This window comes from Punica granatum, chromosome 4, assembly GCF_007655135.1.
Source record: "Punica granatum isolate Tunisia-2019 chromosome 4, ASM765513v2, whole genome shotgun sequence".
Classification (NCBI taxonomy): Eukaryota; Viridiplantae; Streptophyta; class Magnoliopsida; order Myrtales; family Lythraceae; genus Punica; species Punica granatum.
The window spans coordinates 13,476,095-13,548,183 of NC_045130.1; the positions used below are offsets into that span (position 1 = coordinate 13,476,095).

General features: G+C 39.5%; 5 protein-coding genes and 3 long non-coding RNA genes across 9 annotated transcripts; 2 read left to right on the forward strand and 6 right to left on the reverse strand.

Annotated features, from left to right (window-relative positions):
* Window positions 1–7,188: 7,188 nt before the first annotated feature.
* Window positions 7,189–8,513, forward strand: LOC116202962. 2 transcript variants are annotated; one of them, XR_004156180.1, is made up of 3 exons: window positions 7,189–7,350; window positions 7,724–7,975; window positions 8,176–8,513. It is a non-coding gene; the product is annotated as an uncharacterized LOC116202962 (long non-coding RNA). The 2 variants fall into 2 exon arrangements; XR_004156179.1 differs by having other exon boundaries at window positions 7,190–7,350; window positions 7,724–8,513.
* A 10,128-nt stretch (window positions 8,514–18,641) lies between these two features.
* LOC116202755 lies at window positions 18,642–20,961 on the reverse strand. The gene is made up of 3 exons (XR_004156150.1): window positions 20,859–20,961; window positions 19,870–19,935; window positions 18,642–18,887 (listed from the first exon to the last, which is right to left on the reverse strand). It is a non-coding gene; the product is annotated as an uncharacterized LOC116202755 (long non-coding RNA).
* A 9,321-nt stretch (window positions 20,962–30,282) lies between these two features.
* LOC116202913 lies at window positions 30,283–33,533 on the reverse strand. Its single transcript, XR_004156169.1, has 2 exons — window positions 33,209–33,533; window positions 30,283–30,585 (listed from the first exon to the last, which is right to left on the reverse strand). It is a non-coding gene; the product is annotated as an uncharacterized LOC116202913 (long non-coding RNA).
* A 2,320-nt stretch (window positions 33,534–35,853) lies between these two features.
* On the reverse strand, window positions 35,854–36,447 carry LOC116204130 (probable LRR receptor-like serine/threonine-protein kinase At3g47570). Its single transcript, XM_031536208.1, has 2 exons — window positions 36,411–36,447; window positions 35,854–36,339 (listed from the first exon to the last, which is right to left on the reverse strand). The coding sequence occupies exons 1-2, from the start codon at window positions 36,445–36,447 to the stop codon at window positions 35,951–35,953; spliced, it is 426 nt and encodes a 141-aa protein (XP_031392068.1). The 3' UTR covers window positions 35,854–35,950.
* A 67-nt stretch (window positions 36,448–36,514) lies between these two features.
* LOC116204131 (probable LRR receptor-like serine/threonine-protein kinase At3g47570) lies at window positions 36,515–39,211 on the reverse strand. The gene has a single exon (XM_031536209.1). The coding sequence runs from the start codon at window positions 39,209–39,211 to the stop codon at window positions 36,515–36,517; it is 2,697 nt and encodes an 898-aa protein (XP_031392069.1).
* A 13,150-nt stretch (window positions 39,212–52,361) lies between these two features.
* On the reverse strand, window positions 52,362–54,161 carry LOC116202981 (receptor kinase-like protein Xa21). The gene is made up of 2 exons (XM_031534615.1): window positions 53,068–54,161; window positions 52,362–52,870 (listed from the first exon to the last, which is right to left on the reverse strand). The coding sequence occupies exons 1-2, from the start codon at window positions 54,128–54,130 to the stop codon at window positions 52,482–52,484; spliced, it is 1,452 nt and encodes a 483-aa protein (XP_031390475.1). The 5' UTR covers window positions 54,131–54,161; the 3' UTR covers window positions 52,362–52,481.
* LOC116202979 (probable LRR receptor-like serine/threonine-protein kinase At3g47570) lies at window positions 54,160–55,810 on the reverse strand. Its single transcript, XM_031534614.1, has one exon. It carries the CDS (start codon window positions 55,765–55,767, stop codon window positions 54,160–54,162), a length of 1,608 nt encoding a protein of 535 aa, XP_031390474.1. The 5' UTR covers window positions 55,768–55,810.
* A 13,272-nt stretch (window positions 55,811–69,082) lies between these two features.
* Window positions 69,083–70,726, forward strand: LOC116204132. Its single transcript, XM_031536210.1, has one exon. It carries the CDS (start codon window positions 69,083–69,085, stop codon window positions 70,724–70,726), a length of 1,644 nt encoding a protein of 547 aa, XP_031392070.1.
* The last annotated feature ends 1,363 nt before the right edge of the window (window positions 70,727–72,089 follow it).

Sequence of the window (72,089 nt, forward strand, 5' to 3'; positions counted from 1 at the left end):
AGAATGGGTCAACTATTATATTGGCCTTGAATTCCAGCAGAGCAAGTCGGTCGGTTTCATTCCCATGAGTAGTACCCCACGCATCGGACACGGGGCAGGCAACAAGAGCAATGGCAGTGACGCTGTAAAGAAGCCAAGGCGTGGTAGCCTGACTCCTTCCATGGTGGAGGGGGAGCTGGGATTCCATTCGGTTCGTGCAGAGATGAAAGGAGATTTATGGTGCTTTTGATTAGGCAGTTCAGTGGCTTTGCCATTTAAAGGCTTCTTAATTTTACAGTGTAGCTTTCTTTTTTAAAACATATTAGATCATATTTCAATTGACTTAAACTAATGTTTATTTATTTTTCTTTCAGTTAATGTTGTGCCTTGGATTGGTGGTGTAGATAGATATTCTCGGCACATATTTTGACTGAGTAATGAAATGCGACACCACTTTTTCAAAAAAGAAAATCTAATATTTAAAAGCTAGGCAAAAAGACCTAATAAAATTACATGTAAAGTAATATTTTGTTGAAAGGAAGTTTCTTTCTCTCGTCATATTTTGTTGAAGGGAAGTTTCTTTCTCTCGTCAGCAAATTATCAAAATAAAAAACTCCTTATGTTATAATTATTCTCAAATATCATACTATTATTCTAACTAGATGAATACATGCACGTCGTGCAGGGAATATTTAAAAATTTTCGAATAATACACAATATAAATTAATTAAATATTTAATGCAGAAAATTTCTCTCTAAAAAAAGGATGAAATTATACTATACAATTTTATTGATAGTAGTAGTATTACGTTAACATAATTTAGTTTATATTATGGCACTTTAGTGATTTCATTATGCCAATGTAACCATAAATAAGTTAATTAGAGGTTGATTCCCTCTTTGGAATCTCCTATTCGATAAAATATTCCAAGTTGAAATGGCACACTTTGATAATATTTAGGAAAGCAATCACCAAAATGAATATTTAGGAAAGCAAAATAATTGCATAATATTATTTTAATTAAAAATTAATTTCACAAAGGGAATATGCAATCTACGAAAATTATCTTAGAAAAAAAGCAATTGAAATATAGTTATTTAAAATAATTATTCTGAAAAAATTAGTTTTTTCAATTAATTATTGCTAATAAGACGTATTTAGAATATTTTTGTTATCTATGCTCAAATATATATATGGTTATTGGTTATAAAACAAATAAAAACAAAAGAGATGGTATTTATATGTATTTTATATAATTTGATAATATTGTGAAGGCTTTGCTGATAATTAACTACGTAAGCATTAAACATTGATTTTCTTGGCATGTACATAAAATTTTTCAAAAGCCAAAACAGTACAATACCAAGAAAACTAAATAAATCATATGTTAAAGCATATCATATATCTATCTTTAAAAAAATTATTTTATAGAAAAATAGACATTAAAATAAAATGTTTGGATTCTCAATAAGTAAATGATAATGCAATAATTCTACATAAAAGTAATTATTTTTCTTAAAATATGTAAAAATAATATAATACGCTAAAGTAATTGATATCCTAACAAAACTCCTATAAAAAATTTAAACTATCGACTCAATACCTCCGACAAAATATAATAAGAAAAATTGGATTCTTTTATATAAATTGTTCTTATATAAAGAAGTTATCTCATTATGAGGTAGCATATATGGAGTTGAATGAGATCAAATCGTCTACCATTAATCTTGAGCGGGCATTGAAGAGCTTCGAACATAGTGAAAAACTTCCTACTGTGACATCCATTTCAAAAGACGGAATAGGAGAATGGCCTTCATACTTCATTTGAGAATTTCATGATCGTTTCTAGTCATAAAATTTGAGCAACTTCAAAAATATATATATAGTGAATTGAAAAGAGAGACCAATTTCAATAAAAGGAAACATAGTTTTTAAAAATCTATAGTAATATATTCATAATGCAATAAAAATATATCCAAATTCTATTATATATTTTGTTGTATTTTTCTTTTCCATTTATATATGCATGACTAAAGATATAAGATATATACACACAATATATATTATAATATATGTTAAACGTCATATATATATATATATATATTATCGTTAGAAAATATAGTCTCCTTAATTGAAAAATACTCACTTGGGCCTACACGGATTTGAGCGTATCTGCAATCCAAAAGCTTAAGCCGATAAGTTGTTAGACTCAAGCCTCATATAAAATTTTGTTTCTTTCTCAATTTTTTCATATAAGACAACATATCTTAACACCCGTCCTCACGTGGCAATGTATGGCCCAACACATGCCACATACCCTTAAACACTCGCCCTCAACAACTGACCAGAGTCGAGCATCCTTTTCCGTGCTCGGGCGAGAAGGGACAAACACCAAATTAGTCTCGAGCTCCACACTCAGGCCTAACTAGAGGTGCACCTTTAACCAACCTCGGAATTGGACCAAGCCACTCTTGGGCCTAACTAACGTGAGGCACATTCTTAGTTGCCTCGAAACTAAATCTACCATGATGTGAGTCCACACGTGCCTGTAAAAGCGTAACCCACTATGATACCATGTAAAAGCCACACTTGGACCTATACAGATTTGAGCCAATCTGTAATAAAAAAATTTAAACTAATAGGTTGTTGGACTCAACCCTCATATAAGCTTGTAGTTTCTTTATCAATTTTTTCGTGTAAGACAACATATCTTAACATTAATAATTTCTTAAAGGGTAAATTGCACTAATGGTTCAAAAAGTTTTACAAATATTTCAATATGATACAAAGTTTTTTTTTTTTTGCTACTTGATGATACAAAATGTTTCAAAGTTGTTTCAGTATAGTACAAACCGTCATCTCGCCATTGACGCCATCAAGCCGACGTTGATGGTGCAAAACCGATTTTTGTGGGATGTTACATGATAGTGCAAAATGTTTTACGTAAGTTATATGATGGTGCAAAATTTACAAATCTTGTAAAGGACGACTTGACAGCATTAATGGAGAGATGACGGTTTGTACTATAGTGAAACAACTTTGAAACATTTTGTACCATCAAGTAGTAAAAAAAACTTTTTGTATCATATTAAAATATTTGTAAAACTTTTTGGACCATCAGTGTAATTTACCCTTTCTTAAAATATAAAATTTTAAAATAGTTAGAAAAATATATCAAATATAAAAATTTACTATTATTAAGTCGTAATGAAATAATATACATATAAATATGTAATGAAGCGGAATTGGAAACGAAATGACTACTCTTAGTTTTTGTTTGGTTTAACATGACAATTATACCATCAATGTCGTTTGTATATACATACAAATGGCAAAAGGGAATCAGAGTTGATTCCCTTATTGATGTTTGGTTCAAAATTAATTCGGAATGAACTTTCATATTTAAATTATTATTCACAATAATCTCTATCGATGAATCACCATGCATATTAAAGTGTTATAGGTGAAGCTCGATGTATATTGTCCCGAAAAGGGAAGTCTTTATCATACTAACTCAAATTTGTCCTCATAATAATAATAAGTGGAAAAGTCATCCCTCAATTACGTGCAAAAATTAAAAATTATAAATAGTTCGAGGAAAAAGAAGTATTACGTGCAGGTATATATATATATATATGTGTGTGTGTGTGTGTGTGTTTGTGTGTGTGGAAAAGATTAGGATTTAAGAACATAAGTATTATGTGCAGGTCAGGGGAAAATAAGTATTACGTGCATATATAAAAGATTACGAACATAAGTATTATGTGCAGGCATAAGAACCTAGTCTATATATATAATTCAACTATACTATTTTTTTTATTCTAAATCTTTGTGTGATATAATATATAAATATATATATATACCCGCACACGTTAAATTTCACACACACAGAATCTCGAGATATATTAATTCTTATAGAATAAGAGAAATGTATAATTCAAAAATAAATTTTTTTTATACATAAGTGATGACATAACAAAGTGAGAGAGCTCTGTTTGATGAGGTGGCAGCATGAGAATGTGCTAGATTTTCATATATATATATATATATGTATATGTATATGTATATATAGATGATAAAAAAAAATTGACAATAAATTTTTTGTTTGTTTGTTTAAATAACTCTCATACATATCAAACATAAACTTTGAATCCTTTCACAAATATATCACGAACTATTTTTTAAAAGGGTAAGTTCCAGTAATACCCTCGTGGTTTGTGGAAGGAACAATGACACTCTCTTCTTTTTAGAATAGGACAAAGACCACCATTCCTTTTGCTGACGTGGCACTGCCACCCATATAAGAATACTAGTCATCGCCACTTACTTTCACGTCATTGTGCTCCATAAACTGACTCGATTATCTCGGTTCCCAATAACCGACCCGGATTTGATTGGGTTAAAAAGATTAAAAAAAACAAAAATAAAAATTACAAGACAATGAAATTAATCTCCCTCTAATCGGATCGTCTTCTTCGTCCAAGGACAAATCCATCAGCCACGCCCCTCTCAATCACCGAAACTTATACCAAATCCAACGGTGCAAGAATCAGGAGGCAGACAAACTGTTGAGAATAAAAAATCTCACACGGAAAAATTAAGAAGAATATTATGGGTTTATAAGAGATTAGGTATCATAATCTATCAGCTCGAGCTTTTCGGTTGGAAATGGGCCCAATCGCTTATAGGCCCAACAGAATTTTGAATGGTATCAGAGCAGATAATGCTTTCGCGCGCATGTGTATGGGTTTACATCATGCTATTTGAAAAGTCTCTTTATCGATAGGCAGCCGAAGTGCACCCATATTTGGCCTGAGTGTGGAACTCGTGGTCTCTTTGAAATCTTAGTGCGGAGAGAAACCCGCCTCATATTAGTCCGGCCCAAGCGTGGCTTCATTGTCAATTGTCGCCGCCCCTCCTCCCGAGCATGGAAGTCCAGTCCTAGCTCATAGTTAGTTCTTGAGGGCGGGTTGTTCTAATCCACGTGGCACGTGTAAGTGAATGTCAAAGCCACACGTTGCCACGTAAGGACGGGTGTTGAGAGTAAAAAATATCACAAGGAAAAATTAAGAATAATTTAATGGGTTTATAAGAAATTATGTACCACAATCTATCAGCTCGAGCTTTTGGGTTGGAAATGAGCTCAATCACTTATAGGCCCAGTAGAATTTTACACAAATTTGGGAGGCTTTTCTTGACAAGGATAAAAAATAAATTATGTCTTAATGGCTTTTGGCAAACCGAAGTCTCCATTCTTGGGAGTTGAGAGACGCTATCAAGCGAATGGGATTGTACTTTCTTAATTGTGGTGGCCGCATATGCAGCTGTGACCATTTCAACAGCTATGATGGGTCTGCAATTGGTCTGTTGGGTTTCGTGGCAAGTCTGACCTATCAAGTACGAAACAAGAAGGAATGTTATGCCCAGCTTTTACGGCCAGAATAGATTTTCCTAGCTCCTCTTATATGTTTAAGTTCATCTCTTCGCTTGAATGCTTAGACAAGCTAATGATGTCCTTCACTAAGAGTTTAATTTCGGTGTTATGCTAGTGGCTCTAGCATTGATGTGGCACCAAGAGTACTTAATCGTTGCCATGTGGATACTGTGTCATTGTGCTTCATAAACTAATCCGATATATCCGACTAGGTGAACCGACACTAATTTGACCCAAATATAAAAAGAAAGTAACAAACATAAAACAATCTCCGGAAACTAAACCATGACACAAACTCTCATATTCTAATGATTGTGTGTGCGTGCATGCGCGTGTGTGTTTTTCTCCTTGATCCTCCATCTCAAAAAACACGATTCAATATGCTCGCTATAACATCAATAACGTAACTGCTCCAACTTGAGTGAAAACCAATTGGTAATACAGGATCAAAATTGTCGCAACCACTGAATTGAAAACTTTTAGATCATCGTGGTGATGTATTATTAGATCAAGAAACTAGAAGACAACACCATAATTAAATCCTTCGCATACATTAGGGAAAAGAAGAACAATCAAAGGAAACAAAAGACAAAGAAGTGGGCAGAATCAGGAAATGGGAGTCAGCTAAGGTCTGTGTGGTTTCCAGTGTGACGAATCCTTAGAAGACGAGGGTTTATGTCGTGCTTTACTTTCTGGAGATTTGGGTTTTATTTTTATTTTTTAAATCGGGTCAAATTTGGTCGGTTCATGAATTCCGATATATCGGGTCAATTTATGAAGCACGATGACACAATATGCACGTGGCGACGATTAGGCACTCCTAGTGTCACATTAGCGAAAGAGGGGTGATGTGTGGCTAATTTTGAAAGGAAGGGGTATCGTTGGCTATTTATTAATTTATAGAGAGTGCTATCGAAATTTACCTTAATCGCTATAATATAAGAAGAGAAGAAAGATAGCAATAGTCCTAAAAGTTTGAGATTTTTTGAGTTTGAGTCATATAAGTTTGACTTTGCAAAAATTGGCCCTAAAATGTTTAGAAAAGTGATAGATTTGGTGCATTCCGTAACCGACTATTAACAATCGCTGACGTGTACATAACACCGTTAAAAGAATCCCAGCTAGCCGTTAATCAATATAAGTGGACCAACCATCGCACGCCATATCAATAATTCTTAAAAAGATCAAAAAACATATTAAATCAAATAAAAAACAGAAAAATGTAAAAAATAGAAAAGTAAAAAGATTTGAAAATAAATAAAATTTAAAATATATTGGCATTATTTATAAAATATGAAAAAATATCGAAAAAATCAAAAAATGGAAAAATCATTTGAAAATTTTTAAAATAGGAAAAACATATTTAAAAATAAAAAAAATAAAAAGGAACCAGCCCCAGACTGTCGGGGCTGGGATGTAAAGGGAGGGATAGGATGGGGGAGCCTTTCTAGCCTCCCCTCCCTCCTGTTGAGGTCGACGAGGGCTCCAATGCCTCTAGCTAAGGGTGTGCACGGATACCGGGTATACCCGGAATCGGTCAGAACCTACTCGGTAGGGTAGGGTCCGGGTATCAAAATAAGGAACCGGTGAAATCCGGTTCCGGTTCCGATTCCAGCCTATGGGGTATCCAAAACCGGAACCAGAACCGGAACCGGAATCCGGAACCGGATGGTAATTACTTAAAAAAAAAAAAAGAAGGTAAAGTTACCCTCAGTATCAGTCGGGATTGGAAAGACATGAAGGAACAAGGTAAAGCTCAGCTTTCGTCTCAGCCTCTCAGCCGGCAGCCGCTATTTTGTTTAAATCACCTCACCACCTATTCTCTCTCTCTCTCTACTCTCTCTGTGGGCGGCGCTCTTGTCTGCCGTCGGGGTTAGGGTTTCCCTTTCCCGGGGATTCTCCAGCTCCATGCAAGTAGTTCCAGCTTCTCTGCATTGTTAGTGATTCTGCTTTCCCTTTCTTGGTTACTTGGGCGTACTGTACTGCTTCCTCTCTATTGCTCTAGCTCGAATCCATGTAGATTTAAGGGCAGTAATTTTAGATGATCCAGTGACTCGGGACGCTCATTAGGAGTGATTATCGAATCGTCTTTTCGAAAGATTGATTCTTTGACGTGCGGGATCCTGGATTCAGAAGAACCTGTCCATCTTGAAAATAGTAAACAATCGAGCAATTATGGCAGAAGTATAAAAGTGTATTGGAATTGTTTTTAGAGGCAGATGAGTGGTTTTGTAAAGCCTCCACTTCCCGTATACTTTTCCCGATATCTTTCTGTATCGCTGCTCATTAACACAAAACTCTGGATGTAGACTTTGAAGCTATGCATCTCAACGGGGAGTAACAAACCATGCTTAGCATGTACAGTGGATTGGAAACTGAAAGGAATGGAATCGCAACACTGAAAGACCCAGCTTTGACAATGAATCCAATCCAATGAAAGACCCCCAAACCCCTTGAGAGAGACTGTGCAAGCCATTATTCCTCCTCCCTTAATCTTCATTTGCTGATAGCCCTGAAGCTGAGAGGGCTGCCCTTCAATTCCTTCTTCTCCGCCGAATCAGGTTGGCACTGCAAGTCTTGATTTTGATTCGCATTGTGGGCACCCTTGCTGTCTTCTTCCGTTTCTTGATCTGTTGGGTGTGTGAATGTGGGCTCAAGTTGAGAGCTTTTAGCTCAATTTCGATGTTATTGGATGTTGTCTTTGGGGTTTGAGGGTAAAAATGTCGCAATGGTGATTGTTTTTCTTTGATCTGTTTCGTAGGTGTTCTTGGTTTTTCTGTCCTTGTTCTATGTTGTTGGCAAGGGGAGGATCTCGTCTGGTACTTGACAAAATGTCGGACACAGAGTGTTGGCGTTTTCTCATGCAAGCTCTTGAATGAGTTTGCCTCTGATATGCTTGGTTTGTACGTCTCTTGGATGAGTAAAATTAAAACGAAATTAGACAACCAGGAACATTAACCTGTCTCTGGTTTTTCATGATTTTGTCTGTCTACTGTTCTATTCTGCTTGTCAAACAGCTAAAAGGACATTAGGAATTTTACAAACATTGCTGCTTATTGTTAATGGTATAATTGCAATGAACTGAGTTCCTTCGTGTCATGATTATGTCCATCCATTAGCGTTTCAAAATGGCTTGTTACTGACTTAAGCTTTCTGGGCATTAAACACATAATTATGACTTGAACTCAAGTTTTAATATCTCGTCTGGCTCTCTTCTAATTCATAGTAATTCCATTCGTTGCACTTTATTCACAGTAATTTATGTCGATATTATATTTGCCATGATTACTGATTATATGTGTGATATTTTCTATTTTATTTACAAGAAAAAAAAATTTACAGGTTCCAACAAGGTACCCGAAACCTGTGGTATAATACAGGTTCCGGGTAGGTTCCGGTTCCAGGATTCAACAGGGTAAGGTCCGGTTCCAAAATCTTGGAACCGGTCCCTTATAAGGTAGGGTCCGGGTATCGTGAAAAAAACAGGGTACCCGGAACCGATCACCCCTACCTCTAGCAACCTCGCTGGGAGGAAGGGGAGGCCAAAAGGGCTCATTCGATTCAGACCTCCCCCATCCCAATTTCTCGAGCCCCCGTCGACCTCGTTCGGAGGGAGAGGAGACTGGAAGGGCTCCCCCGTCCGATCCATCCCCCTGGTCCCCGTCAAGTCGGGGTTAGGTCCTCCTTTTTTAATTTATTTTTCATTTTATTTTTATTTTATTTATTCTTTTACATTTTTTCGATTCTTATTTTATTTTAATTTTAATTTAGTTTAATTTTTTTCTTATTTTATAAAAATTTCAAATTACTTTTTTCATTTTTTGAATTTTTTGTATTTGCTTTTTAAATTTTTATAAAAACAATCCAAATTATTTTTCTATGATTCTAAATTTTTTATTTTTGTTCGTATTTTATAAAAAATGCCAAAATATTTTTTATTTTATTTATTTTCAAATATTTTTTACTTTTTTATTTTTTCTTATTTTATAGAAAATGTCAATTTATTTTTCCATTTTCTGAATTTATTTGTATTTTCTTTTTGAAATATTTTTTCTTATTTTATAAAAATTTCAAATTATTTTTCCATTTTTTGATTTTTTTCAATATCTTTCATATTTTATAAAAAAAATGCCAAAATATTTTTAAATTTTATTTATTTTCAAATCCTTTTACTTTTCTATTTTTTATATTTTACATTTTTCTGTTTTTTATTTGATTTATTATGGTTTTATTATTTTTTTAAGAATTATTGACATGGCGTACGATGGTTGGTCCACATGTACCAACTAACGGCCAGCTAGGATTCCTTTAGTGGTTTTATGTCCATGTTAACTGTCAGCACCCAATTTTGGCCCACCGGCTCCAGAGGGGCAAAGTCGTCATTTTGCCACCCGTGAGGGAAGTATTTTCGATTAATTACTCGAGTATTCACGACCTTTCGGAGATAGCACATTTTCCTAAACTAACACCAATTTTATGATTTTTTTCAAAAATAATACTATTTGAAACATTTTCGAATGTCGCGTACATCGACGTCAATTTTCAAAATCCAGGACAAAATTCGAGATTGAAAATGATTTTATCGCATAATATCGATCAATGAATTTTTCAGAACACGATGGCAGTCTCGAATTATTTTTCTGACGTCCGATCAAGAAGACAGAATTTTCAATTTGTACGTGCGTCAAATTCGGAAAAAAAAATTTAATTCCGGTCAGAAGTCGGACTGCTGACTTCTGTCCACCCCTGTTCTTCTTCTTCCTTTTAGCTTTCCTTTTCCTTTTAGCTTTGCTCTTCTTTTCTTTTTTTTCTTTTTTCTTCCTCTGCTGCTCTTCCTCCTTGCTGCACGATCCGACCCAAGCCTGCCGCGCCTCCTGTCCCGCCGTTGCACACGCCAATTCCTCTGCACACACAACGTCGCCCGACACGCCAACGATTTCCGACATGAAAACACCATCTCTCTCTCTCTCTCTCTCTCTCTCTCTCTCTCTCTCCCTCCCTCCCTCCCTCTCTCGGTTTTTCAAAAAAACCGGAACTCACGAACACAAAGACAGAGGATCTCGTTCGAAAAAAACACACGCTCTCCCTCATCTCGTTCGAATGATTCGCCCTCAGCTCGGATCCTCTCTCTCTCTCGGCAGCTCGTTTTTTTAAAAAAAAAAGACAAAGAAAGAACGGCAGCTTACGGGACGAAAAAAAAAAAAAAAAGGAAACTGGAAGCTTGAACTCTCGAAAAAAATCCCCACAGCTCACGATTCTCCCTCAGTCGGTTCCGGAACTCCCTCAGCTTGCCCACAACTCACGGTCCCTCAGCTTGTTTAGTCCCTCGGAAACCGGAGTTCGTTTCGGCATCGAGACCCCTCAGCTCAGTCGCCCTCTCGCCCACGACTCGAACTCCTGGATCCCCTCACCTCGCGGCCGTTAAACTCCATCGACTCACCTTTCTCTCAGCTTCCCGTTCGACGTTAACCGGGCTGATTTCTTTTTTTCCGGGTTGAATAGGTGCGTGTGCGTAGCCCAGGTGCCCGGCGACAATCCGATCCAGTAGCGGCGGCCCAGCCCACCAGCATCGGACCCAGTCGACCAGCGTTCGGCCCAGTCCGGCCCAGTTCGCAGTCCGTTCGCTCGGCCCAGCAGCAGCCAATTCGGCCCACTCGGCCCAGTCCACCTGTCACGGCCCGGCCCAATTCGTCCGGCAGGGATTTTTAATTTTTTCTTCATTTTTTTCTTATTTACATAATCACCCCGCAACTTCCCGAACTAGGTAAATTCTTAACTTAGTGGCATGATTAGGGCTCCATTTCTGAATATTAATGTTTGCTTGATGAATATGATGTGAAATGAGCGTTATTGGGTCGTGTGGGTGGTCGGATTCGTCCCGAACTCTATTTTACGAACTTTTCATTTTGTCTCGTTTCAGTCCAGAGGACGCATTTTTATTTTTTCAGATCTTCCCCAAATTTTAAAATTCTTTTCAGCCAAGTCCCAGTCATTTGTACCATTTCCCATTCAGTCCTTGAATTTTTCAGAATTTTTCAAGCACTCCAAGGAACTTTTCAAGTTGTTTCAGTTTAGTCCCGGGGGCATTTTCGCCTTTTTCAGATCCGCCCCGAATTTTAAAATTATTTCTGCTCAAGTCCCGGCCATTTTAATATTTCCTGATCAGTCCTTGAAATTTTCAGAATTTTCTAAATCAGTTCTGGAACTTTTCGCGTCGTTTCAGTTCAGTCCTCTGGGAATTTTTTTCACTTTTCAGATCAGCCCGAACTTTCAAATTCGTTCCAAAGGAGTCCTCGTACATTTTCAATAATTCTTACACAGTCCCCAATTTTCCAGAATTTCTAAATCAGTCCCCGAAACTTTATCCAAATTTCAAATCAGTCCCTGCTCTTTAAAAGTCGTTCAAATCAGTCCTTGGGCATTTTCTAAAAATATCCAACCCCTACCTACTTGGATCCCCGATCGACAACGTGTGTGCCCCGTTTAAATAGTTTGTTCTTGTAATTATTTTGCATACAACGTGATGATGCGTGCTCTTTGCATGATTTTGCTCGCATGAGTCGGTGTCGTTTTATCAATTTTATCAACATTATGTTTGCGTATGCTTGTATGTGTTTATCATGATCATGGCGGCACCGATTGTGTAAATTTGTATGTTTGTTGTGCTTGACGTGATAATATGCTCCCGATCCGTGTTTAAATGCTTTATTTTCTCATTTTTGATCGAAACTTCACATGAATCGACTTAATCATGCAAACTCGACCTAAAATTAACTTTTAAATCCCAAGGCGGTCGGGAATTAGGATTCGCATCGGACGGTCTATCAATGATCGGTTCGACGGTCTGAAACTCGCATATTTAGAGCATTTGGCAAAACATTAATTAATTTAACCAATAATTCCACTAACGGGTTAATTGGGATGTTCATGCGATTAATTAATTCACTCGGCCCCAATAATTTTGTACGAATTGGTAATAAACCTGTAACACGCGTCGATAGGTTGCAAACATGCGTTGGTGCCCTTCTCAAAACTTGCAAATTTTATAAGACTCGAGACACGTGGTTCGATGTGACATGGATGTCTAGGAAGGACTTGCGCGTCTCGACTCGAGGTCTCACCTAATTTCAGGAAACTCAGGTCGGGACGTGAAAGTTTTTCTTAGATCACTTCCGGATAGATTAACCGATCTTTTGGCTCTTTTAGGGTTCTTGACAACCCTGAAAGGTCTAGGGGATCGATTAGCGCCTGTCACAGGCCGAGGTGGCCCGCACCGCGTAATCTCTCCTTCCCGAAAATAATTTTTACCTCAAGGGCAAAATCGTCTATTTGCAACTTAGCGACACCCCTAGGGTTAGAATAAGAGAAACATTACGGTATCAGGATATGGATGGGCTACCTATCTAGGCGCAGGTTCATCTGCATAGCCCGCTCTATCCGACCGATGAGTTTTTCGTTATTCTAGCATAGTCTCGGGTAGTTAGTTCGGTGGATGGGCTCAAAATACAAATACCGGACTAATTGTGTACTTGGTTAAGACGAAAGCGGGCAATAGCGGGATAGGCACTAGGTTCTAGGATTTACAGGCGGAATCAATGTTCGGTAATAACTCGTAATAACCGTAGTGTCACAACATAGAACAATTCTAAAAGCAACCCACAAACACAAGATTTGACAACAGACGTCACGTACGTCAAGTCATCGGAAAATAATGCCAAATGCGAAATATCTTCCCGATGCGACCCTTGATCGATTCACACCTTGTATCCACTTTGTCTGTTTTAGGGTAGGATTTGCATGCCAAGATACCTCGGTTAATAATCGGTTAATTCACGTAAATTTGACAATAACAAAACCCCACTGTTTGCTTATTTATGCCCGTTTTGTTACATTCTTGCACTTGTTTGTTATGTGGATCGAGCCTGATCCCTTAGGATACGATCCATAGGGGGGTCCGACGCCCCAACCGTAGATCACGGGGTCTAACCCCCTAACACCGAGCGCGCATCTTAATTTCAATTCCAGTCTTTTTTCAAACCACACGGTGAGCACGAGTGGAATAATAACCGAACGAGATTCGACCGGGATTCAGTTGTTGTAATTTGTATTTTATTTATTTGAGAGGACAATGTAAGGATTTATGTTGTACATTTATTCATGTAAGAATCCTGGTCGGAGAGTGGACGGTCGGAGTGTTTTTTCGAATTTACGGTGTCAAAACGCGCGAGATGAGCGGAACTTAATTAAGCGGTAATTAAATAAAAATGGCAAGCCTAGACAAGTTAGAGTACCGATAGGGCGTGCGAGATATAAGCTCGCATGTAACAGAACCCCCGAATTCGGAATCTCGGGTTTCGCAGACCATATGCCTTAGCAATTAGGTGTACCCCGTACCCCTAAACCCGGGTAACTTGCCGGCCCTCGACCTTCGGGTCGTAAAATGGCAAGTGGCGACTCATTCTCACGTGCGTCCGTCGCGCGTCCCCGGAAAGGTGGATACCCCCAAGCCGCGTTGCATAGGCGGGCGCGCGTGCCCCGACGAGATTAAAATTCGGGTGCGCACATCAATGACAGTTAATGGTCAATTACGGAATGGACCAAATCTATCACTTTTCTAAAAGTTCTAGGACTAGTTTTTGCCAAGTCAAACTTATAGGACTCAAACTCAAAAAATCGCAAACTTTTAGGACCATTTCTATTTTTCTCCCATATAAGAAGTACAATAAACTAGAAAGATAATTCATTAAGGAACTAAAGCTGTATATTTCCCCCAATATTCACATGGTTGCCATATGAAAAAATGACAAGAGAAGAAGAAAATTCAAATTCAAAGGTGGACAAAGTTTTCTTCAGCCATGCTAGGCCATACGCCCGGCATTAGGCCACTCCTTCTTGGAGATTGTATAGAGGCCTCCATAACCCGTAGTATATATTGTCAGTGGCCTTGTTGTTCATGCAATGTACAGACGCCAGCCTCCTCCTTCTACCGAAAGAAAGGGGGGGGGGGGGGGGGGGGGGGGGGGGGGGGACTTAAAGTAAATGAAGTTCATAAAAGGGGGGAAAAAAAGGATTCAAGTTCTGCAAACAAGGTCAAGTAGTCAACAAACTGGTCTTCCACTAACTAATTGAACTTGAACCAACTCCTCCCCCCTGCAGATAAAGTGGTAGCAAATCAAGTTGAATTGGTTATTCCACAGAGTGGTCTTCCACTAACTAATAGGAGGATAGGTTTCAACTCTGCAGCACCACTCAGGCTTCCCATTTCAGTAATGGCTTTTCCTGTTCCCCTTCCTCTGGAACTTGTAGATTGTCCTTTCCTTGTTCCTCCGCTAGACCCAGAGACTTGACACCGCCTCTTTCATCGATTATTAATACATTTGCCAAGTTATGTTTAAATTGATATTCAATTCGATAAAAAACATAATATGTTTCGTGCTCACCTGAGTATATGTCCAAAATGGGTAACTTTTTTTCCGTGATTTTTGCAAGTAGTAATCAATCACAAGGACACAACAGGCATTGTTGTTAGTGCCATGACTTGACTTCCTATTTATTGTTGTGCCCGGAAGACTTTGCAAGTCTTGATGGTCGTAATAATGACTAATACGAAATTATTGGGGGTCACCCTTGTTTACGAAATCACTAATGTGCCATCTCCCGCGTGTGACCAGAGCAATGGTGGCGATGCAGTGAAGCCACTAATTAAAATCTAGCAGCAGGACTCCTCCAACGGAAGAGCTGGAACTCCATTTGATAAGTATAGGCAAAATGCGAATATTGGGTTTTTGAGAGTGTGGATGTGGCTTGTGGAGTATTGATCAAGCTGCAAAAGTTTATATGCTTGAAAAGGACGGGAGTTCTATTAACTGGTCTCTTCTAGTTGTGACTTGACTTTCCTATATCTCTTATTGTGGTTGGAAGACCTGAGGATTTGTGCCCGCCTTGTATTAAACTATTTGTTTTACCGTGCTGTGCACGGGTTGATTAGATAACATTTGTTTCACATGATCAAATTAATATTGAAAATTAATTCTTATTTTTGTACTTTTTAGTTAAATGCATCCAGAACGGTGAATATAGTACATATTTTTCAGAATGCATTTAACTAAAAGAAAACAAGTTAAAGGGAGTCGTATGTAATATATTTGGTAATTATAATTTTATGTCAATTAACCAAGTTAATATCCCACATTCAACAAATCAAAAAAAATCTAAAAAAGGAAGCTTGATGTAATTATTAGTTATAAATCATATTTTTTATGAGTAAATTAAAAATGAAAATAAATATTTTACTATATATACCAACCCAATAAAGAGGAGGATAAAAACAAATAATGAAAAACAAATATATGTGCTACCGCCGAACAGGGCATTTAGCAAGAGACTGTCCAGGACTCAAAGCTGTCCCTCCAGCTTATGGAGGGAGGTATGGGACGGTTCCTAGGTAAAACATTTTGCAATGCCTGCTACTGAAATATTTGTCCTGATTTTTGGGTACATTGGCTCCTCATTTTGTAATTACTAATCATATGGCAATTCGTCTTTGCTTGGAACTTTGGGCTGATAGATGTATATGCTTTTGGACCCGTTATGTGTAAATTTCCAATGATGACCAAAATATCGTACTTTCTTAATTGAATGAATTTTGATATGTAAGGATGATATTTGAAGTACAAGTAGGCAAAGCACTTCTGTCTTTATACTAGGTATGCTATTCTTAATTTCTGTTGGGTTGCGCAAAGCACCTGATAGAATGAAGGCTTACTGGAAAAACGAAGATGCCAATTTGAAGCTCATTTAGGTGGTGTTTTGTTTGGGTATTGTTTGATTCAGTTTAGTTCTAACATCATCAAATTAATTGTAAATTACTGAAAAAGTAAGTCGGGGACACTTTACATTTTTAGAAGTGATATATTACGTGCTTGAAGTACATTATAATCCACACAGTAAATAGGTAGTGGCGACTCACCGGCCCTCGACTTTCGGGTCGTAAATAGATAGTGACGACTCTTTCTCACGCGTGTCAGTCACACGTCCTTGCAGGAAGGTGGACACTCCCAAACTACGTTGCATAGGCGCACGCATGCACATAGTTAAAAAAAAGTAATGATTGTATTATTGAATTGTAGAAACAGTAATGAATAGTTGAGAGAATTTATTATTAAAAATTGAATTGAATGGTTAAAAAAATTGAAGGAAAATGAAAAAGTTATAATTGTGTTGTTGATTTTGTTGTGTAGTGAGTTAAAGTTAAAATTTTAAAACAGGATTTAAAAATCAAACAAACTATTATATTTTTAGAAGTGATATATTACGTGCTTGAAGTACATTATAATCCACACAGTAATTTAATATTATGGTATTTGGTAAGAGAAGTGCATTGATTGGAAATATGACGTCTTTATTTCTATTTATTTATACAAGCCCTCATACACTCACGAAGGCGATTGCTCTCGCGTTAGGAAAACCCGATATTGGATTAACAGTTAAAACATTGGATCTTGTCTTTCATAATTTATTTGCCAAATGTTGCCGTTTCAACAGGATACTGAAATGTGAATCTGTGATTTATCTAAGTGATATGTTGCCCTCTTTAGATGAATCATGTGCTGCAGCCAAATTGATTTAAATTATGGATTTTGTATTGGCTCTATAACATTGTTTAATGGTTTTTCTAACTTTCATGTTTATTTCATGTTGTTTCAATTGAATGCTTTGTATGATCTAATTTTGCACAATTTGTCTATTATTCAAGTCAAATAACTTTTTAAGTAATAGTGACTACACATCATGTGCAATGCACTTGGCCTTTTTATGTGTTCCTCTTCCTCGATTTTTTATAATTATCATTTTGCCCTTCAATGTATGTCATAATTATTACTTCTGCTTATTCAATGTATGTGGATGCTTTTGTACTCTCCATTTCATGGTTTCAATGGATGTGGACAATAATTACTCTCTCTTAACTCTTAACTATAGTAAATCGCGACTCTTCATTTAAATGGTGTCTTTTATCAAACATGACCACTCGATTCAATGACCCCCCTTTTTTTTTAATAATAATGACTTTCTCTTAAAGATTTAGGTACAAAATTTTCTAATATTACCTCATAAAATGTTCTATTGGATAATGCGTTTCTCCTTTTTTTTCTACATAATCTATATTTTATTTAATTATTAAATTTAAATTATAGTATACATGTGTTCACATGGATATTCAAACGCTTGACCAATATCTATTATTGAAGTTAAATGCAAAATATCGCAAATACTTTATATCATCTTCATGTTTAGTATATATATATATATATATATATATATAATTGATTTAGAATATTAAATTGATCGAACGTATAATGTAAATTTAATACCACCAATCCATATCCATATGCATATATATAGTAAATTTGACTCCACTTTGCATTAAATAAGGTCATAGTTAGTAAGGTTGAAATCGTCAATTAATTGTTCATATATAGGACTAAATAAACTATTGGCATGAGAAAAAACTTAAAATTTATGAAAATGAAAATGTAAATCCAATTTGTAGGAGAACTTCAAAAAACTATTGAATAAGATAATTAGTCCAATTTCATCGATAGTTATAATTTAGAGATTAATGTGTGAGATTTTAAACTATTTTTTGATAATTTTTATGATTCTTAGGATCAAATTAATTTTAAAAAATTATATATGAAAATTATTAGTTTCTCACTAATTCTACGAGCTTATGATCATATAGCTCCTATATGAGTAAATGATCTCAGTTTTAAAAAATAGAGAGTTGATTTAATCATGCGAATTTCATTTATTTAATTGGATTTAAACCTAATTTTTATTATAAGGTTAAAATTAGTATTGTTATTTATGAACTTATGATAATATAACAAATTAAACATTGTAAATTTTGCATATCTAATAAAAGGGTATTGAAATAAATATATATGTGCTTATCTAAGGATGTCATTTGCAATATTATCTCTCTAACATACTTACTATTAAACAAATCTATAATATAATGCTTACCAATTGGGACTGTTTGCTGTAAAATATATATTGAATCATGAAAATTAGTCTAATTTTATTATTTAATTACTGTATGAAAAAACTTGAAAATTAATTATTATAACTATTTTATTTTGTTACGTAGCCATAAACGTTTTAAACTCATGAATAAAAATATAATTATTTTATTTTGTCACGACAGGAAATTTCCACTATACCATATGTTCAATCAACTCAAGAAGCTTCTTTATTAATTAATATCATATAAAACATCTCAACAACCCTAACCTCTCAAAAAATTTTGTCATAAATTCCTCGCACTAACAGAAAGAGAGCTAAACAAAATATCTCGGGTCGTAACATAGTCATCTTATTTGGGAACCTACAAGATCACCAAGGTTCTCTACATAGTTGTTCAAGCTGATCCCCGATATCAAAAGAGATTCTCTTGTATAGCGAGAAGCTTATCTGGAAAAATAATATGTCCGATGTGAGCAGCATCTCAGTACAAAATTCCAAAGTAAAGTGACTATTATTAATTATTTATTTATTTCTAAAACACAAATATATTCATATACATAATACAATCACACTCAAATCCATCATTCAACTCCCCAACACAAACCATTATAAAATATATATATAAATAATTAGCAAATTCATTCTTAAACAATCAAGTATCTTTACAATAATGCAATAATATTAAATCCAGTTCAACTGAGCTTCGCATAATAAATATAAACAATACATGCACTTAACAAATCAAGCTCTAGGAACCAACTCACTTCTAGACAATCATAGACAAGCTCCAACCACCAACACATGCATCACAATAACTTCGTAGAAACAATTCCAAACGAACGAGTAATATAGTTATAGGATCGCATTTCCTCGGGACAAAGTTATGACGGTACCGTGACCCTGCAATATCAATCAATTCCACCACATCTCTCCATATCCATATCTCAAAAGCGCGGGCCGCCTATTAACCTCTAGCACTAAGAGTTGACTCTTATTTATATTCCGCTGAGTCTAGTGGCCGATTAGGCCCCAATATCTATTCTGCGGGGTCCAATGGCCAATCTGACCCCTATTTGTATTTTATCGGGTCCAACGGCCGATCTAACCCCCATTTGTGTTCCGCCGGGTCCCATGGCCGATCAAGGCCCTATTTGTATTATGCTAGTTTAGCAGTCGATTGGGCCCCTATTTATATTTCACTGGGTCCAGCGGCCGATGGAGTCCATTTTGTAATCCGCCAGGTCCAGCAGTTCCATTACTATAATCAAACAACACCACCATCACACTAAATCATACCATAACATCCTCTTACTTAACATGTCCACAATCAAATCCTCAATAATAATCTTTCATAATATATTTTCCCAAATTAACCCATATAATTATATATATATATATATATCTTTTTGCAATGGAATAAAGCACTCACCAAGATCCCCAAAGATAACTCAACGAGTTGAGCCTTCTGGATGCAAGGCTTCAGTCTCTTCGGTCTCTATATCCCATAAGCATGACAATCATTAAGTTATATCAAGTTTGTACTCTATATATGTCAAGTTCATACTGACAAATGGTACCACATCATCCTTCAAGAAAAACCGTTAAAATCCATGGGCTCCAAATTATGGATAAATAATCAATAACCACTAATCACTTCAAGGGAAGCAGCCAAATTGAAAGAATTGCTTAATAATTCAAGACAAAAAGAAAATCCCCTGCTGCCAATGCCATCACAACCAATTCTACCACCTAAATATTAGCTCACCATACATCTTGCTATTATTCAGTTTGTTTGACATTGCATAACCATCATTAGTCTCTGAAAAGTTCCCTAATGCAATTTCATCAATCCTGACCATGGTTAACCACTCACTCTGCTTCCAATTTCATTTCGTATTCCTCTTATTTCATTTCACAATTTATTCGAGGTTGGAACACTTGGAGAAATCAATCATTAACGCACTAGTCAAGTCAACGGCTAAGAAGTTCGGAAATAAGATTCAAGAATTCCGGCAACTTTCCAACTCAACCTCCATCCATCAAGAGCTCTAATCCCTTCAATCCTTCCATCAAGAGCTCTAATCACTTCAATCCTTCCATTACGCTGCTCTAGAAATTTCATTCTACCGAGCCCTTAAGAAGTAATAACACACCGTTTAATAACCAGATACAAACGTATAACTGAGCTTACTGAACCCAACTCCTTTGATCGTTTAGTGCAAATCAACATAAAGCAACTCTATATCAACCACATGCAAGAAACCTAAATAACAAATCAAAAGAGGGAAAAAAAAATCCAAATAACAAAGGGAAAGGAAATCAGACACAACAGAGACAACAATTTTAGTTTGGACATACCAAACCCTGTTGATTATTTAAGCAAACGCAAGTTTCAACTTAAATTCCAAGGTTTCCTACCTATATCCTGACTCTTCCTCCTTCGTTTCCCTCGATTCCCCTCTTGTTCTCGACCAAATCTAACTAGAGAAATAAATTAAGGAAAAGGAAACTAAAAAGTCGGTGGGGGAGTTAAATGGGAGGAGGGTCATGGGCTTATGGGCTCATGGGCATAGGGGCCAGGCTCACGGGTTGGGCTCGTTGCCCATTCTAAATATATAAAACAGCCCATACAATACATATATAATACACACACACACATGTACACGTACACATACATACATATAAATATCAAAATATGTGTATAAGAAAAAACTGGTCTCACAATCTCCCCACTAATAAAAATTTTGGAACGAAATTTGTTTGTCTAACATCAGAAAAATTAGAGAACATGTATGCTCGCGTGTATAATATAAGTATCCATGCATACCCATAACACCCCCAGCTTCCCATGAAGTCCCTGCACTCGTTTCTCTATAGCAACACGCTTCCACTACGGCATTATGATAATCCGATTATTATCTGAGCGAATCTTGTTGAATATTCAAATCTTTGTATCTCAAATAAGCTGCTCAAAACTTGACTGAACCTCTCATTCTTGAACAACTCTCAAAACTCCCAGCTAACTCTCTGATAGAAATAAATACCTCTGAGAAATTCCCGAGCTTGAAAACCAAAAACTCTATTCAAATTCATGATTAGCATACCCCGTTAGATACGTATACAAATGGACTCTGGAACTCCTGCTGTGTCGCTGAGCTACCCGGCATCTTGTCTGTCATAGTGTGATCTTAATTGGTTGCAAGAAGAATGATAAATGTGTCCGCTGAATAACCGAATCAATGATGAAATCCGATGATGATAACAGTGATCTTGATCCTGCTAGCTCTTTCTATATTCTCAGCTGCGTTATGTCAAGCTTAATATATAATGGCTGTAAATGATATATAATGAAGACCACAATATGCCCTTAAAGATGCATTGGGATCATTAACCTATCCTCTTATACCAAATTGTCACGACCTAAAAATTTCAGCAGCATTTCCTCTAAAATTTCAATAATCCAAATCCTGCTAGAAACTATATTATTCATAATTTCCACTATACCTTCTGTTCAATAAACTCAAGAAGCACCTTCATTAATTAGTATCATATAAGACATCTCAAAAACCGTACCCTAACCTCTCAAAAAAAAAATTGTCATAAATTCCTCGCACTAATAAAAAGAGAGCTAAACAAAATATCTCGGCTTGTAATGTATTCAGACACATTCTATACAAAAAGACAATCGGAAATTTGGAAGAGTGATGGCCAAGTCCAACAGCAAGGTACCCAACAATTGGTTACCACCCATACTCGTCACTCTATATCTATTATTTTCTATCTCCTATCTTCTATCTTCTATCTTCTATCTTCTTCTACTGTAAAGGAAAAAAATGCTGTCAGTCTGACATGACGCCGCTTAAATACCCTTTCTTCCCCAGTTCTCACCAACCGTTACGCCCCGCCTATATGTACAACATTCCCCTTCGCCTAACAACAGCGGTTAAATCCCCTCTCTTCCCTTCTCACCAACCATTAACTCCCGCCTACATACATACAGCATTACCCTTCAGCTATCACCTGTTGCTGCGTGCAACCCTGTGTGCAATGCACCGGGCAATCCTCCCTCGACGTGGTGCCCTGGTCGACGTCCCACTACGACCTTGCTGCCGTTCCCACTATCAGCCCAACCCAGCACCGTCCGCCCACTGAATCACGCAATAAGTGCCTGTTCACAAATCTGAATCAACGTGACTGTTGCTTAAAGTTCCAAACCGCCCGTTTTTAAAATGTTGGTGCGCTCATGGGAGCCTCGGCCCTTCTTTTTCTACTTTTGTCGCCTCTGTGCGACGTCGTTGCGTAGTTGTCCAATTGTGTTTGACTCGGCCCCTCCAAACTGTCTGATCATTTGCTTGTTAAAACCATCATGAACTCCATGGCACAAGGTTAAAACTTCTTCTGCCCTGGCGTGTCAATGGATTGTAACTCGATTATGCTATTGTTGTCTTGCTGATCGATTCCCAGCTTCGATGTTGCTCTGCCTCACTGTCCTGTCGTGCCTCCTTATCTTTCCTTGATGTTTTTAACTCTTCTATCATGCTGTGTCAAGCGATCGAAACTCGATGTTCCTCTGACTTACTGTCTTGCGGTGCCATCTTATCTCTCTTTTAACGTTTTCGAGATGATGGCTCCCTTTTACTTCTACCGTGCAATATGTATAGTGGAAGGATGAAAGCATGCTTACTAATGCTTTCTAAGGAACTTTTTTTTTTCTTCGGGTTTTCTTCTCCCCTGCCTACTGTGCATTATGATTTTTGTCCGTGCGTTGTGGAAAATGGATGCCAATATCCCAATATGATTCCCCTGTTCCAAACTCTTAAAGTTATTATTATTATATAATGCATGACGATGTACACCGGTGCATGCATTGATTAAGACTGGAATTTCATCCCCCACAAAAAAAAAAAAAAAGAAAGAAGAAGAAGAAGAATTGACTCGTTGTGTATTTTATCTTTCAGTTAGGCTTTTTTCTCTTTATTTTTGGCAGTCGATTTGTAAAAGAAGGCCAGCGAGGACATTCTTCAGAAACATTTATTTGAAGCATATCGGAGATGGGCACTTTATAGGATTCTTTGGAATGTTTCCAGCTATATGTTGACCGATGAAGTTCTACCTTCCCAGCTGCTGAAGCTGCGCTTCATTCTCTTAGGGAAACTAGGTGGATTTTCCTGTGTTTATGGCCGAAATACCGCCACATGGTGCAGTTGGAATAAGAATAAATGCCATTAGATTAATGTATGCAGAGCAGAAAAATGTTTTTTTTTACAACGTTTCGCCGCTTGCCTACCTTTTGTTATGATGATCATGATTGTATTGGTCCCGGCATCCCCATGGATTCCTCAAGAAATGTAGGTCTGCTATGTTTGCTTTTCCTCATGCACTGGTTTCCTTTTCGATTTGAGAAATGTTTGTTGTCTCCATCCGTACAAGATCAAACCATGCTGAACAACTCGCACTTGGAATTCCCATTTATTGGCTTTGCTTTTTTCTTCTTGCTGCTTTCTATAGATCGCTTTTACCTGTTAGAAATTTAATTTCTTGCACTTAAGATACGGGAAGCTGGTCTTTCTTGCCTTCCTTTTTGTCACGTTCTGTAGTTCTTACATTTTCCTTGATTCCAATAGGACAATTGAGCATCTCTAATAATTTAAAATTCCGAAATAGGTATTGTCTTCGATGTCATCGCTCTGCATGACCTAAAAAAACAACAATATATTTGTTAAAACAAGAATTTAAACAGAGATGAGTCATTCTCCCTGCGCCTCAATTTTCAGCTGTTCTCGCTTTTCATGTTGGGATGATCGTCGAAAATTTATCTCTTTGAAGCTGTACCACATGCTTTTGCCCTTCCATAATCGACAAGTATTGGCCTTTAGGCGAGATAAAATCTTTGTCTTGTCCAGTAGATGGGGATTCTTATAATTTCCTCGTTAATGTTTGATGAAATTTTTTACTCTTGATGCTTCCTGGTGGCGGTTTGGCTGATTGTGGTTTATGGGTTATTCCGGTGAATCTCTGTAATTTTAGTGCTCTGTCTACCCCTCTCCCACAGCTAGAGTCTTCCAGAAAGACAGAAGAGGAAGGAATGGTTTCATGGTGAAAGCTCAGGCGTCTGTTGAAGGGGACACACTGGTGAAAGAAGCAGAATCTAGCAAAAATGGTAATGAGACACACTCTTGTGAGGTTTTTTTTTTTTTTTTTTTTTTTTTTTTTTTTTTTTTTAACTCCATCCAGTTGATTGCTCTTTCAATACTCAAACTGAGCTCGTAAACTGTTTATCAGATTTAGTGAAGTAGTTGTGATTGATCTGTCAGATTTGTTTGTGAGCATTTGGCTTGGTTTTATTACATATAGAGATTTTTCTCGTAAAGATGCTTTAGGTTAACTCTGTTTAAGTGGAAATGTGCATCAATCTCATCGGCAGGAAAACAGGAAGAGGTCAATTAATGTGTTTTTCCTGTGAAATTATTAAAAATCTCTCGCGTTTCTTCTTGTCCTGATGAAATGGACTAGTAGCTTTACTCCTTCAGTTATCATGTGCGTCTACTGTATGTGGATTCTTGACCCACATGGTCTAGCAATTACTCTCTGTCCTATAGCACGTGCAATGCGCCACTCATTATTCTGCAGATATGGAGCCCTATGTCTTCATCACGTCGGGATTCTGTGTGAGAATCTTGAAAGATCACTTGTCTACATGTTATGGGGGATTGCACTTAAAAATACATTTGCAATCTTGAGAATTTCATGAACCCTGCGTTTGGGCAAATCTGTTCATCCTTTTTCACTATAAGAAAATAGAAAGTGGAATTGTTTTTTCCAGAACCAAACAAACCTTTAAACTACACACACGGGGTAAAATAAATTTTGGAAAATTGTTTCTCAGATGTCTTCCCATGGTCAGTTTTCGAAGGTGCTAGATTTTAAAGCAGGAGCGTCTTTCTCCTGTACTGTGTGACCCCAAGGTAAAGAGTGATAAATTCCTAGGCATGGTAACTAATAAAGTCTATGTAGTGGTTTTCAGTAAATGTGATACTTTTCACTCGAAGGACAGTTAAAGATAGTCTCACTAACATAATCGAATTATATGAATCTCTTGATTTCTGAATCGGGAGATCGAGTATTAAAGGTTATTCTCCCTCCCAACAAGTGCGCTTCCCGGAATTCGAACTTGTGTTCTCCACCTTATGGGGGTGAGCTGCTAACCACTCAACCAACACTTTTGTTGGTGCATGTCACTATTATATTCAACACTCCTTTCAAAAAGAATAAAAAAATTTACGTGCAACTATGAGATATGTAATATAAACTAGGTGCACAACATGATTGGCGATATAGAGAGAGCTTGTACCGAATTAATCATCACCCATTGATCTAAAGATCACTGTTGCAACTCCGAGAACTATGGCTTCCATTCAATCTTTGTTTCAATTCCATATGTCATGACATCCAATAGTGTATATGAGGATTAATTCTCCAAAATATTTCAAACATAACTAAAAAAAGGAATCTAAGAATAGAGTCAATTAAAAAAAAAGTAACAATAAGAAAACAAATTTCACGACATGTTAGACAGAGACTAATGATATCAGTTGATGCCCTAATATATGAGGATTAACTCTCCTCTGTTGTTCTCTTCATCCTTCTGTGGCAACAACTTCTCCTCTAAGCTCTAACCAAAACCTGCGGGTAACTGCTGTCCAACCCACTCCTTGTCCGGAACATGAACACGGCATAACCCGAGCCTGAGTTGTTGAAGAACCAATCGCGCAGGTCCCACATTAGATCGACGAGCAAACTGTCGATGAATACTGTCTGGTTGCCCCTGAAATTCCACATCAACCTCTTCACCCGCATCACGACAACCTTCCTATCCACGTACACCAGCACAGCCGGATGCTTCAGCCCCTCGTTCCCCCCATGAACTTTACCACGATGTCCTGCACCGGCCTGCCCCCGACAAACCGTGCCTGCGTGGAGTAGACCATGTTGCCCGAGCAGTGCTCCCACCTCAAGATCAGGCTTATAGAGCGGCCTCCTGGGACATGTTTGGAGTCGATGACCACCACCCCGTAGAAACTGTCGGTCGGCTCGGTGCTGGGGGGTGAATGGAGGTATGAACTTGAAGGAACTTTGAGTTTGATTTTGGCATATTATATCTGCCTTAATCCTTTTGGCAAATCTGTTTAGGAATTAAAGATATTGCTTATTTTGTCGGAGAGGTTATAGAAATTCCTCCCATCAAAATAATATTTTTGTCCTTTTTAAAATGATTTTTTTCCCTCTTAGTGACAGGTTAGAATGGACTAAGTTTGAGTTTTGGTCTACTATTTCGAAGACAAGAAATTATTGTAAACTGTCCGGTGCTAATATAAGGTGAACATCAACGAAAAATTTCACCAAAGCTGAAATTAATTAATTAAGTGCACTGCACGTGCTGATACACTACTTCAATCAAGAAACCTTGGAGATGGATCATGAACTACGATTAATTAAACGATACCATTATATATGCGTTAGTTATTTTTAATGGGATATTTCTTCTTGCTTGTATAACTAAGTCTTGTTAATTTAAAATTTTCAAAATTTTGATTAGAAAGTCATGATTAATTTAACACCAAAAATATGATATTATCACCTTATGCATCTATACCTGTGGAAGAAGATTCTGAATATATAGCCAATCTATATTTACATTAATATTCGATAAAAGTACAACTTGTTTTGTTTCCACCGAAGTATATGTCCAAAATGGATAACCGTGTCTTAGCGATTTTTACGGGAAGGTCTATAGTGCAATCACTTTAAAAGTGGTTGCGCGGTACAATCAAAATAAGTCACTTCACAATCGAAGTAAATTACTTTAATTGGTAGTAAATTACTTAACTTTTTAGGAAATTATTGATAAATATAGTAAATTGCACACATTTCGAAATAAATTGCACAAATTTAAAGGTAGGTTACATTAGTTTTTGAAGTCATTTACACATATCTCATAGAGTTTTACTTAACCTTTTAGTAAAAATATATACTTTTTACTACAATATTTAGTAATTTTCATGGTTGTATGGTGCAACCAATTTGAATGATTATAGAATCCCCCAACTTTTACAAGTAGTAAACAATCACTTGGACTGCAGGCATTGCTGTTAGTGGTCCCTCTCTTCCCATGACTTAGACTTCTATTTTGCTGTGCCCGGAAGACTTTGCAAGTCTTGTTGGCTGGAAAAGGACTTATACCAAATTGTTGGTGGCTACCTCGTATACAAAATTACTAATATGGGCCATCCCATGCGTGTATCCTGGGCACCAGATAGGGAGCATGCGACAACCGCAATGGCTTTTGGGCTCTTCAGTGTGTTTGTTGCTTGTGGAATATTTAAGCTGCAAAAGTTTTAGATGCAGCAGCATGCAAAGCACTTCAGTGGCTTCATTTCCGCTACTGGAAAGGAGGGCCGTTCTTTTCAGTTTGGGGGGTGGGGGGCTCTTCTATTTATTTGACCTCGGCTCAACCCGAAAAAGCCAACCCTGTGGCCAATAAGTTGAAGTATTGATTGGAAGTTACTACTTGATTCTTTATGGAGATGCTGCTACCGTTAGTGGTCCCTCTAGTCATGACTTGACTTCCTACATAGTTTGTTCTGCTTGGAAGAGTTTACAGTCACAAGACAATACATTTGGTTCTGAAAGCGTCTAATATATAAAAAGATATTGGTAGCTAAGCCCATTATAAACGTTTAGTTTGTTTTGTAAAAGAAAAATCAGAAATCTGCAATGAGAAATCAAACAACATCACATGACTCGCAACATTCAGCTCATGAGAAAAAGGAAGCATATGTAATAGTGGAATTGGAGTCGAACCACATCACAACTTACCAAATAAATTCTTAAAACAACGTGAAAGTACACTCATTTAGATGTAACATAGATTGCATCTTTTACTGTCTTCAATGTCCTCAGCTTCTGGTAAGCTTCTTCCTAATTGCCTGCAGAGCAGCTGCAACGTCTCTCGTGCTCATCCTGCCAGTTGGAACTTCGGAAGAGCAGACCAATCCTATTTCCACTATCGAGACCAGACACTCTTGAATCTTAAGGAACCTGTCGTGGTTCCTTCGAGTTCTCCTGATGTCTCAGCCATCATCCTCCTCGTAACTCCCCTGAGCAAGACAGGGTCAATTATCTGCAGAACTCGCTCGGGGAAAGCTGCCTTTGCAAAGAACTGAAGGTTGAGCCCATCACTGAACATCTCCTGCACGAGGATGCCGTGGCTATAAACATCTCCATTAGTTGACACCTCAGCCCACGCTACATACTCTGCACCAATAAGAATTCATCTACTAATTACATACCCGATCAAGACCATATGACATCTATATGCTGCGACTTCCATGAACAATTATCATTTCTTTAACATATTTCATGTTCTGATCAATGAACAGAAAAATATATACAAGGAAATGGAAAGGATCATGGTTAGGAAGAGTTTGGATAATTACCTGGTGCAATATAGCCGAGAGATCCTTTTACACCTATAAAAATTTTCGGATCAGAAATCAGCTCCCTTGTAGCTTCTGGCATGAATCAGACCAACCCAAAATCACCTACAGGCCCAGTCATTTCACTGTCAATGAGGACATTGCTCGGCTTAAGGTCGCAGTACACTATCTCCATTAGTGAACAAATTGGTCTTCCACTAACTGATTTAACTTGAACCAACTTCTCCCCAGTTCGAATCTACTGCAGATAAAGTGGTAGCAATTGCAAGTTGGATTGGTTTTTCCACAAAGACTAACTAATAGATGGATTGGTTTCAACTCAGCAGCACCACTCAAGCTTTCCTTTTCAATTACGGCTTCTTCTCTTCCCCTTCCTCTCGAACTTGTAGTTTGACCTCTCTTTGCTCCTCTCGCACTTGTAGTTTGTCGTCTCCTTGGTTCCTCTACTACACCCAGAATTGACACTGCCTCTTTCACCGATTATAAATTTGTTTGCCGATTTATAATCTCTTTCACAGAAGAATATAGACTCGAGAAACATGCAGAAAAGTAACCTATTCATTGACGATTATTATTTATAAGCCGCTACTCTCTTTCAACACTTCATATATATTGAATACGTACTATAAACAATATAATCCACAATGTAAAATTCATCGAGTTATGAGGCAGGCTACCTAGCTACGTACGATAGCATACGATACTTCTACCCGCTTAATTCAGGAAATCGTATTCCTTGAATACATTGTGTTTACACCCATTTTCCGTAATTAGTGAAGATTGCAGAGTCATGACGTGTAATTGGTAATTTCGATAGTTTTATTTTTTTTTGGAAGTATGTTGATTCGGATTTGGAGAAGCAAGCCGCGGATATCATAGCATGGGCCGGGTCGGATTGAAGTTCAAATGGTGGAAGAAGGACGAAATTGAAGACATTTTGGCCCAAGATGGAAGGCCAACATGGAGCCCATTAAGAGAGAAGCCATATTGGTGGCTGGAGAATATGTGCATGGGGGAGAGACTTTTATAGAGGGTGGTGGAAGAAGAAATTCTAAGTGGCAGACAATATCTTGGTGATCAAGCACGTGATATTCTCGTGTTATCTTTGAGTTTAGGTAGTCGAATAAGTTAGATATTTCTCCGATATGATTTGATAGTCTATCTTTTAGGTAATTTAGGTAGGCTAGATAGTCAATTTCCTATTCGGATTTTATTCCAATATCGTAATTATAGGCGTATCCGATTGTGATATATTTTCTAGGGTTTCATGTAAACGCGTATAAATACGTGATTCGGAGTTCACTGTAGCCCCCTTGAGCTGTCACGACCCGAAATTTTGACAGAACTTACCCTAAATTTCTTGATACCCATTATCACATAACGATTCATATAAAAGAAAACCTACTTTCTATAAACTCCCAAAACATATATATTACCAAACCAGTAAACTCTAATATGTATACATATAATTCTCAATAGATTTTTTTTCCTCACGTCGGTAATCCAACTAAATAAAAATTTCAGGTCGTAACATATTCAAATACATTCTATACAAAAAGAATCCCTATCAAATAATTAAGGTACCTACATAGCCCTCTGAGCTGATCCCTGATATCAAAATTGGTTCTCCTGTACAGCTAGAAGCTTATCTGGAAAAATATATGCAGGGTGTGAGCTGCATCTCAATGAATACTAAAATCCAAAACAATATGAATTATTATTAAATAAATATTTAATTGCAAACAACCGAATATTCAAACAAATAATACAATAACATCCAATCCAACTATCAGCTCACCCAACATACATACACTGTATATATATTTATACAAACTATAATAATAATTATATCCAATATAATAATTAAATTTAAGTTCTACTAACCAATGCACACAACCCCTCCAACCTTTTCTCTAATACCCAATATTACATAAACATCAAATATTTATTCATTAGCGTTCCATGGCAACTCACAACACAATCAATTGACAGATCAAGCTCTAGCAACAACACGGTTTTCACAGAACAACTTCAGACAATCTCAACAATCATCACTTCTCAACAATCATCACATCTCCAACAATCCCAACAATCATCACAACTCCAACAATCTCAACAATCACCACATCTCCAACAATCATACCAACCAAACAGTATACAACACAAACCAATCAATATAGCCATAGGATTGCATTTCCTCGCAACAGAGTTGTGACGGTACCATGACCCCGCATATCTTACTCATATCATCCTCAACTCCCCATATTCATATCTCATAAGCGGGGGCCGCCTATTAATCTCTGGCGGTAAGAGTTGACCTCAATTTGTATTCCGCCGAGTCTTAACGGCTGATTGGGCCCCTTTTTCTATTCTGCCGGGTCCAGCGGCCGATCTGGCCCATATTTATATTCCGCCGGGTCCAGTGGCCGATCAAGCCCCTATTTATATTCCGCCAGGTGCAGCGGCCGATTTGGCCCATATTTATAATCCACCGGGTCCAGCGGCCGATCAGGTCCCTATTTATATTCCGTCAGGTCCAACAGCCGATCTGGCCCATGTTTATATTCCGCTGGGTCCAGTGGTCCCATGGCTATATTTAAACAATACAAGCATAATCAATTGCAATCATGCCATCTCACCTCATATATCATCATATACAAGCACAATTCCAATCACATTACAATAGCAGCATGTTATCATCACATCTCTCATACACAATCACACTGCATATCTCAAATCAAAATGAAACATAAAAGGTAATATCTCTCAAATCAATTCACACAACATAGCAGACCGATTTCTCAATCTCTAACTATCACAACACTCTTCTTAAATAATTTATATAATTATAATACATCATTTTACAAGGGAATAGAGTACTCACATAATATATATATATATATATATATATAAAATTTCACAATGAAATAAAGTACTCAGCGACAACTCCAAGAAAATAGCTCCCTTGGTCACACCTTTCGAGTACAAGTATTCAGTCTCCTCGGTCCCTATGATTTGCAACATAAATTTAGAGAATAATTAACATAGCACCATTACATGGCTTCCAATGCCTCCCACAAACTTCTTTACAGCACATTGTTTCAATACAATGCAAAATTACTTATGTCTTATTCATTTTGTCTTACAATCCTCTCATCTTTGCTCAAGCACCACTTAATAATCTCCATTTGACACCTTATTTAAGTAAATAAACAGATGATTTCACATTGATCGTTAATAGGATAGTTTAATCAATAAAGGAGTGAATTCATCAGAAGAATTCTATTAAAGACAACTTCTTTTCATTTGGTGCAAGGACTAAAAATTATACTTTTGAAATTAAGTAATTTAAGCCTACCTCTAATCCTTCGTATCATCTAAAAAGGCAAACAACAAAAGAAAATTTCATTTCACCGTCCACCGACTTCTTCGAATACACTCTCTTCTCTCATCCTCTGTCTCTTCTCGTTAAGCCGAACCCTAAAACTTCCTCTGATCATTTAACAAGGATTCAACACCTTTTAAACGAATTTTCCGGTCAAAACTCCAAATGTTCGTAAAATAACATCTCTAACCTAAAAAGACAAAAATTGACTTAACAAACACCAAAATCAGATATGACCAGCAAGGAAGATCGAGCTTAAAGAACATGAAAGTGGTCAGTGTTGGACTCGAGGAAAGAGAATTCAATAAACCCGCACATTATGGAAAATATGATAATTAATATTGCTATTTCAGAAAAATCCCAAAAATTTACCTAAAATAGTAGATTCAGACACAAATCTATATGAATAGAAATCACTACAATCCGATGTCTGAGCGAGCCTGACGAGTCTCCCGAAGTTGCTGGTGCGGGCTGTTGCGGAACAAACCCGGACTGAGCGATCACCCAATTTCGGAAGCTCGACTCTCTCTCTATAAAACTTCGAATACCACAATCTTGGAGTCTCTAAAAAGCTCATAGTATGGGCTATGTTTTGGAAACAAACGGCGTGTCAAAACATGAAGAAATCAGTTCAAAAATGCAGGTCGAAGTTGACGTTTCATTATGATTTTCAGAAATTTGAAATCGCGTTAACTTCCAAACCGTATAACGAAATCCAATTCCATAAAAAGTCACACCATTCAAATGATCAGAGGAGCCTAACCATATCAAATTTACAAACTAATAACATCTACACATCAAACTGCCATTAACGAGCCTCAACCAAGCTTCCTCCCTCTAAACTCTAGAAACCGTGAATTTAGCATTGAATGGGATGTAGTTCTTACCTTCATAGATAGAACAACCTCTCCCTGAGATCACTATGAGGGATTGATGATCATAACCTCCTCTATCAGCTCTGACCCGAACCTTCCTTCTCTTCCATAACCCCAACCCGAGCTCTCAAATGAGCTCACTTTCTTCCTCTATTATACTCCATCTTCTTCCTATTCCCTTTGCTCTATATCCCCGAGCTCACAGCCTCCCTCTCTCTCTCTCCCTCTCTCTTTGCGCTACTCATCCCGAACTCTCTCCCTCTTTGTTTCTCTCTTGCTCTGTTCCTTCTTCTTTTTCTTCGAAACCTGAAAGAACCCCAAAAGAAAAGAAAAGGAAAACAAATGGAAAATGATCGAGAAAGGCTGAGTCGGTGGAAGTTCATGGGGGAAAATTGTGGGCCACGTGGAGCCCATGCCTCCCCTTTCAAATTTCTTTTTTTTTTTTTTTTAACTCCAGCGACATAAAACTATTGCATATAATATATATATATATATAAGCATGTAACTATATGTATAGGTATGCATGTATAAAAATGTCAGGTTTTACATGGGCACAGCTATCAATGGCACTACACTTTTTTCTATCTTTTTTTTCTAGCATTTTACTTTCATCGCATTTATATTATCGCACATTCAATATCTACATTTCTAGCACTTTTAATACCATGCACCTTTAATTTCTTGCAACTGCCGATCATTCGGCACCTATCCTTCTACCCCTTTTCGAGCTTCCGGTCAAGGAACGGACTTCCACCTGAGCTTAGGTTTTCGGACTTAGGTATGACTTCTCTCGGTTTTACGAGGCTAAGATCCACGCGCTACGAATCTTCCAGGGTTCGTGGTTGCATCATTCTTAGGATCGGCTTTCGGGCCATCTATTCTATCGGGTCGAGGGTTTCGGCCTAGGACTCACATCTTTTGGCTTGTCAAATAGCCGAGACCCACTCTCAACACGGCCTTATTAGTCGTGTCTTGTTTCTCTTGATTGATAGTAGCACGAAAAAATAGTGGAGAATCCATAGCGGCTAAATCCCCGACTCATGAGCTCATCTAAGGCGCACTTCACTTACTTAAAACCTAGTCGCCGTTCAGTTCCGCGGACTCTCTAGTCCGTGGTAGGACGCTCTGTATCAGTGGGGTCGACTGATGTCGGGTTGAGTAATTTCTTGGGACAACGCCCTGGCACGCTTGATTTTCTCATCATCTACCCGTCAGCGATTTTTTTACGTGATCAACACATTGTTTGAGTTTTATATATGAAAGAATATGTATATATCTACATATACATATATATGAAAGATCAATATCCTTTTCCTTGAGCTGGTTCAAGCAGACTAGACTCCCAAGTATTCGTAGGGACACGTTAAATTTATTCCTGTAATAAATCATGTCAGGATCGAATTTTTCCCTGACGACTTTCATTCGGGCAAATTTTTAGTTTCTTTTGATTTGAACTTGAGGTCTGGTCCCGTTTTCCACCGAAAAGAGAGAACCTTTTCAATGGAAAAAATGGCCCATCACATTTTTGGGATAAAGAACGAAATAATGGGTGCGCGGTTAGATTAATTAGTTTGCAATAAAATTCATTGGAATCTGTCAATTGATTGAAATTTTTTTATTAAAAGGAGATTGTGCGCGCGGTTAGATTAATTTTGTTTTGAACACGGAATTCTCGTTAAGGGGACTTTGTCCGCGTTTATTTGATATCTTACATTACACATGTCCTTGTTATTAATAACGTACCAGAGAATGGACAGAGGACACACACATATATGCACACACAAACACGCACAATTCACGTCGGATAGGAGGGGGGCATCTCCTGACAACGACGTAATGTTTGCGTTTTCGGATACTATGCGGTTACATTGATGATCTTTTCTTTCAGTTACTCTCTCTCTCTCTCCTCTGTGAATTTACTCTCGTTTTCTTTTATTAATAATATAGCATATATGTTTGGCAGATTTTAATAGTATGAGTACTCTGGCGCGGCTGAGCTGATGACATATCGAAGCTAATTAATTTGTATCCAATATATAAGATCATAATTAATTTAGCACTTCTTCTCTTAAAGTAAGTTATTGGGTTCGATTCTTGTGAATTGAGGAAATCCACGCATTTCACTCCTTGCTTACTAGGTGCATCACGTGGAAGCCGGGACTTCATTTTGGTATGTAAGGATGCAAGGAGACTTTTGGGCTCTTCAGTGTGTGTGTTGCTCGTGGAGTACTCAAGCTGCAAAAGTTTTATATTGCAGCAGCATGTGAAGCGCTTCAATGACTTCGTTTCTGCTACTAGAAAGGAGTGCGGTTCTTTTCATTTGGGCGGCCCCCTTCTCTTGACTTGAGCTCGGGTCAACCCGAAAATGCCAATTCTGTGGCCAGGAACTGGAAGTTACTACTTGATTCTTTATGGAGATGCTGTTATTGGTCTCTCTAGTCATGATTTATCTTCCTACATAGTTTCTTCTGCTCGTAATAGTTTGCAGTCTCAAGAAAACATATTGTGTTCTCAAAGTTTTGGTAGCTGATCCATTGTAAGCGTTAAGTTTGTTTTGTAAAAGAAAATGAGAAATCTGCGATGAGAAATCAAACATCACAACATTCAGCTCATGAGAAAAAGGAAGCATATGTAACAGTGGAATTAGAGTCGAACCACAACATCACAACTTACCAGATACATTCGTCAAACAGTGAGAAAGTACACTCATTTAGATGTAACATAAAACTGCATATTTTACTGTCCTCAATTTCCTCAGCTTCCAATAAGCTTCTTTCTAATTGCCTGCAGAGCAGCTGCAACGTCTCTCATGCTCATCCTGTCACTTGGAACTTCAGAAGAACAGACCACTCCTATTTCCACTGTCGAGACCAGACACTCATGAATCTTACGAAGCCTGTCATCGCTCCTTCGGGTTCTCCTAATGTCTCGGCCGTCATCCTCGTCGTGAGTCTCCTTGAGCAAGACAGGGTCAATTATCTGCAGAACTCGCTCTGGAAAAGCTGCCTTCGTAAAGAAATGAAGGTTCAGCCCATCACTGAACATGTCATCCGTGGGCCTCTTCCCTGTGAACATCTCCAGCACGAGGATGCCGTAGCTGTAAACATCTCCATTAGTTGACACCTCAGCCCCAGCTCCATACTCTGCACCGATAAGAATTCATCTACTAATTACATATACGATCAAGACCTTATGACATCTAATATGCTTGGACTTTCATGAACAATTATCATTTCTTGGGCATATTTCATCCCTCAGCAATTCATGTGCTGGTCAACGAACAGAAAAAGATATACAAGGAAATGGAAAGGAACATGGTTAGGAAGAGTTTGGATAATTACCAGGCGCAATATAGCCGAGAGATCCTTTTACTCCAATAGAACTTGTCAGCTCAGAAATCAGCTCCCTAGTAGCTCCTGGCATGAACCTGACCAACCCAAAATCACCTACATGCCCAGTCATTTCACCGTCAATGAGGACATTGCTTGGCTTAAGATCGCAGTGCACTATGGGTGTTTCACATTGATGATGGAGATAATCTAAAGCACAAGCAACATCTGTGGCAATATTCACCCTCTGGAGAAGACCTAATTGCCTCGGTATAACCTCTCTCTCTGGACTCGTTCCAACTCGTGGATGCAGCCACTCATCCAAGCTCCCATTGACCATGAACTCATATACCAAGGCCTTGAAGCCATTGCCCTGGTAATCGGTGCCTGAGCATGCCGTGACTACCTTAACTAGATTTCGATGCCTGATGTTTCTCAAGGCCTCGCACTCTTTAATGAAGCTTTTCGATGCACCATGACGATCAAGATTAAGCACTTTCACGGCAATGGTTATCTGATCCAAAGCAAGAACCCCTTTAAACACTGATCCAAAACTACCGGTCCCGATCAGATTTGCAGAGGAAAACCCAACCGTTGCTTCCAGTAGGTCTTGATATGAAACTTTCAGAAACCGGTCGTTTGAGGAGCTAGAAGCAAATGTTTTTCTCTGTTTCCTATGCCAGAGGAAACAAAGTAACGAGAGCATAAACACTATTGTCAAAATCCCCAACGACGTGTAGATAGAAACATTTCTCACTCTGCCATCAGTTGATCTACCGGTTGACATACATTTGGGCAGCCGATATTCAGGTAGACCCCCACAAAGCTTCTCATTTCCCAGAACTGAGATTGCACTTGTATTTGCAAATACTCCCCCCGTAGGCAGATTGCCCTGAAAATTATTGAAAGACAGATCTAAACTTGTAAGGTTGAGATCCTCCAAGAAATCGGGAATTTGGCCTAAGAGCCTGTTGTGGGAGAGATTTAATTCTTGAATCCCCTTTAAGGAGCTTAGAGTTGAAGGGATGGAACCTACAAACATGTTATCCCCCATGTACAAGTACTCCAGTGACATACAACTACCTAGACTACTTGGAATTTTTCCTGACAACTTGTTCCCCGAGAGATCTAATTCACCGAGATGTTTCAGATTCCCTATTTCCACAGGAAGCTCGCCTGTTAGATTGTTCATTGAGAAATCAGCGGACATTGATAGGGAAGAGAGGCTCATAATCTCAGGGGGTATGGCACCAGCAAGCTTGTTATCTGCAAGATATATTGCTAATAATCTCTGATACTTGCCCAAAGAGGAAGGTATGGTGCCCAAAAGATTATTTCCGCTCAGGGACAGGAAAGTCAACATTGACAAATTCCCAAGGGTGTGGGGGATCTCTCCGGTGAACACATTGAATGCGAGATACAATTCCTTCACCTTTCTAAGATTTCCAATTTCGGGAGGTATTCTACCTGAAATATTGTTGAAAGATACTGACAAAACCTCCAGATTTATGAGATTCTCGATACTACTCGGCACGGTTCCAGATAAAGCATTTAGTTCCAACACGAACCCTTCAAGAGTGATGGACAGATTGCTGATGCATTTGGGCACTTCCCCTCCGAAATTGTTATCACCTATACCAAGATAATTGAGATTTGTGGAATTTGTCAAGGAGCAGAGGAAGTTGAGGTCATTGGCTTGCCCACTTCCCAAGTGATTGCCATACACGGAAAACCAGAGGAGGTTACTCATCTTTCGGAACGACAGAACATCCCCCGTGAAACTATTGGATGTAATTTGAAACTCATTTAGTTGGGACATGTTGGATATCGATTTGGGGATAGATCCAGTGAACCGGTTATCTATTACAGAGAGAAATTGGAGATTTGGAAGAGTGATGCCCAAGTCCAACGGCAAGGTACCCATCAATTGGTTAACACCCAAATCAAGAGCTTCCATAGAAGAAATGTTGGCGACTGACAAAGGAAAATTTCCAACTAAATTATTTTCCACAAGAGAAAGATCCTTTAAATTTCTCAAGTTGCCGAGAGTATCTGGAACCGCACCCCTAAGCTTATTAAATCCCAAATAAAGATACTCTAAAGATGAGAAGTTTCCAACTGAAAGTGGGATCTCTCCGCTCAAACCATTGTTCTGTAACAAAAGCACTCTGAGCTTGGACAGGGAGCTGAGATTTGCAGGAACGTACCCCTGAAGCATGTTGTGGTGGAGGCTGATGTTGAGGAGATTGGAGCAACTGGACAGGCTTGGAGGAATCGGTCCACTGAGCGAGTTGTTATTGAGGTACAAATGCAGCAGTCTCGACAGATGACCTACTTCAAGGGGAATCCTTGAATGGAAGCTGTTGTTCTGGAGATCGAGCACCCTCAGGAAGCTCAGGTTCCCAATATGCGGGGAAATTGTCCCTGACAGTTCTTGCGATTGCAAGTCTAGTTTGGTGACTCTCCGGTGCCTTCGGCCGCAAGTAACTCCAAACCACTGACAGAAATGGTGGCTGGAGCTCCATGAGCTCAAGACACCGAGCTGGTCAACCATTACGGACTTGAATGACAGTAGAGCAAGTTGGTCGGTTTCATTCCCATGAGGAGTTCCCTGCACATCGGACACGGAGCAGGCAACGAGAGCAATGGCAGTGACGCTGTAAAGAAGCCCAGGCGTGGATTCCATTCTGTACGTGCAGAGACGAAAGGAGATTTATGGCGCTTTTGATTAGGCAGTTCAGTGGCTTTGCTATTTAAAGGCTTCTTAATTATACATTGTAGTTTTCTTTTTAAAATAGATTAAATTATATTTTAATTGACTTAAACTAATGTTTATTTATTTTTCTCTCAATTAATGTTGTGCATTGGATTGGTGATGCAGATAGATATCCTCGGTACATATTTTCACTGAGTAATGAAATGCAACACCACTTTTTCAAAAAAGAAACTCTGATATTTAAAAGCTAGGCAAAAAGACCTAATAAAATTACATGTAAAGTAATATTTTGGGCAAATTACAAAAAAAAACCCAAGTTTTGTAAAATGTCTCAGTTTTGTCCTAAATTTTGTTTTGTAACAAAAAAAACCATAAGTTTTCTAAAATGTCTCAAAAATGACCTCCGTTATAACTTCCGTCAATTTTTGCCTACATGTGACCTACGTGGACTGTTAAAGGGACCCACCATCAGCAGCAAAAATTGACGGAAGTTATAACGGAGGTCATTTTTGAGACATTTTAGAAAACTTATGGTTTTTTTTGTTACAAAACAAAATTTAGGACAAAATTGAGACATTTTACAAAACTTGGATTTTTTTTTGTAATTTACCCTAATATTTTTTTGAAAGGAAGTTTCTTTCTCTTGTCAATACATTATCAAGATAAAAAAAACTCATTATGTTATAATTATTCTCATCTATCATACTATTATTCTAACTAGATGAATACCCGCACGTCGCGCTGGGAATATTTAAAAATTTTCGAACAATGCGCAATATAGATTTGTTAAATATTTAATGTAGAAAATTGCTCTTTAAAAAAGGTTGAAATTATACTATACAATTTTATTGATAGTAGTAGTATTACGTTAACATAATTTAGTTTATATTATGGCACTTTAGTGATTTCATTCTGCCACCGTAACCATAAATAAGTTAACTAGAGGTCGATTACCTCTTTGGAATCTCCTATTCGATAAAGTATTCTAAGTCGGAATCACATCCTTTGATAGCATTTAGGAAAGCAATCATCGAAATGAATATTTAGGAAAGCAAAATAATTGCATAATATTATTTAAATTAAAAATTAATTTTACAAAGGAAATATGCTATCTAAGGAATTATGTTAGGAAAAAAACAACTGAAATATAGTTACTTAAAATAATTATTCCGGAAAAAATAGTTTTTTCAATTAATTATTGCTAATAAGACATATTTAGAATATTTTTGTGATTTATGCTCAAATATATATGGTTATTGATTATAAAAAAATAAAAAAATAAGAGATGGCATTTATATGTATTCTATATAATTTGATAACATTGTGAAGGCTTTGCATATAATTAACTACATAAGCATTAAACCTTGATTTCTTGGCATTTACATAAAGTTTCCGAAAACCCAAAACAATACAATACCAAGAATACTAAATAAAACATCTGTTAAAAAATATTAGATATCTATCTTTAAAGAAAATTATTTTATAGAAAATAAACATTAAAATAAAATGTTTGGATTCTCAATAAGTAAATGATAATGCAATAATTCTACATAAAAGTAATTATTTTGCGTAAAATATATAAAAATAATATAATACGCTGAAGTAATTGATATCCTAACAAAACTCCTACAAAAATTTTAAACTATCGACTCAAAACCCCTGACTAAATATAAGAAGAAAAATTGGATTCTTTTATATAAATTGTTCTTATATGAAGAAGTCATCTCATCATGAGATAGCATATATGAAGTTGAATGAGATCAAATCGTCTACCATTAAATCTTGAGCAGGCATTGGAGAGCTCCAAGCATAGTGAAAAATTTCCTACTGTGACATCCATCTCAAAAGACGGAATAGGAGAATGGCCTTCATACTTCATTTGACAATTTCATGATCGTTTCTTGTCATAAAATTTGAGCAACATTAAAAACATATATATAGTGAATTGAAAAGAGAGAAACCAAATTCAATAAAAGGAATCATAATTTTTAAAAATCTATAGTAATATATACATAATGCAATAAAAATATATCCAAATTTTGTTATATATTTTGTTGTATTTTTCTTTTCCACTTATATATGCATGACTAAAGATATAAGATACATATACATAATATATATATATATATATATTATAATATATGTTAAACGTCATACATATATATGTATATATTATCGTTAGAAAATATAGTTTCCCTAATTGAAAAATACCCGCTTAGGCCTACACGGATTTGAGCGCATCTGCAACCCAAAAGCTTAAGTTAATATGTTGCTGAACTCAAGCCTCATATAAGCTTGTAGTTTCTTTTCCTCAAATTTTTCATATAAAACAACATATTTTAACACCTGCCCTCATGTGGTAACGTGTGGTCCAACACGTGTCACGTGCCCTTAAATACTTGCTATCAACAACTGACCACGAGTCGGGCATCCTCTTCTGTGCTTGGGTGAGGGGGGACAAACACCAAACTAGCCTCGAGCTCCACACTCGGGACTAACTAGATGTGCATCTTTAGCTACCTCTGAATTGGATCAAGCCACTCTTGGGCTTGACTAACGTGAGGTGCATTCTTAGTTGCCTTGAAACCAAATATGGTATGGTGTGAGTCCACACATGCGCGCAAAAGCATAACCCATTCTAATATCATGTAAAATTCACACTTGAGCCTACACGAATTTGAGCTCATCTGCAACCCAAAAGCTTAAACTAATAGGTTGCTGGATTCAACCCTCATATAAGCTTGTAGTTTTTTTCTCAATTTTTCCGTGTGGGACAACATATTTTAACATTAATAATTTCTTAAAATATAAGATTTAAAAATAGTTAGAAAAATATATCAAATATAAAAATTTACAATTATTAAGTCATAATGAAATAATATACGTATAAATATGTAATGAAGCAGAATTGGAAACGAAATGACTAATTTTAGTTTTTGTTTGGTTTAGCATGGCAATTATACTATCAATGTCGTTTGTATGTGTATATATATATACATACGGCAAAAGGGAATCAGAGTTTGATTCATTTATTGATGTTTGGTTCAAAATTAATTTGGAATGAACTTCCATATTTAAATTATCATTCACAATAATCTCTATCGATGAATCACTATGCATATTAAAGTGTGATAGGTGAAGCTCAATGTATATTGTCCCGAAAACGGAAGTCTTATCATACTAACCCATATTTATCCTCATAATAATAATAATAAATGTAAAAGTCATCCCTCAATTACGTGCAAAAATTAAAACATATATATAGTTCGAGGAAAAATAAGTATAACTTGCAGGTATATATATATGTGGAAAAGATTAGGATTTAAGAACATAAGTATTATGTGCAGGTCAAGGGAAAATAAGTATTACGTGCATGTGCATATATATATATATATATATATATAAAAGATTAGGAACATAAGTTATGTGCACGTTTAAGAACCTAGTATGTGTATATATATATATATATATATATATAATTCAATTATACTATTTTGTTTATTATGAATGTTTGTGTGATATAATATATATACATATATATATATATACACACATGATGAATTTCACATGTACAGAATCTCGAGATATATTGATTCTTATTGAATAAGAAAATCTTATAATTCAAACATACAAATTTTTTTAATACATAAATGATAACATGGCAAAGCGAGAAACCTCCGTTTGATGAGGTGGTATCGTGAGAATTCGACTTGTGCTTCATTTTTGTATATATATATATATATAGATGATAAAAAATTATTTTGACAAGCAATTTTTTTGTTTGTTTAAATAACTCTCATATATATGAAACATAAACTTTGAATCTTTTCTCAAATATATCAAGAAGTACTTTTTAAAAGGGTAAATTCTAGTAACACCCTCGTGATTTGTGAAAGGAACAAGGACACTTGCTTCCTTTTAAAATAGGACACAGACCACCCTTACTTTTCTTGACGTGGCACTGCCACCCATACAAGAGTATTAGTCATCGCCACATAGTTGCCACATCACTGTGTTTCATAAACTGACTCGATTTTCTTGGTTCCCAATAACCAACCCGGATTTGATTGGGTTAAAAAAGATTAAAAAAACAGAAACAAAATTTACAAGACAATGAAATTAATCTCCCTCTAATCGGATCGTCTTCTTCGTCCAAGGACAAATCCATCAGCCACGCCCCTTCTTAATCACCCAAACTTACACCAAATCCACCGGTGCAGGAGGCAGCCAAACTTGCGAGGTTTTTCTTGACAAGGATAAAAAATAAATTATGTCCTAACGGCTTTTGGCAAACCGAAGTCTCCTTTCTTAGAGTTGAGAGACGCTATCAACGGCCTTCAGCTGTGACCATTTCAACAGCTGTGATGGGTCTGCAATTGGTCTGTTGGGTTTCGGGGCTAATCTGGCCTATCGAGTACGAAACATGAAGGAATGTCATGCCCAACCTTTATGGCCAGAATAGATTTTCCGAGCTCCTCTTATATGTTTAAGTTCATCTCTTGGCTTGAATGCTTAGACAAGCTAATGATGTCCTTCACTAAGAGTTTAATTTCTGTGTTATGCTAGCAGCTCGACTCTTGTTCCCCTTAAGGAAGGTCTCGGGTCCATGGAGAAAATTCACGCTAGGAGAGTTTTATCCTTCAGTAGGGCGACCCGGCTTAAATTGGATGAATCAAGACCAATGGGCTTCGGAATATCAAGACACACACCGAAAAAAAAAAAAAGAGTTATCTTTTTCCATTTATCTATGCTCACTTCCTGAACAAAGAAAAGGACCCCTGTAAATTTATTTGTACGAACAAAAAGCTTTCTTGCTAATTGCTATTCCTAGTTAAAGAAACGTCCTTTTTATTAGAGGAGGCTTTTATTAAAAAATTTTTGTAATATAAGGGCTTCTCTGTTATCAGCAGCAGCATAGCGTATCCAACTGTGGAGGCTCCATGTGCTAGGTCTGCTTTCTAATTTTCATTTCATATAGTCAAGTAAAACAATTGCAATTCCCACTTGACTCATGCAAGCATTGATTATGGTAAATTTTGGACGACAACTCATATAATTTAGTAAATAGCCAGTGACACATTCTCCTGTCAAAATTAGCTATTTAGCACCCCTCATTCTACTGATGTGATACCAAGAGTACTTAATCGTTACCACGTGGATACTGTGTTATTATGCTTCATAAACTGAGCCGATAACATCCGACTTTCTGAACCAACCCTAATTTGACCAAATATAAAAAGAAACTAACAAACCAAAAACAATCTCCAGAAACTAAACCACGACACAAACCCTCATATTCTAATGACTGTGTGTGTGTGTATTTTTTTTGATCCTTCATCTCAAAAAACATGATTCAATATGCTCGCTATAACATCGATAACGTAACTGCTCCAACTTGAGTGAAAACCAATTGGTAATACAATTTAGTTAATTTGTTAACTTTTCCGAGTCTTATTTGATTTTTATTTCAATTTAGTTAATTTTTTAATTTTTTCTTATTTTATAAAAAAATAACAAATTACTTTTTTATTTTCTAATTTTTTTGTATTTTTTAAAAATTTTAATAAAAAATTCAAATTATTTTTCTATGTTTCTGAATTTTTTTTCTATTTTTTCTTATTTTATAAAAATGCCAATATATTTTTCTTTTTTAATTTTTTATAAAAAATGTCAATTTATTTTTTCATTTTCTGATTTTCTTTGTATTTTTTTGAAATAAATTTTCTTATTTTATAAAAATTTCCAAATTTTTTCCATTTTTTTATTTTTTAAATATATTTACATATTTTATAAAATAAATGCCAAAATATTTTAAAATTTTATTTATTTTCAAATCTTTTTACTTTTCTATTTTTTTTTTATTTTTTTACATTTTTCTGTTTTTTATTTGAATTATTATGGTTTAAAACATAAAAGGGGAGGAAAAAAAAGATTCAAGTGCTGCAAACAAGGTCAAGTAGTCAATAAACTGGTCTTCCACTAACTAATTGAACTTGAACCAACTCTTCCCCCCTGCAGAGAACGTGGTAGCAATTGCAAGTTGAATTGGTTTTTCCCCAAAGTGGTCTTCCCCTAACTAATAGGTGGATTGGTTTCAACTCGGCAGCACCACTCAGGCTTCCCATTTCAGTAACCGTTTTTCCTCTCCCCCTTCCTCTCGAACTCGTAGATTGTCCTTTCCTTGTTCCTCTGCTAGACCCAGAGAGTTGACACCGCCTCTTTCACCGATTATAAATACATTTGCCAAGTTATGTTTAAATTGATATTCGATTAGATAAAAAGCATAATATGTTTCGTTTTCACTTAAGTATATGTCCAAAATGGATAACTTTTTTTCCGTGATTTTTGCAAGTAGTAATCAATCACAAGGACACAACAGGCATTGTTCTTAGTGCCATGACTTGACTTCCTATTTGTTGTTGTGATCGGAAGACCCTGCAAGTCTTGATGGTCGTAATAATGACTAATACGAAATTATTGCTGGTCACCCTTGTATACAAAATCACTAATGTGCCATCTCCTGCGTGTGACCAGAGCAATGGTGGCGATGCAGTGAAGCCACTAATTAAAATCTAGCAGCAGGACTCCTCCCACAGGGGAGCTGGAACTCCATTTGATAAGTATAGGCGAAATGCGAATATTGGGTTTTTGAGAGTGTGGATGTTCCTTGTGGAGTATTGATCAAGCTGCAAAAGTTTATATGCTTGAAAAGGAGGGCAGTTCTATCAACTGGTCCCTTCTAGTAGTGACTTGACTTTCCTATATCTCTTATTGTGCTTGGAAGACCTCAGTATTTGTAGCTACCTCATATTAAACTAGTTATTTCTCTGTGCTTTGCATGGGTTGATTAGATAACATTTGTTTCACATGATCAAACTAATATTGAAAACTAATTCTTATTCTTGTACTTCTTAGTTCAATGCATACAGAAAGGTGAATATAGTACATATTTTACAGAATGCATTTAACTAAAAGAAAACAAGTGAAAAGGAAGTCATATGTAATACATTTGGGTTCATAATCAACTAATTATATTTTTATGTCAATAAACCAAGTTATTATACCACATTCAACAAATCAAAAAAGTTTTTTTTCTAAAAAAGGAAGCTTGATGTAATTATTAGTTATAAATCATATTTTTTATGAGTTAAAATAAAAATGAAAATAAATATTTTACTATATATACCAACCCAATAAAGAAGAGGATAAAAATAAATAATGAAAAAGTGAGCACTTACCAACTATAAGAAAAAAAAGAGGACAATCTTATTTTTGAATAAGTCGCCCTTATTAAAAATAAGATCATTACGTTTAATTTCTTCATTGCTAAATAAATATTACATAAGTTCACTTTTTTATCAGTTGTCATATGTCCAAAATGTAAATTGATGCGAGTAAAATCCAATTCTCGTGGTATATGTTATATAACTCTCCAACCAAAAGATCATAACTAATAGAGGAATGAATTTTTCAGGATTTGCATGAAAGAAATTATGAATGAATTGTGTAACTAGAAATTTAATCAAAAGCATAAAAAAGAATTATTCGATCTAAATAAAATTGTGCGTGTATATGTCTCCTTTTATATTTTGTGTGGATAAATTTAGAATATTTTGAAAACATAAACAAAAAAAATACTCTCATGAATCTTTTGTTTATATTTCAAAATTAAATTAAACTCAAAATCGATATATTTATTAGTTTCACCATTGAACTTTATGTATAAATAGATATATATATATATATACACACATATACGTATATATTATTATATACATTTCAAGAGAGATTTTCTTTTTAATTCATTGTGATAACTTTTATTTTTGAATTTACTAAATATTTCTGTAAATAAAAATTTATGTGTTTTACTAATTTGACCCTATTTATCAGATTATATTTATAATATAGATGGATAGATATGGATATTATGTTAAAAAAATAACATATATATATATAAATATTACAATGTTAGTATATATAAAGAGAAATATGAGAAACTTCATAATTTTCTCAAATTCTTAAAAAGTGAAAAGAAGAAATAATGCATTTACTAAAATAATCTAAATTACAAATTAGAAAATAAAAAATGGATCGCTGAAATTACGTCAATTATGAACATAAGCGTTGCAACCTACTCTTATCCAATAATACTCTCTATCCATATCGTTTCTTGCTCTACTATACTTGCTCTCTTTTTTGGATGAATGGCAAATTTCATTAATCAAAAGTGATTATATCAGAGGCCATTAACCCAGTACAACATGAGAGACTAAACCCTAAACTCTACCCCAAAAAGGAACTAATTAGTTGTGTACAAAATCAGGAGAGTTAAACATGTGACTGACTAAAGTAGCATTTACAATTTTTTGTGAGAGACGGGGGTAAACACTCAGCTTTGCTTTCACATCTGCAAAAACCTTCTGAACTATTGCCACTGGAGGAGAGATATGCTTTTGGTAAATTCTGACATTCCTCTCTCGCCATATACAGTATATGTAGTGAGTCCAAAGAAACTTTAGGCAAATGACATCAAGCTTCTTCCCTCGAAGGGAAGTAATCCAGTTGATTTCCGTATTCCAACTCACCGTAGTTCGGTGGAAACCGATTCGAGCTAGCAGACTTTTCCAAATTCCTTGGGTAACAAGACATTCAAAAAAGAGATGATCACGAGTCTCCCTCTACATACTGCAAAATTCGCACTCAGTTGACGCAAGCTGAATCCCCCATTTTGATAGCCGGTCCTTAGTAGCTAGTTTATTATGAACACTGAGCCAGCTAATAAAAGAAGAGCGAGGAAAATGTCCATCAAACCATATTGCACTCCCCCATTCCACTTTTGGGCCTCTCGATCTAAGACACTGCCAGGCATTTGCAATAGAGAATTGTCTAGACTTCTGAGGGGTCCATAAGACTCTGTCCTGGTTAGAAGATTCGAGAGCTGTGGCCAAATCCCGAATCCAAGTAGCTTGTGGGTCCGAACTCCTCGGCCAGTGCCCTTACCCTTCCACCAGAACTGCACTAACTGTTGCATGCTCCCTGAATGAGGGAAAGCACTGAAGTCCTCTGTAACAATATTTGATCAACGGGCCAACAGGTAGTCAGGTATCGTACCAAAAGGACACAGTTTTGCCTGAACCAACCTTGTATCTAATATAAGGGAACATGAGAGCCCTGATCTGCATTAATTTCCTCCAATTCCATGAGCAGTCTCCAGGCATCCGTAAAGACCAAAGACTACGGCCTTTTGTTAAGTATTTGTTTGCCCAAGCCACCCAGAGAGAGCCCGAATTTATAAGGAGAGACCATAAGTTCTTCAACACGCACACCTTGTTCCACAGAGTTAAATCCTTGATACCAAGACCTCCCTCAGCTTTTGGGAGGCAAATGGTTTCCCAACTGATCTTGCCCCCACCTGCATATTGCTCGAGACCTTTCCAGAGGAAGGATCGACACTTCTGCTGCACAAGTTTGATGACTTTTTTTGGGAGGATAAAGTGATAACACCAATAGCTGACCATACTAAAGAGCACAGAGTTGATCAACTACACCCTTCCTGCATAAGATAAATACTGCACAGTCCAACTCTTGATTCTTTTCACAATTCTCTCGGTAAGAGCTTCACAATTCTTTGAAGAGAGTTTCCCGGAAACAAGAGGAAGGCCTAGGTATCTCACAGGTAGTAAGCCTCTTTTAAATCCAGAGCAAGTCACCAAGTCAGAAACAGAATCCTCAGAAATGCCTCCCGTAAAAATCTCAGATTTTTCAGGGTTCAACTTCAGACCAGACTAATAATAGAAGGTATTCAATACATCAAGGATAGCAATGAGGGAGTCCTTGGAAGCATTAGAGAATAAGAGCAAGTCATCCGCAAAATAGAGATGGGTTAGACGGAGTGACTTACATCTTGGATGATAGCCGACTTTACCCTCAGCTGCAGCCAAATCCATGATGAGGGAGAACACCTCCATGGCAATGACAAATAGATATGGGGATATCGGATCACCTTGTCTCACTCCACGCTTACCAGGGAAGTAACCAGCTAGAGTCCCATTGATAGCCACAGAGAAATAAGGGGAGGTGATACATCCCTTAATCCACCAGAGAAAACAGGGCAGGAAATCCAAGGCTTCCAAACTATTGAGAATGAACTCCCAGCTTAAAGAGTCGAGGGCCTTCATAAGATCGATCTTTATGGCACAACGTGGGGATATTCCTTGTCTGTGATAATTCCTCACAAGCTCGTGAGCAAGTAATACATTATCTGAAATTTTCCTACCCTGCACAAATGCTGTCTGATTTAAGCTGATAATATCCGGGAGCACTTCCTTCAGTCTATTTGCCAACACCTTTGAAATACATTTGTAGACGACATTGCAACAAGAAATGGGCCGGAAATCTCTCATGCAGTCGGCTTTTTCCTTCTTTGGAACAAGGGCTATGATCGTTGAATTTACCTCTCTTCGAAGCTTTCCTGAGGAAAAGAAATGTTGCACAGCATTAGTGAAGTCCTTCTGAACAATTTGCCAAGCATGTTTATAGAAATATGCTGTGTAGCCGTCAGGCCCTGGTGACTTGTCATTCCCCATCGAGAACAAGGCAGCTTTAATCTCCTCATCTATACTTGCTCTCTTGAATATAAGTGGTCACAAATTTATGACATGTTGTTATTAAAAAAATAAATTTTTTGTTGTGTCTTGTGACACAATGCCACGCAGTACAATCATAACATATAAGACTTTCACTTTATATAACTAAAGTACTTCCGCAGAATGCGGCGGGTTCAAAAAACTATTTTTCAATTTTTTAGTTAGTATAACATCAAATATAGAGTATAAATGAAATTAATGTAAAACTACTTACTTGTAAAAATTATGAATCGTCTATTGATAATAAATAATTCAGATTTTTGAAATATTATACTAATTAATTTTCATACAATATAAAAGGCAATATTTCTACAAGTTAATCTTAATTTGAACTTTTAATATTCCTAATTAGATAAACATGATCGCAATAGAATAAGACATAGGTCGCACGATAATTTTAAGTGGACGAATTTTACGCGCGGTTGAATTTTGAAATTCATTAGAAGTGTCCGGCCATAGCATAACCAAGTATATCCAAGTTAGAATTACTCTTAATCAATAGGCTGTTGTAACTTTACATTCCACCGAAAAAAAGAATATTTATAATATCACGTATAAGAAGAAACAACTTAAATTGGCGATATTGAAATAGGTTTTTAACCAATAAGGGTTACTTTTGAGTAGTTCGCCACTTATTCTCAATAAGTAAGGTCAATGCAAGTCTTATCCTTTTATCGGCTTATCCCGCTCGACAATGGGACTCATTGGACATTCTGATATACATTGATTCATACCGTAAAAAAGTCCGTGTACTTGAAATAAATAAAAGTTTAAAAATATAAAAATATGAATATAAACTTTTAAAAAAATGAGAGAGAGGAAGGGTGGGTGCTGGCGGGAAAAATCCACCACACTATCCCTCCTTCATATGTACCTAGAATCATATCATTTTATAATTATAAATTTTTTCTGTTCTTAAAAAAAAAAATTAAAGGCAGCATCAAGATAATATATAAAGGTTACTGATGCATCTTGGCATGGCCTCTCCGAAGTTGTTCCGACTTATACCCAAATGCCCAAGGAATGTGGAATTTGTCAATGAGCAGAAGAAGTTGAGGTCATTAGTTTGCCCACTACCCAAATGATTTCAATCAATTTGGACCTAGTGGAGGTTACTAATTTTTTGGAGAGATGGAATATCCCCTGTGAAGCTATTGGCTGCAAATTTGAATTTCATTTAGTCAGGACATGTTGGATATCGATTCAGGGATAGGTCCAAAAACTGGTTATGGTCAATCGAGAGCAATTGGTTACCACCCAAATCAAGAGCTTCATGGAAGAAATATTGGTGACTGATGAAGGAATATTGCCAACTAAATTATTATAGAAAAGATAAAGACCCTTTAAGTTTCTCAAGTTGCCGCAAGTATCTGGAATCCGACCCTTAAGCTTATTGTCTGACAATAGAAAATACTCTAGAGATCTCAAGCTTCCGAACGAAGCTAGAATCAACCCGTTTCAATCGCTGTGCCCTAATGAAAGCCACGGGAGCTTGGACAACGAGCCAAGATCAGCAGGTAAATCCCCTTCAAGCATGTTATGCTTGAGCTCGATGTGGACTAGATTGGATCAACTTACCATGCTCGGTTGTTATTGAGGTACAAAGTGCACAACCTCGACAGGCGACTGACTTGAAGAGGAAGCATCGAATGGCAGCTATTGTTCTCGAGATCGAGCACCCTAAGGAAGCTTAGTTTCCCAATAGAAGGGGATATTGTCACTTGGACTGCAGGCATTGTTGCTAGTGGTCCCTCTTCCCATGACTTAGACTTCTATTTTTCTGTGCCCGGAAGACTTTGCCAGTCTTGGTGGTTGGAAAAGGAATAATGCCAACTTATTGGTGGCTACCTCGTATACGAAATTACTAACATGGCCATCCCATGCGCCTACCCCGCGCACCACATATGGAGCATGCGGCAACAGCAATGGCGGTGATGCAGTGAAACTGCCAGAATTCTCCAGCAGGGCTCCACGGACATTACGTTCATTTTGATATGTGAAGACGAAAGGAGACTTTCGGGCTTTTCAGTGCGTTTTTGCTTGTGGAGTATTCAAGCTGCAAAAGTTTTATATGCAGCAGCATGCAAAGCACTTCAGTGCCTTCATTTCTGCCACTGGAAAGGAGGGCAGTTGTTTTCATTTGGGGGGCCCTCTTCTCTTGACTTGGGCTCGGGTTAACCCGAAAATGCCAATTCTGTAGAAGTATTGATTGGAAGTTACTACTTGATTCTTTATGGAGATGCTATTAGTGGTCCCTCTAGTCATGACCTGACTTCCTACATAGTTTGTTCTGCTCGCAATCATAAGACAATATATTTGGTTCTGGAAGCGTCTAATATATATAAAGATTTTGGTAGCCAAGCCATTATAAACGTTCAGTCTGTCATGTAAATGAAAAATCAGAAATCTGCAATGAGAAATCAAACTTCACAAGATTCACAACATTCAGGTCATGAGAAAAAGGAAGCATAAGTAATAGTGGAATTAGAGTCGAACCACAACATCACAACTTATAATATACATTCTTAGAACAACGTGAAAGTACACTCATTTAGATGTAACATAGACTGCATCTTTTACTGTCTTCAATATCCTCAGCATCCGGTGAGCATTTTCCTAATTGCCTGCAGAGCAGCTGCGACGTCTCTCACGCTCACCCTGCCACTTGGAACATCAGAAGAACAGGCCAATCCTATTTCCACTATCGAGACCACACACTCTTGAATCTTAAGGAACCTGTCGTGGCTCCTTCGAGTTTTCCTGATGTCTCGGTCATCATCCTCGTCGTGAGTTTCCCGGAGCAAGACAGGGTCAATTATCTGCAGAACTCGCTCTGGGAAAGCCGCCTTTGCAAAGAACTGAAGGTTGAGCCCATCACTGAACATGTCATCGGTGGGCCTCTTCCCTGTGAACATCTCCAGCACGAGGATGCCGTAGCTGTAAACATCTCCATTAGTTGACACCTCAGCCCCCGCTCCGTACTCTGCACTGATAAGAATTCATCTACTAATTACATATCCGATCAAGACCTTAAGCCATCTACATGCTTCGACTTTCATGAGCAATTATCATTTCTTGGGCATATTTCATCCCTCTGCAATTCACGTTCTGGTCAATGAACAGAAAAAGATATACAAGGAAATGGAAAGGAACAAGGCTAGGAAGAGTTTGGATAATTACCAGGTGCAATATAGCCGAGAGATCCTTTTACTCCAATAGAACTTGTCAGCTCAGAAATCAGCTCCGTAGTAGCTCCTGGCATGAACCTGACCAACCCAAAATCACCTACATGCCCAGTCATTTCACCATCAATGAGGACATCGCTTGGCTTAAGATCGCAGTGCACTATGGGTGTTTCACTTTGATGATGGAGATAATCTAAAGCACAAGCAACATCTGTAGCAATATTCACCCTCTGGAGAAGACCTAATTGCCTCAGTATAATCTCTCTCTCTGCACTCGTTCCAACTCGTGGATGCAGCCACTCATCCAAGCTCCCATTGACCATGAACTCATATACCAAGGCCTTGAAGTCATTGCCTTGGTAATCGGCGCCCGAACATGCCGTGACTACCATAACAAGATTTCGATGCCTGATGTTTCTCAAGGCCTCACACTCTTTAATGAAACTCTTTGATGCACCATGACGATCAAGATTAAGCACTTTCACAGCAATGGTTGTCTGATCCAAAGCAAGAACCCCTTTAAACACTGATCCAAAACTACCAGTCCCGATCAGATTGGCAGATGAGAACCCATCAGTTGCTTTCAGTAGGTCTCGATATGAAACCTTCAGAAACCGGTTGCTTGAGGAGCTAGAAACGACTGTTTTCCTATGTTTCCTATGCCAAAGGAAACAAAGTAACGAGAGCATAAATGCTATTGCCAAAGTCCCCGACACCATGTAGATAGAAACATTTCTCACTCTGCCATTAGTTGATCTACCGGTTGACTTACATTTGGGCAGCCGATATTCGGGTAGACCCCCACAAAGCTTCTCATTTCCCAGAACTGAGGTTACACTTGTATTTGCAAATACTCCTCCGGTAGGCAGATTGCCCTGAAAATTATTGAAAGACAGATCTGAACTTGTAAGGTTGAGATCCTTCAAGAAATCGGGGATTTGGCCTGAGAGCCTGTTGTGGGAGAGATTTAATTCTTTAATCCCCCGTAAGGAACTCAGAGTTGAAGGGATGGGACCTGTAAACATGTTGTCCCCCATGTACAAGTATTCCATCGACATACAACTAGCTAAACTACTTGGAATTTTTCCTAACAACTTGTTCCCAAGAGATCTAATATGCCGAGATGTTTCAGATTTCCTATTTCCACAGGAAGCTCGCCTGTTAGATTGTTCATTGAGAAATCAGCAGACATTGATAGAGAAGAGACGCTCATAATCTCAGGGGTTATGGCACCAGCAAGCTTGTTATCTTCGAGATCTAGTGCTAATAAGCTCTGACATTTGCCCAAAGAGTAAGGTATGGTGCCCATAAGATAATTTTCCCTCAGGGACAGGTCAGTCAACATTGACAAATTCCCAAGGGTGTGCGGGATCTCTCCGGTGAACACATTGAATGCGAGATACAATCTCTTCATCTTTCTAAGATTTCCAATTTCGGGAGGTATGCTACCTGAAATATTGTTGAAAGATGCTGACAAAACCTCCAGATTTATGAGATTCCCGATACTACTCGGCACGGTTCCAGATAAAACATTTCCTCGCAACAAGGACACGTCAAGAGTGATGGACAGATTGCCGATGCATTTGGGCACTTCCCCTCCGAAATTGTTATCACTTATCTCAAGAGTATTGAGATTTGTGGCATTTGTCAAGGAGCAGAGGAAGTTGAGGTCATTGGCTTGCCCCTTTCCCAGATAATTTCCACTTATACCGAAAATGATGAGGCTGCTCATCTTTTGGAAAGACGGAACATCCCCTGTGAAACTATTGGATGCAATTGCAAAAACATTTAATTGGGACATGTTGAATATTGATTTGGGGATAGATCCAGTGACCCGGTTATATATCACTGAGAGAAATTGGAGATTTGGAAGAGTGATGCCCAAGTCCAACGGCAAGGTACCCATCAATTGGTTAAAACCCAAATCAAGAACTTCCATAGAAGAAATGCTGGTGACTGACGAAGGAAAATTTCCAACTAAATTATTTTCAAGAAGAGAAAGAGCCTTTAAGTTTCTCAAGTTGCCAAGAGTATCTGGAACCCTACCGCTAAGCTTATTATTTCCCAAATCAAGGTCCTCTAAAGATGAGAAGTTTCCAACCGAAAGTGGGATCTCTCCGCTCAAACCATTGTGATTCAACCAAAGTACTCTGAGCTTCGACAGGGAGCTGAGATTTGCAGGAACGTACCCCTGAAGCATGTTGTAGTGGAGGCTGATGTTGAGGAGATTGGAGCAACTGGACAGGCTGGGAGGAATCGGTCCACTGAGCGAGTTGTTATTGAGGTACAAATGCAGCAGTCTCGACAGATGACCTACTTCGAGGGGAATCCTTGAATGGAAGCTGTTGTTCTGGAGATAGAGCACCCTCAGGAAGTTCAGGTTCCCGATATGCGGGGAAATTGTCCCTGACAGTTCTTGCGATTGCAAGTCTAATTTGGTGACTTTCCGGTGCCTTCGGCCACAAGTAACTCCATACCACTGACAGAAATGGTGGCTGGAGTTCCATGAGCTCAAGACACCGAGTGGGTCAGCTATAATATTGGCCTTGAATTCCAGCAGAGCAAGTCGGTCGGTTTCATTCCCATAAGCATCGGACATGGAGCAGGCTACAAGAGCTATGGCAGCGATGCTATGAAGAAGCCAAAGTGTGGCAGCTAGACTCCTCCCATGGGAGAGGGTAAGCTGGGACTCCATTCAGTACCTACAGAGAACGAAAGCAGACTTATGGCGCTTTTGACTTGACCCGTTCAGTGACTTTGCTATTTGAAGGCTTCTTAAGTTTACGTTCCAGCTCTCTCTTTTAAAATAGATAGATAGATTTATATTAGAGTAAAATGCACTTTACCCCTAACCTTTGAATCCAGTGGTAGATCACCCCCGACCTTTAATATTTTTCGAGATGCCCCATCACCTATTTAAAACGAAGTAAAGTGCACCCCTTGTTACCTTTCCAGTCATTTTCCGGCCAGAAGTTAATTTCTTATTAATTTATTAATTTTAAATTCATAAAACAATTTTAAAAATGAAAAAATCGAAAAAGAAAACGCAGAAGAACGTCCAAATAAAGACGAGGGGGTGGGGGAATGTTTGTGCGCTCAGAATTTGGGCTTTTCTTGATTTAGTGGCAAATGCGAGGAAGGTGCTAAGAGAGATCTTTTTTATGGAGACTTTGATAAATTCATTCATGGAGATTACGTTGTTTGCTCTTGTTTCTGTTGACTACGTTATGTTTATTGTCTCACTAACCCCTGCTTCCTCATTCCACTATGTCCCCTTCCCATTCGCTACGGCCCCTCCCTCCCCGCCGCCATCTTCTTCTCCCCCGCCAAGTTGCCCTCTATATAGGCCCAACGCTGACCCACCTGAACCTTCTGCCCCTCCCCTCCATCTCCACCACCTCAGACATCTCCTCTTTTCCTCCTCCTTGGCCGCTATCTCCAGCTTTACTGAATTAGTCAGGGCCGAATTGAGCTTCCAAATTTCAGGGTTCACGTCAAAAATAATAATATTTATTTATTTATTTTGCTCTCAGTTAAAGTTTGTGCATTGGATTGGTGGCGTAGATAGATATTCTCATTAAATTTTTTGATTGAGTTAAAAAAAATGCAACACCACTTTACCGGGGAAAAAAAGGCTAATAATTAAAAGTTAGGCGAGCAGACCCAATAAAATTACATGTCACATAATATTTCGTTGATATGAAGTTTCTTTTCTCTCGTCAACAATTATCAAAATAAAAACTTATGACGTTATAAGAAGTACAATAAACTAGAAACATAATTCATTGAGAAACTAAAGCTGCTATATTCAAGTTCAAGTTGGAGATTGTGTAGGGTCCTCCATCCCCGTCGTTGTATTTGTTAGTGGTCTTGTTGTTTCTGCAATATACAGGCACTAGCCTCCTCCTTCTACCAAAAGAAAAAAAAAAAAAAACTTAAAGTAAATGAAGCACATAAAAGGGGGAGGAGGAAGATTCGAGTTCTGCAAACAAGATCAAGTAGTCAACAAATTGGTCTTCCACTAACTGATTGAACTTGAACCAACTGCTCCCCAGTTCGAATCTACTGCAGATAAAGTGGTAGCAATTGCAAGTTGGATTGGTTTTTCCACAAAGGGGTCTTCCACTAACTAAAAGGTGGATTGGTTTCAACTCAGCAGCACCACCCAAGCTTCCCGTTTCAATTACGGCTTTTCCTCTTCCCCTTCCTCTCGAACTTGTACATTTTCCTCTCCTTGCTCCTCTCGAACTTGTACATTTTCCTCTCCTTGGTTCTCTCGAACTTGTAGTTTGTCCTCTCCTTGGTTCCTCTGCTACACCCAGAGTTGACACCGCCAGTGAAAATCTAACAGCAGGACTCCTCCCACGGGGGAGCTGGAACTCCATTTGATCAGTATATACGAACACGAATATTGGGTTTTCGAAGAGTAGGAGTGTAAATGAGACGAGCCAACTCGTGAGCTATCCGAGATCAACTTGGTGATAACACGAACTCGACTCGGCATTGCTGGGCTCGAGTCGAGCTTTTTTTTTAGCGAGCCGAGTCGAGGGTGGTGAAGTTCTGCTCGCAAGCTTAGCCGAGTTTTTACATGAAATTACACATATCTCCTTTTATTAGCAAGCTTAGGCCGCCAAGCCCATAATTGATGGACTAGGCTAGGTCTTTTCATCATTTTCTTAAATCCAAACAAATAAAATTAAAATTAAAATATCAAAACAAAATAATAATAAATAAAAATCTAATCCCTAATCGTCCAATTTAGTTCAATCGTTCGTGTGTCTCTTCCCAATTCTCCATCGCGACCGTAGTTAGTTGCTCCACCTTCAATTCCACCACAATTGCATATAAGTGTCTTTTTTTAATTGCTACGGGCTCAAAACAAGCACATTCGAGCTAAATCAAGCTCATCTTGGTCAGAAAGGTCCATCTTGAGTGAAGCTCAATCGAGCTCATCTTGGTTTTGAGTCCGTTAAATGAGCTCTAACGAGTCGAGTCTAGCTACTTGAGTATCACTCGAGCTCAAGCTAGAACCTGGATACTGAAGCTCGAGTCAAGCTAAAACATTTTTTTTGGCGAGCCAAGTCGAGTTTGCCTGTACTAGAGCTCAACTCGGCTCATTTAGACCCCTATTTGAGAGTGACGTTGTTTGTGGAGTATTGATTGACACAGCGTACACTCAAGTAACTATCACAGGTCCGTTGATTCCGCAGAATACCGGAACTACGAACTTCAATCTCCTATTGATTTTTTGAATTCTTAGGAAACCGGCATCGAACTTGAATCGAATCCAAGAATGGACGAAAGAGCACGGTAGCTCCAAAACTTTATTGATAATCCAAAAATTGTCTTAGCCCTATGGCTTACATTGTTTAAATAGAGAAAACGAAAATATAACCAAAAAATAAATTATTCTTTAAAATAAATTATTTCTTAAAATAGTAAAAAAAGCCATAAATAACATGAAATTGCTTGTTTGAGGTCTTAAACGATGGAGTTTGGCTTAAATCTCGTCTTTTCATTACTAAAGACAATGAGTTGTGCTCCAGAAGCCGTTTCTCTCGAAACAGGGTCGTCAAAACCTATTTTTTTCAAGGTACCGATTTGCCGCTTCTTCTGCCGCATCATTCTCCCTTAAGTAGAGAGAATTTGCCTCGAATTGTCATCGTCCGAACTGTCATCTGTGTAAGGAATCAGGTGCTTCACATTAAACACATCGGTAGTACGAATATGGCTGAGAAGCTTAAGTCGATAGGCATTCGAATTGATCTTCTCCACGACCTCCACAGGACCAATCTTCCTTACCGGAAGCTTGTTGTACTCCCCAGCAGGATAACAATCCTTAGTAGGAATAGCCCACACAAAATCACCCATTTCAAATTCCACAGAGCGCCGCTTCTTATCCGCAGCTTGCTTATACTTGGCGTTAGCTGCTGTCAAGGGGTCATACACAGCTTGATGGATCTCTTGCAAGCTATTCACAAAATTTGCTGCCTTACCATGAACTTTAGATCGGTTAGGTAAAGGAATTAAATCCAAGGGGCCCTTGGGAACAGCAGCATACACAATTTGGAAAGGACTAAAACCCGTGCTACGATTGACAGCACGATTATGGGCAAACTCAGCTTGGCACAACTTGAGATTCCAACTCTTCACATGCTCTCCCACCAAACTTCGCAGTAGATTACCCAGGAACTGGTTCACAACCTCAGTTTGTCCATTGGTTTGGGGATGATAAGCACTGCTAAATTGCAGCTGTGTATTCACCATCTTCCATAAGCTGCGCCACAGGTGGCTAAGGAACCTAGTATCCCGATCGGAAACGATGGACTTCGGTAAACCATGAAGACGATACACATCGCGAAAGTACAGCTGAGCCACTCGAATAGCATTTGTCATCTTCTTGTAAGGAATGAAATGCTTCATCTTAGAGAATCAATCAACAACAACATAGATGGAATCATTACCTCATTGTGTTCGCGGTAAACCCAGCACAAAATCCATGCTAACATCCTCCCAAGGTCGAGATGGAGCTGGTAACGGCATATACAACCCAGCATTGGTAGCCATCCCTTTGGACACGTTGCAGACCCGACACCTGTGCACGTACTTCTTCACCTCTTTGCGTAAGGTCGGCCAAAAATACGAGCCTTACACTAACTGTAACGTCCGATCTCACCCAACATGGTATTCTCCATGCAATTCCTTAATAATTTGCACACGAAAGCTACAATCTGGGATACACAATTGGTTGCCCTTGAACAAAAATCCATCATGCAGCAAAAATTCTGATTTCTCTCCAGCATGAACTTTTTCCAAGACATTAGAGAAATAAGAATCAATCTCAAGCAAATCACGAAGACAGTCAAAGCCAGGTACCTCAATACGCAGGTTGACTAAGAAATTACTCATGCGGCTCAATGCGTCAACCACCCGATTTGTCACCCCTACCTTATGCTTTACCACGAAGGTAAAACTCTATAAATAAGCAATCCATGAAGCATGTCGTGGAGACACCTTGTCTTGGCGGTAAAGGTGTTTCAATTCCTCGTGGTCAGTGTAAAGCACGAACTCCCAATAGAATAAATAATGCCGCAAATGCTTCACTGCTTGTACCATCGCATAGAACTCCACATCATAGGTGATGTAATTTAACTTGGCTCTGGTCAGCTTCTCACTAAAATATGGGACAGGCTTGTGGTTTTGGCTTAATACTGCTCCAATGCCCACTTTAGAAGTATCACTGTGTAATTCAAAGGGTTTGGCAAAATCAGGCAAGATTAGTATTGGAGCAGTCGTAAGGCGCAATTTAATAAGCTGGAACGCCTTCTCCGCTTCCTCCGTCCACGAGAACCTTCCACCTTTCTTGCAATCTATTATAGGCGCCATAATTGTGCTGAAGTGAGGGATGAAATGCCTATAAAAAGAAGCAAGTCCATGGAAGCTACGAACTTCAGTAATTGTCTTCGATTGCGGCCATTGCTTCACAATTACGATCTTGGACTCATCTACTTGCAATCCTTCGCCGGAGACCACATATCCAAGGAACACGACCTTTGATGCCATGAATATACACTTTTTAAGGGCAGCATAGAATTTCTCCCTGCGAAACACACACAAAACCGCCCGCAGATGCTGGAGATACTCCGCACTATTAGCACTATAATTCAATATATCATCGAAATAAACGACAACACACTTGCCAATGAATGGTCACAAGGCCTGTTTCATCACACGCATAAAAGTGCTTGGTGCGTTAGACAACCCAAAAGGCATTACCAACCGCTCATACAACCCTTCTTGTATCTTGAAGGCTATCTTCCACTCATCGCCGAGCCTTATGCAAATCTGATGGTATTCACTTTTCAGTGAATCGTGGAATTGGAAATCTATACCGCACCGTAATTTTATTAATAGCTCGACTATCCACACATATGCGCCACGAACCATCCTTCTTGGGTGTAAGCAAGGCTGGCACTGCGCAGGGACTCAAGCTCTCATGGACATGTCCTTTGGCCAGCAACTCCTCAACCTGCCTTCTCAACTCCTCATGCTCGCCAGGACTCATCCTGTAATGGGGTCTATTTGGCAGTGCCGCTCCTGGCTCCAGGTTAATTTGTTGCTGAATATCATACAAAGAAGGTAAGCCATCCGGAAGTTCATCGGGAAAGACTTTAATAAACTCAGCCACTACAGATGCGGCTGTGGTTGGGATTGTCACTTCTGCAGCCACTTCTTTTCTAATTAGCACATAAACTAGCTGTGACTCGCCCAACTCTTCTCCGAAGCTAGCCAATAACAAGAGTTTCGTTTCTCCACCCATAGATGTCGACTTCTCCGTCTCTTTACTGGGCACTAGCACTATCTTTATATTCTCAAACATAAAATTGTATGAGTTAGTCCGTCCATCATGAATTACCCGGCAGTCATACTGCCAAGGCCTCCCCAACAATAAATGACATGCATCCATCGCCACCACATCACACCACACAACATCTTTATATTTCATGCTAATAAAGAAAGCAACCACTGCACATTGTGATACAGTTACTTCTCCTCCCTTTTTCAACCATGCTAGTTTATAAGGCTTAGGATGCTTCTCCGTTTTAAGGCCCAACTTCCACACTGCCTCTACAAAGACTATTATCACAGCTACCCGCATCAATGACAAAATGACAAACCTTTCCGAGGACAGTGCACGTGGATTGAAAAATATTGTGTCTTAGCCAATTGTTGTCAGCAACCTTAGGCGTTAAGCATGAACGCCTAAAAACCAGCGTCGTTCCTGTGTCTCCAGTCACTACTTCTTCGTCGATGACCTCCTCACCATCAAATATTGGATCATCGGATTCCTCCACATCCTTTTCATCGCCCTCCTCCGAATCAACAAAAAATGTCTTTTTGCCAGCGGTTTTCCTGCACTCGGACTGCCTATAACCAACCTCACCACATCCAAAGCATCTCACCCCACTACCTGTTGGTCTATTTAATTAGCTTGTACTGACAGTATTTCTGTGGGCTCCCCCTCCAAGGCGGTTCGTTACACCACCACCACTACTACCTCCATAACGATTTACACCGCTACTACTCCCTACATTGGAGGTATTCTCGAAATTGTTGTTAAGCCGGGACTATTTCTCAACTTGCAAAGCCCTTTGATGTGCTGCCGAGACACTGGGTGGATCAAACATATTAACGGTGTCTTGAATCCGCACCCGTAACTCTCCAATATACCTGGTCACCAATTGGTCTTCAGTCTCATGTACCTCATTCCGGACTATAAGTTGAAAAAACTCTGTGGTATACTTATCTACCGTTCGAGTTTCTTGCCGTAAGTTTTGTAGTCACTGGTACATCTGTCAGCACCCCATTTCGGTCCACCGGCTCCAAAGCGACAAAATCTTCACTTTGTCACCCTGTATGAGGGAAGTATTTCTAACAAATTGCCCGAGCATTCATGGCCTTTGAAAAAGTGACATTTTTCTAATTTAACATCAATTTTATAAAATATTTTACAGGGTGTCTTTGAATTTTGCGCGCGTCGACGTCAATTTTCAAATCCGGGAGAAAACTCAAGGCCGAAAAATATGTTATTATATAATAGTGATCCGTAAATTTTTCTGAGCACAATGCCGGTCCTGGATCATTTTTTGGACATCCAATTGCAAAGACGTAAATTTTAATTTCGACGCGCGTCAAATTTTTTTTTTTTAAAAAAAGGGCAAAAAAGAAGTCAGGTCGGTCAGAAACTGGTCTGACCGACGTGACGGATGGGTTAGGGTCGGTCAGACCGCTGACCCCAAAAAAAAAAAAAAGGGTCAAAGGCAACGGTCAACTGACCGTTGCCTTTTCTTCTTTCTCCCCCCGATTTTTTGTTTTTTTCTGCTTTCTTCTTCTTCCTTCCTTCCTTCTTCTTCTTCCTGAGCCAAAAAAAAAAACCGAGAAGGAAATAAAATTTCGAATTCGATCTGTCCTCTTCTTAGCTGATTCTCCGCGATTTCCAGCTAGCCCCTCCCTCACATTCGAAAACCCTAGCCGCGCTCCTCATCATCCTTCCGTTATTTTTCGTTCTCGGTTAAAATGGAAATGAAAGGAAAAAATGGAAGGAGAGAACAAATAAAGAAAAAATCCGAACGGCATGGGCGACGATCTCGGGATTCTCGGATCGGACGCACAAAAAAAAAACCGAGCATCGACTCCCTCAAAAAGGAGAAACCCTAGCTCGTAGAAAAAAAAGGAGAAGAGGACGGCAGCTCAAAAAAAAACCCGGAGGTCCTCCCACAGCTCGGGCTCGCCGGAAAAAAAAAACCCACAGCTCGTCTTCTTGACCTCTCCCTTAGCTCGGAACTAGCCTCCACCTTCACGGATTGATTTGATTTTCCCTCAACGCCCACGGCCGACTCCTCAGCCGAATCCCGTCCTTCCTCGGACCTCCCCGTCTTCCATCTCGCATCATTCCCCGACTCGACGACCGGACGACCTTCGACTCCAACGACCGCCTTCCTCGCGCCAAGGGTCACGTGCGATCGTGTAACACCACTCGAGCCACCCAGACCGCGTAGCCTCCCCTCGGTTCCATTTTTGTTCTAACGGGGTCGATTTATTTTTCGGGTCATACAGGCGTCGCCCGTGAGCAGCCAGGACGGACGCACGACGACCCAGCTTGTGCCCAGGAGCCCAACTTGGCCCAATCCAGTCCAACAGCCAACGGCCCGTTCGGCCCAGCAGCCCACTCGGCCTAATCTGGATCGCAAAGGCTCAGTTCGGCCCGCGTCCCAGTTTGGCCCAGTTCGTCCCCATTGGCCCGGTCCAGCCCTTCGGCCCAGTTCAGCCCACTTCCCAGCAGCCCAAGTTGTCTGACGAAATTTTTCTTTATTTACATATCTGCCCCTATTCTTCTCAAACAAGGTAAATTCCCAATTTAGCGGCATGTTTAGGGCTCCATTTTTGAATACTAATGATTGCTTGATGGATATAATGTGAAATGAGTGTTCTTGGGTCGCGTGGGTGATCGGATTTATCCCGAACTCGATTTTACGAACTTTACGTTTTGTCACATTTCTGTCCAGAGGACGCATTTCATTTTTTTCAGATCTGCCCCGACTTTCAAAATTTCTTTTCAATCAAGTCCCGGTCATTTTACTATTTTCCAATCAGTCCTTGGATTTTTTTTCAGAATTTTTCAAGCACCCCAAGGAACTTTTCAAGTTGTTTCAGTTTAGTCCCGGGGCCATTTTTCACCTTTTTCAGATCTGCCCCCGAATTTCAAAATTTCTTTTCAATCAAGTCCCAGTCATTTTACTATTTTCCAATCAGTCCTTGGATTTTTTCAGAATTCTTCAAGCATCCCAAGGAACTTTCTAAGTTGTTTCAATTTAGTCTTGTGGCCATTTTTTTTTTCGTTTCCAGATCAGTCCAGATTTTCAAATTCGTTTCAAACAAATCCTTGGACATTTTCAGTAATTTTTACACAGTCCCCAATTTTTCATAATTTTCAAATTGGTTCCCAGACTTTATCCGAATTTGCAAATCAGTCCCTAATCTTTTAAAATCGTTCAATTCAGTCCCCTGGACATTTTCTAAAAAATATCCGACCCTTTCCTACTTGGATCACCCACCGACAATGTATGTGTCCCATTTAAATATTTTATTTTTGTAATTATATGTGATAATGTCGGAAATTAGAGTTTATCGGGCGGTCAACCAAATGGCTATCTCGACGACTCGAAACCCGTAAATCAAAGCATTCGGTAAATTTCTAATTAACCTAAAATTCTACATACGGGGTAATCGGGACGTTGAATTTGGCTAAATTAAATCACTTGACTCTTTTAAATAAATGGTACGAATTGATTAATAATCTGTAATCACGTCGCCAGTTCAAGAACTGTTAGCCATGCCCTTTTCAAATTCACAATTTCAAAAGCACCGAGATACGTGCAACGTAATCTTGATTTTCATACACACACATATTTACCGATTCAAGGGCATGATTACCGGTTTTTGTCCTGCCGTCACTCTAGTGTGGGTTTGTGTTTAGAACGGGTTAAAACATGAAAAAACGGATTAATCACAAACTCGGCATAATCAACATGGGTAAATAGTCATGTCTATCGGGTCCGTTTTAAATAATGCCGAATGCTACATACCCTATCCATCATCCTTTTGTTTGTTCTTTTAAGGTAGGATTTGTATACCAAGATATCCCGGATAATAATTGATTAACTCACGTAAATTCGGCAACAACAAAATCTCATTGTTTGTTTATTTGTGCTTACTTGTTACATTTTTTTTGTTATGCGGGTCGAGCCCGATCCTTTAGGATACGATTCACATGGGGTCCAACACCCCAATCGTAGATTACGGGATCTAATCCCCTAAACACCGAGTGCGCACCTTAATTTCAATTTCAGTCTTTTCAAACCACACGGTGAGCATGAGTGGGATAATGACCGAACGCGAACCGACCGGGATTCAGTTGTTGTAATTTGTATTTTATTTATTTGAGAGAACAATGTAAGGATTTATATTGTACGTTTATTCATGTAAGAACCCCGGTCGGAGAGCGGACAGTCGGAGTGTTTATTCGAATTTACGGTGTCAAAACGCGTAAGATGAGCGGAACTTAATTAAGCGGTAATTAAATAAAAATGACAAGCCTAGACAAGCTAGAGTACCGATAGGGCATGCGAGATATAGGCTCGCATATAACAGAACCCCCGAATTCGGAACATCAGGTTTCGCAGACCATATGCCTTAGCAATTAAGTGTACCCCGTACCCCTAGACCGGGCAACTCACCGGCCCTCGACCTTCGGGTCGTAAACAGGTAGTGGCGACTCCTTCTCACATGCGTCCGTCGCGCGTCCCCGGGAAGGTGGACACTCCCAAGCCGCGTTGCATTTAGGCGCGCGCATGCGTGCCCCGACGAGACGAAATTCGGGTGCGCACAGCTTGGCGACTTCGCTGGGGACACTTAGAGGGTTCGGGCTCGTTCTCGCTTGCTTTGTTTGCTTGTTTATTTATCGCTTTCTGTAATTTCCCGCTTATCTACTTTACGCACTTTCATTTATGCACACGCATTGCATATCATACTAGCTTCTAGGTACCTACGGGTCGCGTCCCACGATCAATTTTAGGAAACACAGGTTAGATAGGGGTTCCGGTTGGACCGTCGATTAGGCCCCCAAAGATCCCCGCTCGATTTCAAGGAATTGACACCCTTGAGTCGAGAGCCCCCATCCTTACGTAGCACGGTCCCTGTAGTACTAAAACTATGCATTCTGCAGGAGCTCCACGCCATCCTCCAACTCGACTCCGACAACAGTCTTTGAGTCGGCCTGCGCGCCAAATTGAATTGTTTTTTTGTTCTTGAGAGAGATATGCGATGTATACTATTCGTTAAGCCGTGGGCATTTTTATTTTCTGCATGCATGCATCATCCAATTTCAAAATTAGGGTGTCATTTGTATTAACTAGTCTTAAGTCGATCTTCCTTTCATATTGGTAAGGGATGTCACGCCCGGTCTCCTGCCCACGCCTCGACTGAGTCATACCACTACTCGAGGAGATTGCCCGCATATAGACGACGCTGCGCCCGGTCGACCGCCACTATATCGCTGCATTCGTGGGAGATATTCCCTTACTGGCTACCCGACACGTCGATTGGAATTTCCTCGAGGCCGCCATCACATTCTGGAATCCAAGTCGCGCCGTCTTCGACATACAGGGTACCGAGCTCACACCGACCATTGAGGAATACCGGACACTCATCGGTCGAACCACAGTTGTCCACAGCATTGTGGAACCCAACTTCCACACTGCCCGATCAACCCTAGTCTCACGCTTACTCGGGGTTCCAACGACTCGTTTGAATGCTGAACTCGCATATTCCAGCAGCACGGAGATAACAATCAAGAAACTTCTCCTTTTTATTAAGTCCCGAGCACACACGGTCCACCAGGGGGATTTTCTTCGAAAGGATTTATGTCATGCTGTTTTACTACTAATTTTCGGGACCCTTTTATTTCCTCGCTCGCATGGTCTCATCGACGCGGCCTTGGCCAGCGTTGTCCTCCAAGTGGTCGGAGGGCGCGGTTACGAGGTAACCCTTATAGCTGAGACCATTCGGTTCCTCGACCGTGTATTGAGAACACGCGACCGAAGAATAAGAGGATCCCCCATCCTTTTACAAATTTGGTTTCAAAGCCACGCAAACCCCTTCGGTCTAGTGCGCCCGATTATGTATTTTAATGACCCGGAGTCGATCATCTCTCGATTGTTGTCCCTCCTGCGTGTGGAAGAACGCAAGGTCTCTGAGTGGATCAAAATTTTTCGTGAGATAGCACCTAGGGGCTTCAAGTGGCGTGCCGCGTGGATGCCACCCGAACCCATGGCCTTTAGGTGTCCTGATTTTTATGGAGTCCCACTCATGAGTCATGCGGGGTCCACCACTTACTTTCCGGCGCGAGTAGTGAGGCAACTCGGTGGCTTACAGATGGTCCCCGAGGATACGGCGCGAACTAGATTTGAACATACTTGGCGGGAGGATCAGACACCCATAGATCGCCAAAGTAACGTCGAACAGGTCCTGGATGCGTGGCGAACTGTGATTACCGAGCGTCCATACTTCCCCGAGCATCCGACCCAAGTTGAACGGGACTTTCAAGCCACGGAAGAATATATCCTCCGCTTTTATCGATGGGGTCCATCAGAGAATGATGATTTCACAGACACTTCTCCGGTCGAGAGTAGCACATCATTCGGGGCACCGGTACCGGACATGGCCATCCAAGCCGAGCTTGCCAATCTTAGGGCTGAAAGGGACCGCCTCCGCCGGGAGGTCGCCGAGAAGAATGAGCAGCTTGGCGACCAGCACCAACTACAGAAGGAGCTTGCCCAAGTCCGCGCTCAACTGCAGAGGCGTGATCAGGAGTTGGCGCAAGCGAACGCTGCCTTGGAGAGGTCCAGGAAGAGGGCCCGTGGAGGTCTGCACACATCTTAGGATAGATACCTCCACCAGGCCCTCACCTGGAACCGGTGCTTTCCATGGCGACGGTCGCTTGCACCCCGGGCACGTTGGAAGATCGACTTAGGATTATCTTTTCAAAATTTGTATTGCACTTTGAACCATTTGGAGTTAATACGAATGACAGCATTAGTTTTTGAAAATTCACGCATCTCATGCATTCCCTCTCTTTTCATTGCTTTGCATGTTTATTTTAAAGATAATATTCTTGCATCGGAACTCACACACTTATGGAATCCAAGTATTAACAACTGGCGGCGCCCCACCGGTATCCCACACGATTCCAATTAAGAATGGCAGAGGAAAATCAACTCGCTATCTTCGAGGGGAATACACCACCGACGCCGGTTCATTCTCCACAGCCCACGATGAACGCACCAGCATCGCTTACCTCCACAGGCGTGCCACTAGCACATCATGGAGCTCCCTCGACCCATCTCCCACAACCGATTTCAACAAGCATGTCACCACCGCCGAGATACGGGCCACCACCACCTGGGTACGCGCCGTCACCACCGATATATGTGCCGTCGTCGGCCACTCAAGCACCATCGCCTGCCCATGATCCTACTCGCATGGCCACGCTTGAAGGCAACGTCACTAATTTTCAAAATGCGGTTGACTTAATGGCCGCTAATATGGCCGAGATGATGGCCTTGCTCAGGGGGCCAAATCGCGCGTCTTCAAGCTCCATCCCGCCTCTCGCACGCGGGCCAACTGTCGATCCCACTCCTTGGATCCCGCCAACTCATGAACCAGAAGGCGACATAGCGGCCACCCCCGCGCCGACAATTATCCCAGTGCCCGCTCCTCATCCGACGCGCGCGCCGGCAATTCACCCGGTCGACTTTGGCCTTCCTCAGTCCACCATTCCAGCAATCGCCTCACTTCCGCCCATGACGATCCCCGTGCCAGATCCGGTTATGTTCGCACCACCTCTCGTGCCTGTGCCAGCTTGAGCTCCCATTTATACTGCTCCTCCGCCGATGGGCTTCCCGGCCTCGAACGCCCCTATTCCTGCTCACACAACTGAGCCTTTCCCTCACCAAGCTCCACAACCCCATATCAGCTTCCCCTACCAAGCACCACCTCCCATAAATGTTACTTTCTCCGAACCAGGCACGCTGACTCAAGCGGCCCCCAGAGCTCCACCCACTAATTTCTTTCCCGAAACGGAGACCGAACAGGAGAGGAGAATGAAAAGGATGGAAGAGACTATCAGGGCCCTCCAAGCTAGTGATCCTCGACATAGCACTAGTTATTTAGATTCGACTCTCTTCCCAGGGATGCAGCTACCCGCGAAAGTCAAGGTACCCGATTTTCAGAAGTACGATGGAACTAAAGATCCGCGACACCACCTCCGTCACTACACCGGAAAGATGCTTCAATACTGGGATTACGAACAGTTCGTCATCGCGACTTTTCAGGAGAGCCTGTCAGGACCGGCTCTTAATTGGTTCATATCTCTCCGAGCGGAGGACATCCCCTCCTGGACCGAACTGGCCAAGAAGTTTGTTGAGCAGTATCAGTATAACATGGAGACGCCCCCATCCTTCCTCGAGTTGAGCACGATGGAGATGGCAGAGGGGCAGAAGTTTGAGGATTACGCCACGAATTGGCGTTCGGAAGTAGCAAAACATTTCCCTCCAATTTGCGAAGCGCAGCAAATCCAAATGTTTCATGGGACTCTCAAGGGGGCTTACTACTCTCGCCTCATGGGTCACAAGTCTACTTTCTCGGAGATGATTATGGCCGAGAAACAGGTAGACCTGGGCATCAAACTCGGAAAGTTAGAGGGCCCGACAAAGAAAGGGGAAGGAGAGTCCTCGAGGAGGATTGCTTCAGCAGCCACCCCCACTGGCGGCAGAAGGAATAAGGAGGCTTCGGTCAATGCCGTCAATGCGGGCCACAACGTGCCGCAACAGTACTCGATGAGCTTCATGCCCGCACCATCTACCACCCCCGCGTATGCTCCACCGCCTTCGCCCTATCCGTTTCAGCATCCCGCTCAACCGGTTTATTATTCGGCTCCGCCGACAGCATTTCCATCGGCCCCGCAACAAGTCGTCCATCATTACGCTCCCGCTCCTCCTCAGACCCCGCAGTACAGGCCTTCGGCTTCGAGAACTCCTCGGCCGACGCAACAGGCCCCAGCCCCACAGGGTCAACAAGGCGGCGCAATGCAAGCTCGGCAACGCATACAGTTCACACCCCTGCCTACCCCGCTCTCCCACATATACAGGCAACTATTAGCCGGCGACATGATCCGACCAACGGTTCCCAGTCCCAGTTTCGTTCCGGCAAACCAAGATCAGAGTCTACACTGCGAGTACCACTCAGGTGCTCCCGGTCACACCACCGACAACTGTTGGAAATTACGGGAGGAAGTACAGAAGCTGATCGATGCCAAAAAGATCTCGTTCAATGCCATTAGGCCTCTGGATGTGCAAGCCAATCCTCTCCCTGATCATGGGTCGAGCTCGGGGCCCACCATCAATATGATCAATATTTGCACTGTGAGAGAGGACGAGAGCCAACAGGAGGGCCCTACTCCATTTATAATCGAGTATGTCCCCGCGGAAGCCACCGTAGGGTTCACAGGGTCTAGTGCCGCGCCTGCCCGTTCATAATAGAAGTCCCCGCTCGAGAGCCATACCAGAACAGTAAGGTCCCTTGGACTTACGAAGGAAGTGTCGGGAATCTTGAGCAGCAATTCAGTGTCATGGGCGTGACACGCTCGGGCCGGGTGTACACGAACCCGGAGATCGCAGGCAAGGGTAAGGCTCCAGAAGCCCCGCCTATCCCGCAGAAGAAGGTGACCGAAGAAGAAGCTGAGGCTTTCATGAAAGTGATTAAGGCGAGCGAGTACAAGGTAGTGGAACAAATGGGTAAGTCTCCAGCTCATATTTCACTACTTGCTCTCCTCTTGAGTTCGGAGCCACACTGAGAAGCCCTCCTACGGGTCCTTACTGCAGCACAGGTTCCTAAGGAGACAGCCCCGGATCGGATTGAAGAGACCGTCAGCTCGATTTTCTCCAATGCCATCTCATTTTCAGATGACGAGCTCCCCTCCGAAGGGTGGGCACACTCACGGGCATTGCACATCGTCTGCAAGTGCAACAATTTCGTCATTGGCCGGGTCATGATCGACAACGGATCCGCCCTCAATGTTTGCCCAGTGTCCACGTTGAAGCAAATGAATGTGGACCTCAACCGCGTCCGCCCGAGCAAAACCGCGGTTAGAGCCTTTGACGGCTCGCGGAGGGAAGTGAATGGGGAGATTGACCTCTTGATCGATGTCGGCCCGTGCTCATTCAGCGTCACATTTCAGGTCCTTGACATCCCGAATGCTTTTAGCCTGCTCCTTGGGAGACCCTGAATCCACTCAGCTAGAGCCGTTCCCTCGTCCCTGCACCAAAGGATCAAGTTCATCGCGGATGGTCGGCTTATTACGGTCAAGGGTGAAGAGGACTACGCCATCTACAAGGAAACGAGAACCTCCCATTCCATTCATTCGAGACCATCTCCGTCATTCGGGACTATGGAGAGGTTCGTCCATCTCGTGCTGACCGCATGGTCGGGAAGGTCCTTCTGCGTCACAACTACGTTCCCGGTACCGAGCTTGGAGCACAGGGGCAAGGGATCAATTGCCCCATCGAGATTGAAGAGTACAAGAACAGGAGGGGACTCGGTTTTCGCCCTTCCTGCCACGAAATTATCGAGGCCCGTAGGGGCAAACACCTCCACCGTCTCGCCGCGTTTTACGGGAAAGTCAACAGGGGCGTCCCAGTTCTCCCACTCTCTCATTTTTTTCCCGCACCGCCACACGTCATCGGAGGTACTCTTGACGGCCCCTCCTCGGTTTCAGACACTGAGCCTGTCGATATGCCAGCCATATGCGCCGTCACTGAGGAAACTCTTTTAGGGGTCCATATCCGCCTTGCACAGGAGAATGAGGAGTTCAACAACTGGACCTCAGTCCCGTGCTACTCG

What these genes read in the sequence shown, in the direction of transcription:
- LOC116202981 (XM_031534615.1), bottom strand. Translation starts at nt 54,130, where the DNA reads ATGTCGATGGAATACTTGTACATGGGGGACAACATGTTTACAGGTCCC. An exon ending in TCTCGGCTATATTGCACCTG is followed by an intron (nt 52,871 to 53,067) that starts GTAATTATCCAA and finishes TTATCAGTGCAG; the next exon opens with AGTACGGAGCGGGGGCTGAG.
- LOC116204131 (XM_031536209.1), bottom strand. Translation starts at nt 39,211, where the DNA reads ATGGAATCCACGCCTGGGCTTCTTTACAGCGTCACTGCCATTGCTCTC.
- LOC116204132 (XM_031536210.1), top strand. Translation starts at nt 69,083, where the DNA reads ATGGGCTTCCCGGCCTCGAACGCCCCTATTCCTGCTCACACAACTGAG.
- LOC116202979 (XM_031534614.1), bottom strand. Translation starts at nt 55,767, where the DNA reads ATGGAGTCCCAGCTTACCCTCTCCCATGGGAGGAGTCTAGCTGCCACA.
- LOC116204130 (XM_031536208.1), bottom strand. Translation starts at nt 36,447, where the DNA reads ATGAAATATGCCCAAGAAATGATAATTGTTCATGAAA. An exon ending in AATGATAATTGTTCATGAAA is followed by an intron (nt 36,340 to 36,410) that starts GTCCAAGCATAT and finishes TTATCGGTGCAG; the next exon opens with AGTATGGAGCTGGGGCTGAG.